This window comes from Sapajus apella, unplaced genomic scaffold (assembly GCF_009761245.1).
Source record: "Sapajus apella isolate SASKATOON/1434 unplaced genomic scaffold, GSC_monkey_1.0 scaffold18, whole genome shotgun sequence".
Lineage (NCBI taxonomy): Eukaryota > Metazoa > Chordata > Mammalia > Primates > Cebidae > Sapajus > Sapajus apella.
In genome coordinates, this window is record NW_022436958.1 from 2247544 (window position 1) to 2319632 (window position 72089).

Genomic DNA, 72089 nt, shown 5'->3' on the forward strand with positions numbered 1-72089 from the left:
TTTGTATGTTTAGTAGAGACGGGGTTTCACCATGTTGACCAGGATGGTCTCGATCTCCTGACCTCGTGATCCACCCGCCTCGGTCTCCCAAAGTGCTGGAATTACAGGCTTGAGCCACCGCGTCCGGCCTTCTCTTGGGTTTTAAGGTATAACCTTGCAGCAAACTGTAGAAGCTTTTTACCTTCATCTTAAAATAGACTTTATGTCCCTCCTTTTCTCACCATATATTCCCTTCACATTTATCTAACTGTACGCTAGTATCCAATTATGTGCCTTCTTGGAAGTCCCAGGGGCTAATTTTGAGACAGAAAAACCAAGTCTGAAGACCCAGCTGCAAAATTCTAGAGATATGTCAAGGTCGCTAGTTAATAACTAGCCATTGTTGAGAACATGTCAGCCAGAAATCAAGGTGAACTGGGACTCCATATAGGCACTGGAACAAGACACACAGACAGTGTACACAGACCAGTTCTTGCCTGCCTTCGTAAGTAAGTTTTCCTTCTTTAAACCCCTGCCTTCCCACAAAAACTCAAAGTGGTTGCTTTGTATGGGAATCTGGCCACTTTCACTTTACTCGTTTTGGTTAATAAAGTCTCTATTTCTTTCTACCAGATGTTGCCTTTGTTACTTGGACTCTGCAAGCAGTGAGCATCAAGATGTGCGTTCAGTTACATAAATACTCCCACCATGGCTCATTTCAAGCTACTCATGTGATGTCAACTAGCTCACAAAATTCCTGAAACTCTAACAGTCAGTTCCACCATGCCGTTGGCTAAAGGTCTAAAAGGTAGTCAGTATTTGCTGACTAAAATGTGGACACTGCTACATACCCCCAGAAGAGATAAAGCAAATGTGACTGGCAGTACAAAGAATGCCCTATGACATAGCGATTTTACTCATGATAATAGAAATGAGTGCACATATCCATGAAAGACAGGTGCAGGAATGTTTTTGCCAACTTTACTCCTAATAGCCCAAGCTGGAAGAAAGAGCTCAAATGTCCAATTAAGTAAAAGAAAATGATTTTTAAAATTATTGAATATTTATACAATAGAATAATGTGTGTGTTGACAAAACAGAATGAACTGCTGATGCACAAAAAGGTGGGTAAATTTCAAAAATGTTATGTTGAGCTAAAGAAGGCAGAAACAAAAGACTATAATGTGTATAGTACTCTGTAAGACCATTTCATATGCTATTCAAGGCAAGCAAAATGTATCTAGGGAAGTTAAAGTCCAAATGGTTTTTATCTGGGGATGGAGAGAGTATTGTTGATTGCAGCTATAAGTTAATCATCTAGGAGGCTGGAAATATTATGTATCTCAATCTGGGCAAAGGTTACATGGATATATACATGTATAAAATTTCCTCCACCTGTATGCTTGAGATTTGTATAGTTTATCATATGTAAATTATACCGCAGTTTTTTTAGAAGTCATCTTTGGGCCCCATGGGCATATGTTATCAGATCATGCCCAAGCAAGGTGTATCAGTCCCTTTTCACGCTGCTGATAAAGACATATCCGAGACTGGGAAAAGAAAGTGGTTTAATTGGACTTATAGTTCCACCTTGCTGGGGAGGCCTCACAATTATGGCAGAAGGCAAGGGGGAGCAAGTTACATCTTATGTGATGGCAGCAGGCAAAAAGAGAGCTTGTGCAGGGCAACTCCTATTTGTAAAACCATCAGATCTCATGACATCCATTCACTATTACGAGAATAGCATGGGAAAGACCTGCCCCCATAATTCAGTCACCTCCCACTGGGTTCCTCCCATGATATGTGGAATAGTGGGAGTTACAATCAAAGATGAAATTTGGGTGGGGACCCAGCCAAACCATATTACAAGGCAACTTAGATAGGAGAATGTTCTAGCCCAGGAGAATGTTCTAGTCCTGGGGTTTGACAGACTATATTTTTTGGTATATTGAGCCCTTACTTCTTCTCCAAATGCCAGAGGAGTTTGCTTACCAATATGCTGCTATTTATAAATCCCTTTTACCTGAAGATTTTCCCTTCACCAGATCCCCACCTCTACACCAGTGGTACCCCTTACGGTAGTCACTGAAGTTTGCATCATCTGTAACATGGACAGTAAGAAAAAAGCTTGTTTCATGAATTGTATTATTGTATTTCTGTTTTCTTTTTTGTTTGGATAGCTGTCCAGCTCTTGCTAATTTTCTTGCTATTTCTAAATACTTACTGTCCTTTGAAAGGCGATCTAATACTTCCTAGGTGACTTTAAAAGTTTTTTCATTATTAAATAGAAAGTTAGTTCACAGACTATTTCTTTTTTATCTTGCGTTTTTCTTTGTTCTCATCCTTAGATATTTCATGTAAGCTTTATATCTCTATAATTTCACTGATTACTCTTCGTCTTTTAACAGGATTTGTCTGTCCATCCACTCTCTTCCTTACCAACTAATTATCCTTCAAGCATGTCGTCTGCATCAGAAGATGGTTTGGTTTGTCCCTGACTGGGTATTTTGGGCCTTTCCTTTCCTGTTTTAATTAAAACAAAACTATTATAAACTACACATTAATAAAGTATAATTAAAACAACTAAGTCGTTAAAATTAACAAGATGTATGGCATATTACCAACTGTATGACCTTAAGCAACTCACACTGGTAAATTTGCCTAATACCATAAAGTCAAGGGGCTACTGACCCAGAGACTATCTTTAGGTTATCGTTTATGATTTATTGACAATCTTTAGATACAGTGGCTGTACTAGCTATTAATATATATACAACTACTTTTAGTTTCACAAGCCCACAAAAATTTATATTTTTAAAAGATGGAAGGCATTTAACTAGAACTTCAAGGAAACTTAAAGATGATCTCACCTTCCTTCTTTCCACATTTTTTATATATATGGAAAAAAACAGTTTGGAGCAGATTTACTAGTAGAAAGCTAAACTTGTATAGCATTTTGTTTTCTTGCTTCTTAACTTATTTCTATATTTATGAGAAATTTACTCAAGTCTCCTATGGAATGTAAGATTCCTGATGCCTATTATATCTGCCTGAAATTACCAGTCTAATCAACCTCTAAAATTTTATGTGCTATAATTTCAATCATTCCTTTGAGACTACAGTTGGGTCAAGCTTCCCGAAAAATTTCAAATAAGCTAGCAGAGCAAGTAAATCAATCAATTTGTATAAAATACCATCTTCCTCCAGTCGTGTCAAGTGAGGAGAAAATGGGATTCTTTGTCCTATCTAAGATAGTTCAACAATATTGCTATGAACATATACCTATGTATTATGCTACTTAGATGATGGGGCTAAGTATAAGAATTTATTCTATAAGAATAAGAAGCTAGACCAGTGAGCATGGTGTTCAGGAGACTAAAGACCAGGAGGAATAGAAATATCTGAAGAATGCTGATTACAAGAAAATGGGTCCTGAAGATTTTGCTGTTGTTTTCTCTTCTCTTTTGTTCACTTATTTTTTGGTATACCACATACAGAGCAAGAAGAACAAACAAGGGAAAGCCTTTGTTTTTTAACCTAGCACAGATAACATTCTATTAAATGGTGATAGAAAGAACACAGAATTATTCCGCTTTTTCTTTGCTCCTATCTTCTGTAACATGGAAAATAATCTTCATATTGGAAAGACACGGAGTGGTGAGAGGTAGTATGCTGCGATTTTTTTTTTAATGAGCCTTGGAATCAAACATTAATTTGGATCCAGGCCCTTCTCTTAGGAGTTATGTGATCTGAGTCTCACTTGATGGTATCCATAGTTCCATCACAGAGTGCTAGAAATATATAAGGCACTTTGACATAGCAACAGCTTAATAACTGGTAGATAATAGGGGATGGAAGCCCAAAATAGGTAAGAAAATAAATAAGAATTTTGAATTAGACAGTAATTTAAGGTCTAAAAAAATTACATTTCAATGTGCTTAAAGAACTTATAAAAGCAATACTGATGTCATTGCTGGTAACTTTTGAAAAGTCATGGCATGATAGTTGCATTAGATTGTAGCTTCAATTTTCCAAAAAAAGGAAAAAAAAAATGTTCGAGATTCAGTAATTCCAATGAGCCAGCTAGAAGGAAATTCCAGATGCAGTGTGGATTATGAAACAGATATTCTATATGCAATTTTAAAAGGAAGTTGTGATTGCTGAAACCAACATTTAATCAAACACAAATCATGCTGAAAGCAACAAGTTTTCCTCTTTTGTTTTTCTTTTGAGGGGGCTGCAAGATTAATCAGAGAAATGCCATTCCCGTGATATATTTGCATCTGAAAGGATATGTGACAAAGGTTATATGAATTTTTGTTGTTGTTGTTTTTGTTTTGAAACAGAGTCTCACTCTGTCACCAGGCTGCAGTGCAGTGGTGAAATCTCAGCTTACCATGACCCCCGCCTCCTGGGTTCAAGAGATTCTCCTGCCTGAGCCTCCCAAGTAGTGGGATTACAGGCACGTGCCACCACGCCCTGCTAATTTTTGTATTTTTAGTAGAGACAGGGTTTCACCATGTTGCTCAGGCTGGTCTCGAACTCCTGACTTGAGGTCTTCCATTCCCCTCGGCCTCCCCTAATTCTAGGATTACAGACAAGAGCCACCATGTCCAGCTGGTTTTATGAATCTTTAATACACTAATATGCATTATGAATATCCAGAGGAAACTACATCAGCAGTTTTTAAATTATTTGACCATGGAACTCATTTTTTGCAGTGTAAAATCTGAAAGAAGTTGGGTTGGGCAGAATATTGGGAAACACTAGTGTAAGTCTGGAAAATAAATCTACACTTTTTAGGTAGCATTGAGGTTATTGCATTTATTTTCAAACATTATCTTTTAAAGGAACCCAGAAAACTAGAATCTTTCCAATGGAGGGGATCAGAGTAATGAATTATATAATACTATATTGTAGAATACATAATTAGGAATTATGGAAAAGACACCTTGGGGAGTAAGGTTGTCCTAACAGTTGATTTCAAGTTTGATTTAATAGTTGTTATATGGAGAAAGAACTGGATTCTTTCTTTTTAGTTTAAGCCACCAGAAATAGGAGTACTATCTAAGAATTACAGAGCAGCAGGTTTTGGTTGACTATAAAGATTTTTGTGAGAGCCCTAGTCCTGGGGTTTGACAGGCACTATTCCTGCAATTTTTTGGCTAGGTGGTTTAAACTCTCAGACACTAGGTTTTCTCATCTGTAATAGGGGAAAGCTGATGGAGGTACCACAAAAAGTAAATCTTACATTACATTTGAAAAGATCCACACAATTCTTGGCACACGAGAACATCTCAATAGTGGAAATGTTCAAGCATATTCTTAATTATTTAAAAAAGAACTGAAAGCCTAGTTTGGGCGACACATCAGGGAAAGTAGCTGTGACTCAGTTCCTGTCGTTATGAGCTAAGTCACATGGGGATAAGCAGGGGAGTTAAGGCAAATATATTAAACAACAATAACACAAGGATGAATGCTTGCAAGAATCTCAGAAATTATGAGCATGAGTGCTGATTATTTTGAGGGAAATATGGAAGGCTATATGAAAGTGGTAGCATATGAAGAATGAAAACAATTTCAATGGGTGGGGTAAGGAAGGAAGCAGTGTGTTACAGAAGGGACGATTGTGAGGAGAGGCTGTAGGCAAAAAAGCATAGGAACATATCCAGAGAAGCAGCACAATTTGAAGGGACTATAAAGGCAAAACTAGAGATAATGAGACACAATTCTAATTATTCGGGGGCTGCAGAATGGACCTTTTACTTAACTTGGGGTCAGTCTAAACATTATGAGGGAAAGAAAAGAGTGTCTTTATCTAAATTTACTTTTAAAAAAATCATGAAGTTTCAAGAGTTAGAGACCAGCCTGACCAACATGGTGAAACCCTGTCTCTACTAAAAAAAAAAAAAAAAAATTAGCTGGGCGTGGTGGTGGGCACCTGTAATCCCAGCTACTTGGGAAACTGAGGCAAGAGAATTGCTTGAACCCAGGAGGCAGAAGTTGCAGTGAGCCGAGATTGTGCCATTGTACTCTAGCCTGGTCAATGAGTAAAACTTCATTTCATAACAAAACAAAACAAAAAACATGAAGTTGAAGTTGACAGTGGCAACAAAATCGGTTAGGATCTGTATGATTCCTAGAGCAGGAAAGCCGAAAAAAAAAAAAAAAAAGCACAATATAGGATAACTGCCAAATGCAGAAGATTGAAACTGGACTTCTTCCTTGTACCATATACAAAAACTAACTCAAGATGGACTAAAGACTTAAATAAAAAGCCCAAAGCTATAAACACCCTGGAAGACAACCTAGGCAGTACCATGGTACCATATAGGATATATACAAGGGCAAATACTTTATGATGAAGACACTAAAAGCAATTGCAACAAAGCAAAAATTGACTAATGAGATCTGATTATACTAAAGAGCCGCTGCACAGCAAAATAAACTATGAACAGAATAAACAGACAACCCATAGAGTGGAAGAAAACTTTTGCAAACTATCTACATGACAAAGGTTTAGTATCCATCATCTATAAGGAACTTAAATTTATAAGAAAAAAAATTTAAAAAGTAGGCAAAGGACATCAATAGATACTTATCAAAAGAACACATACATGCAGCAAACAATCACATGAAAAAAAAAAAACCCTCAACATCACTGATTATTAGAGAAATGCAAATCAAAACCACAATGAGGTGTTATCTCACACCTCAGTCACAGTGACTATTACAAAAAAGTAAAAAAACAATGGTGCTGGCAAGGTTGTGGAGAAAAGGAAACACTTACACCCTGTTGGTGGGAGTGCAAATTAGTTCAACCATTATAGAAGACAGTGTGGCAATTCCTCAAAGACCTAAAGACAGAAATACCATTCAACCCACCAATCCCATTACTGTGTATATACCCGAAGGAATATAAATTGTTCTATTATAAAGACACATGCACATGAATGTTTATTGCAGCACTATTCACAACAGCAAAGACATGGAATCAACCTAAATGGTCATCAATAACAGACTAGACAAAGAATATGTTGTATGTATACCATGGAATACTCTGCAGCCATAAAAACGAATGAGATCATGCCATTTGTGGGGACATGGATGGAACTGAAAGCCATTATCCTTAGCAAACTAATGCAGAAACAGAAAACCAAATACTGCATGTTCTCACTTATAAGTGGAAGCTAAATAATGAGAAAATTTGGAAACATAGATGGGAACAACACACACTGGGGCCTATTGGAGGTAGAGGGTGGGAAGAGGGAGAGAATCAGGAAAAATAATTGGTGCCAGGCTTAATACCTGGGTGGTGAAATAATCTGTGGGAACAAGCCTCCATGACCCATGTTTACCTGTGTAACAAATCTGCACATGTACCCTTGAACTTAAAAATCTTCTGTGTTTTTTAAATAGCACAATAAGTGAAAAATAAAGAGAATCTCAAGGAGGATGGAAACAGTGGGAAGGGAAAGGAAGTCCTCAATGGGATCCACATGAAGAATAGGCTCTGTTGGAGAAGATTTGACAGCAAACGAGGGAAGTGATGGTCTCAGAAGACCAAATTCCAGTTAAAGGATGTCTTAGCAACAGTTTTCCAAAAGAAAGTCATGCCAGGAGTACTCCTCAGCAGAATAGCAAAGAGCAACTCTTACTAAACATTTATTCAAATGATGAATACATTATTGGCCATTTCTGGTTTGGGTTAAAATGAAACTAAAAAGATAGATGAACACATGAATGAATGAGTGATTTGGATTGAGCTCTAAAGAGAAATGGAAGATGGTAACAGAAGCATAAGTTTGTCAAAGCCAATTTGAGGAAAGGGAAGGCTGGTTGGATAGAGATGGGAGTAGGGAACTAGCAAAGAAGACCTTACCCAAGGATGAGGGAAGGCCAGAGGAGCTAAATCAGGGCTTGGCCAAATAGGGCCTGTGGACAAACCCAGCTCTACCCACCTGTTTTTGTGCAGCCCATGAGTCAACAATAACTTTTACATTTTTAAATGGTTGAAGTGAATTCAAAGCAGGGTAATATTTCATGACATGTGAAAATGATATGAAACTCAAATTTCAATGTTCATAAATAAAGCAACAACTATTTTTGTCTTTTTTTTTTTTTTTGCAGAAGGGACTGGCTTGTACTTTTTAAACATTAGCTGTATTATTCTCACTACAACCCAATGAGATAAAATTCATTGTTCCCATTTTACTGATGAGCAAACTGCAGCTTATGTTTCAGCTGGGGTCACACAGTTTGCTAAGGGCAGAGTCATCCATGGCAATCTGCCTGTCTAGATGGTCCACTTTCCCCTAGGGTAAAAAGCACTGGCTCAAAGAATAGTGAAAACAAAGCATACTTAATAAAAGGGAGTTGGAGAGTGTTTTGAATGCTTTAGAGGGCAGTTTGGTAACTCAATGAGAAGAAGGGGATGGTTTAAGCAGATATATTTCTAAGAGACTTATATGAATTAATTCATTTGATCCTCACAACTCCTCCACGAGTTGGATGCTGTTATTAACAATCCAATATTGGATAAAGGATGGCCTTCTTAAAGACTACTTCCTAGGAAAAAGACTGTGTGGGTACTCTCAAACTTTGGGTCTTCTGGTGGGTGACACCACCGGGTTTCCAAAGGCTCATCCAGCCAAGTGAAGTATCTAGGACCTTGTGTTCAGAGCGTTTAGGGATGGATTCTATGGGCTGGGCTTTTACCCTGGTGTCCTGCATTCTTGCTCCAAGACTTTTCTCTCACCACTCTCATTTCCCCAAATGTGGCTTTCTGACACCTTCTAGCTATTAGTTCTTGGGCTCCTCCTTGGTGACTTCCTCTTAAGATACTTTCTGAGTTACAGCAAATCAGCATTTGAAGAAATACAGCAGATAAGTTTAAAATCCAAGTGCGAAGGGAGGTAAAGGCTCCAAACAATCCTGTAGAAGCACAGAGGCAGATGACAGCCTTTCGTCACCGCTGTAGATTTCGGAGAGTGCTATATAGCTCTCCTCTTATCCTGGTGTTTGCCACTTTAAACAGTCACTTTCCCACTTGGAGCTTACTTGTGCCTTTGCTGACAAAACAGGAAGTGATTTGAATACAGTCTGTTTTTATGACTTTTGAACATCAGGAGTTTGGAAACAAGTTTTAACAGTGTATTTACTGCCTTGCTTTAGTACTTCTATTTCTTAGAAAACAATCGTGTAGGGGTTAAAATATCAGTGCAAAGTCCTGTACAAATACTGACTCAGTAATGAGCTCTGCAAGACAGCCTTTGTTGCATGTTAAATTAAAAAATATTTTTTTTTTTTTTTTTTTTTTTTTGTGGACAGAAACTGGTGGGGGTGGGGAAAGAAAGAGGGAACCAGGAAGAGAAGGAGGGGAAGTTAAACCTTGCTTCCCACTCTGTCTTTTTCAGAAAACCAAATATGGCATCTTCCATGAGGAGCTTGTTTTCTGACCACGGGAGATATGTTGAATCTTTTCGGAGGTTTCTCAACCATTCCACGGAACACCAGTGCATGCTGGAATTCATGGACAAGACGCTGCCAGGCATAATAGCAAGGTAACAAAAGGGACATTGTTGTCAAAGGGACAAGCCTCAGACTCGCTGTGCGTCAGTGATAGATGGGTCTTGCTCAGCCTCACAGGCTGGGCACGGGGATAAGGGCGAGTTACTGATAGCAGCCCCTCCTCGTCCCCTCCGGGCTGCCCTGCCCTCCCTTTCTCCTGCAGTGCTTTGGTTCCACGTTTGCTTTAAACACTCAAAGGCTCGGATTTGTGCTGTATTTCCAGCTGCAGAGATAAGCGTTAACCATTTGAAGGCACAAATCCATGTTCATTTGGGAAAAGATAAGATGCCAATCTTTGAACTCAGATTTTTCATCCCTCCTCCAAATTTTACGTCCCAAAAAAGTCCCAGAGGGAGTCTGGTTTTCATTAGAATCAAATATAAATAATTGCCAAATACCGTTTGCCCCTTACGATTGAACGCCTCAGTTCTCATAATATCCATTTAAATTCATTTTCCTTACCCATTGTTATAATTCTCTCTTCCCCAAAATTGTCTTTTTCTTTCAACTTAATATTAGCAACGTGTTCCTTAAAAAAAGAACATTTTTCCATTATCAGTGAAACTCACTGGTTCCTATCCTTCTTACAGACTTCTTTTTTTTGAATGATTAATGTGTTCAATTTGTGCCAGAGCTGATAAGCATTATGAGAGTAACAGATTCCACATGCTAAAGATAATCAAATCACCTATCTGGGGGTGATTTGCTGTAACTCACTCTGCTTCAGGAAATAACAATGGGAAACTGGGAAGAAATGACTATGGATCCAATTTGCAAACAGCAAAAGAAACTGGTATTTTATCTTTTGCTGAATTTCTCTATTGTAGGCCTGAAATTCTTTCACCAGGGCAGTACCTCTGTCTGACCAGAGAAGGCTTTTGTTAGATGTATATAAAATTTTATTTCTCTTTCTATTTAATATGATTCAGATTTTAAATGTTAGCTTCCAAAAAATAGAATATTATATATTAAAAATGAATATGTAAAAGGATAAGGATACAAACATCAAAGCAAATAGCAAATACAGATAACTTCTTATCTAGGAACTAATTATAGTTAACCTCTTTGGGTTTCTTGATTCATATCTGAAGTTAGAGGTAATGAGTTAATTTCTCAATTCTTTTCCAGTACTAAAAGTATTTGCTTAAGTCTGTAGCTTACCAGATCCTTGGTTTTCTTCAGCCATACACAATTTGATTTGAAGAGGTACCGCAGATGGATATAATATAATAAATGATGAATGACCCCTTCCTTATCTTCAAAGTTTAAATGTAACTGGAAATATTATAAAATCTGTGAAAGACTGAAAAATTCTTAAGGGCATGCTGTTTGTCTTATAACAGTAGCATATAGTTAGGAATGATCTGACTCAGTGTCATTTATTTACTAAGTAATTTTTTCCTGAAGATAGTGTTTGAAATAGACATAGCTGAAGGAGCTTTAAAATTGTTGCTTAAAGTTGTCTATAAGTTACGAAATACCAAGAAGTGATTAGGATCTGCTTTGTGTATGTAAGGGCAAGGTTTGTTGAGTTGGTGGGTCACTGTGCTAATTGAGTGTGGACTGAGCCTATTTAATTTTTATTAAAGCAAGACATGCTCATATTTGAAATATCAAATGGTTCTAAATACCATCAAATGGTTCTAGAGTGGGTGGGGCCTATAACAAACCCCACCCACTCCATTCTTGATTCCCACTCTCCAGAAACAACCATTTTCAGGACTTTGAAATCTTTTTATTATTTATGGAATTTTCTTTTATAATTTAAAATAGCATGCTATTGTTCTATTTCTTCATTTTGCTGTATTAAAATAGCTAAGTAAACATGCACATTTCCCACCCTATCATGTCACTATACTTAGTCAAAATTTTGGCTACATAATTTGAGTGTTTCATGTCATTTTGCCTATGTACACATATTATTAATAATTCAGCAATATATTAGACTATGATTACATTACCTTTTATGTACAACTTTTTGTTTTCCCTAGAGTTTACCATTGCCTTGATTTTAGTTTATTTTCTTAGGTCTCTATGTGCCTAATACTATTTTGATCCCCAGGCAGATATATTAATCTCCTCTCAATATATGCAAACATATCAAGGAATCTGTTTGTTTTACCCCAAGGGAACAACTTTTCTGGAGCCGAGCCCTCTGTGCCTTTTCTCAGTTTAGGAAGATCTGCTTTGGTCTGTTATACAACTATTGAGGAAGGAGTTTATTTCACTTTCTTTCTTTCTCCAATATTTGATTTCCTGATTCTGTATCTCATATCTTTCTTTTCTGTTTCTTCAGTCCTTTGTTTCCTGAACTAATTTTTAAGAGCTTTAAGAGTGAATGAGAGGTAAACTTTTTGAGACTTTGTATATTTAAAAATCGCTTTGTTCTACGCTCATTGTTAGACAACTTGATTGGTTATAGAACTCTATACTGAAAGTGATTTTGTATCATAGATCTAAAGGTACTTTTCCATTGTCTTTTAAATACCAGAACTGCTCTTAACCAGTCAAATACTGACCAGGTATGTTGGCTCACGCCTGTAATCCCAGAAATTTGGGAGGCTCAGGCTGGAGCATTACTTGAGCCTAGGGGTTTGAGACAAGCCTGGGCAACATAGCAGGATTCCATCTCTACAAAATATAAAACAATTAGCTTGGCAAGGTGGCATGCACCTATAGTACCAGCTACACCAGAGGCTGAAGAGGGAAGATCATTTAAGTCCCGGAGATCAAGGCTTCAGTGAGCCATGACTGGGACACTGCACTCAGCCCGGATGACAGAGTGAGACAGGGTCTTTTTTCTCAAAAAAGAGAAAAAAGGAAATCACATGCTACTCAAAATTCTCATCTTTGACCTGTGGAATAACCTTTACATTGCTATATGTTGTTGTTTTGTTTTCTCTACTTTGAAGTTTTTAGACTCTTCTTATCTCTACTATTCTGATATTTTAAAATAGTGAGTTGTGAAATGATTTCTTTTCACCCATTTTGTCGGTAATCTCCTCGGCTATTTCAATTGATATTCAGATCCTTCAGTTACAAGGAACCATGGTAATCATTCCTCTCCTCTGTTTTATTTTTCTGGAACTTCTATTCATCAGATACCTCCTGGATTGGTTACCTAATTTTCTTGCATTTCCAGTTTTCTATAACTTGCTCTTTCAACCCATCTATTAATTTTTTACTATTATATTTTTAATTTCCAATAATGTTTTTATAGCATTCTTTCCATCATTCCCAGATGTAATACCTTCTTCTATTTATTACAAAATGTACCTCTGCTCTCTCTGCCTCTTTCAGTCTCTGTTTCCTTATGTTAGGCAGCTCCCCAGCCACCTGATGAGCCTTGGATTTCTATTCAATCAAATAATGAGGCACTAAAAAGTAGTCAGATTCTTTCTGTATAAGTCAGGGCAGGGTCTGTTGAGTGAATAGCTCACTGAATAATTGAGTGTGGACTCAGCTCTTTCCTGGGAGATCCTCAGATGTAAAATCATGTTAACTTTATCACTGAGATGATTTGTTTCCCTATAGAGGAATTCTTCAATCCCCTATTTGGGGATAGATGGTGGCGCAGAGGCTGGGGGCAGGAAAAGTTATAGCATATAGCTATAAATTGTAAAGTTGGTTATTGTTGTTACACATGAAACATTTAAGTCCTTGACTTGAAAGTAGTAAGTTTTCAGTAATTATTTGATGTCATTATAGTATGTGAAATGGGATGAATAATAGTATCTAACTCAGAGGAGTTTTGATTCAAAGAGTTAATTCACAGAAATCACTTACTTATGTGTGCCTAGAATTATAATAATTGCTAATACATGTGGAGTGCTTGTCATGTGCAAATACATTTCTAAGAGACTTACATGAATTAAATCATTGAATTCTCACAGCTTCTCCATGAATTAGAAACAGTTATTAATAATCCTACAAGAGGCCAGGGTCAGTGGCTCACACCTGTGATCCCAGCACTTTGGGGGGCCGAGGTGGGCGGATCACGAGGTCAGGAGACAGATACCATCCTGGCCAACATGGTGAAACCCCTCCTCTACTAAAAATACAAAAAATTAGCTGGACCCAATGGCGCCTGCCTGTAATTCCAGCTACTCAGGAGGCTGAGGCCAGAGAATCACTTGTACCCAGGAGGCAGAGGGTGCAGTGAGCTGAGATTGCGCCACTGCACTTCAGCCTTGTGACAGAGCAAGATTCCATCTCAAATAATAATAATCATCATCATCGTCATCCTACAAGATTGGTGGTATTATTAACTTATTTCACAGAGATGTAAAATAACTTGCTCAAGGTAACATATCAGTAACCAGGGATTTCAGCTTGGGTGCTCTACTTCATAGCTTCCCTGTGGTGTCATACATGCAAACATTTTAAAGAATGAACAAAAGGTTTAGATAGAAATTGGTGTGTTAGGACTCAGGATTATGAGTTGGAAGATAACTAGAACTGAAGAAGGCAACTAATTTATAGGTGTTCTTGACCACAGACTTTGCAAAATTCCTTCAGAACCTTATTCCAACCTTTATCCCTATTCTGTGACTGTGCAGCCTCTTGCACTGTAGACAAAACGTAGATTTCTTTACCATCCCACAGTCCAAAGAAACAAACAGCATCCTTTCCCCTTCATGGTTCCCCTATAGCTGTCATCTCTTTTTCTTCTCTCTTTCATCCGTTTCAACAGACTCTAAATCTGCCTCCTCATTTTCAAGCTCACTTTTAATCCCATTGCCATCTGACTTCAGTCCTCATGCTTTTTTCAAAACTGCTATTTTTAAAGACACTCATACTACCAAATTCGATGGAGATTTTTCCTTTCCTAAGCAGTATACTCTGCTGCTTTTGCCATGACAAAGGGCTTCCTCTGCCTCCAATTATCCCAATACCTCTCTGTTCTTTATTTCTTTTCTTCTCTGGCTTTTTGTATTCTTCACAATCCAGTGGTCTTTAGAAGTTGGTATTGCATCACCATCCACAACTACTTTAACTTTGCAGTATCTTTGGATGACGGAATCTGCTCTTCTAGCATTGACCATTACTTTATGATGATAATTCTCCAGAATACATCGTTGACCCTGATTTCTCTCCTCCCAGCTTAAATCTTGCAAATCCAAACATCTGCTGAATTCATATTTATTTTTTTAAAGCCCTGAGAAAACATAAACTTACTGCCAAACTACATTCTTCAGCTTCCTTTTTGGCATCGCCCTTTGCCCAGTCATCCAAGCCTGAAACAGGGAAGTCACTGCACACTCGTATTTTTTTCTGACCTCTTCACATCAGTCTAACAGCAAGTCCTGCTGGCTTATTTCCCAATATGTCTACTCCACTCTGTTTCTAGTACCTGAGCCACAATTCAGGGCTTTATTATCACTCATTTCATTTTGAGAGCAAAATGATAACACTTTTTTAATTCCTAAGACAGAATACACATAATACATGTTTAATAAACATTTGTTCATTAAAAGGAAGGTTAAAAAATAAAAGGACAAAAGAAGGTAGACATCATAGAGACAGTGGGAACCACCCGAGCCTTTCCTTTATCTACGATGAGTGGCTTATTATATGACCAGACTCAAAACTCCACATTTTCTATCCTTGTTCTCCAAACAAATGGCATTTTCCACCCTGAGATATTCATGCTGCCATTTCCAAGTCTCCTAGTTCAAGATTGTTGATGAATAAAATCTATATTTTGAAATATACTCTAAAGATTGCAATATAATTGCTGATATAATTGGGACCTTTCACGTTGGCCTAGTTTTCATTCATTGTATTTTTAGTCTGTCTGTTCTCTGCAACTAGACTAGATAATCAGATTTCACAAAGCACCTAACACATTTTTCTAAAACTACATAATTTTTTTCTTTCAGGATCGGAGACACAAAATCAGAAATTAAGGTTCTAAGCATAGGCGGAGGTGCAGGTATGAATAATATGTTTTTGAAGTTTGTATTTCACTTCAAACGTCATGCTGTGTGATGGCAATAGTGTTCATTTTTTTAGAAAAGTTTTTTTTTTTTTTTTTGCTTTTGGAAGAGATCAGCTTATTAAAACTAGAAATATTACTTCAGCTAAGATTAATGCCCTCATAGATTTAGAAGGTTTAGGACATTCACCTTCATTACTATCTCTATTGTGAATAAAGGATGTGACTTATTCTTTTGATAAATGAAAAATCAAATAGGATAACTTTAAGGATAACTCTTATTCAAAATGATTTAAATATTCACAGAAAAGGAAAATCCCATAAGAAGTTCCTTAAGCTTGTGTCACTTTAAAGCCTTGTTCATGGATTGATTACTGGTTTCAAATTGTTTTTGATCCATGTGAAATTAGAAATGTGCACTGGAATATAAACTGATGCCCAGCTTTTTTCATTGAGAAATTCTCACCATGGGGGAAAAATATGCTCAATGACATAGTTAATTTACATTCCTGTGTCCCCATTCTTTGAGTGGCACGGGCCTAAACTGTTCCCTTCATCTTACTCAGTTCCAAAACAGGCTGAGAATTACCTGCAGCATTCAGAACACTCCTAAGCACCCTTTTATAGGGTGCTTAGTTATCTTTGTCTTAATACGAATCACAATTGAACTCATTGATGGGGCACTAGAATACTTAAGAGATTCAAGGGATTACCACTTAGCATTAAGTTACAAGTGACAAAGTGCCCACTTGATACCAAGTTATAGCCATTACTGAACTATCACTCAGACAAAAGAAAAAAGACTAATAAAACACCCTTTTATAATCTCATTACTTTTAGGTCCAGCACTTTTATTCTAGGGGAAAATTGAAAGTCTGGAAAAGTAGATGGACACAGGTAACTCTGCCTCCAATGAACTGTATCATCTTGGCTGAAGCATCAGTAAAATGGAAACAATGAATTTTATCTCATAAGGTTGTAGTGAGAGTGATGTAGGTAACATTTACAAAGTGCTTAGGACATTCTTATTGCTCCTGGAGGGTGAAGGCTATTCCCTTCTGCAAAAGTGAAATAGAAAGTTTCATATCAAGACTTTTCCTCATATCAACTCCTGAACAGTGTTTGCTTTAAGTTGCTAGTCATTTGGAAGTTTGGGTTAATGCATTAATATACAAAATATGTAGACATATTATTTATATATTTATCCTTAGTTATGTTTTTTTGTCTGAGTGATAATTCAGTAATGGATGCAACCTGGTATCAATTGGACACTACTGTCATATGTAATTACCACTTAATGCCAAGTGGTAATCCCTTGAATCGCTTAAGTGTTAAGTGTTCTAGTGCCCCATGAATGAGTTGAGTTGTGGCTCATATTAAGACAAAGTTAACTAAGAGCCCTTTAATGAAATGAGATCACTGAGTTTTGTTTTGCTTTGTTTTGTTTTGAGACAGAGTCTTGCTCTGTCACCCAGGCTAAAGTGCAGTGGAACAATCTTGGCTCACTGCAACCTCCGCCTGAGTTCAAGCAATTCTCCCTGTCTCAGCCTCCTGAGTAGCTGCGATTACAGGTGCCCGCCACTACACCTGGCTAATTTGAGTATTTTTTGGTAGAGGTGAGGTTTCACCATGTTGGCCAGGCTGATCTCAAACTCCTGACCTCAGGTGATTAGGCCTCCCAAAGTGCTGGGATTACAGGCACAAACCACCATGTCTGGCCAAGATTAATGATTTTTAATGTCATTATTTGTTCATTTTTCAGTAGATACACCATCATATAGTGTAATAAGAACTAATCCTTAAAATTATTTTATTTTACTGTCATATTTCACCAAGAAAATAGAAATCAACAAATACAGATAATGAAGGGGATTGTCATGAACAATATCACAGAGAGTGTTTAAGCTAAAATACTTTATTATTGCTTATGGATACTTTAAGTCCCCCAAATTATAATAGTGATGAATTGCCCAAAGAACGCCTTATTAATTGACTTAACCAAGACAGTTATTTCCTGTGTGTTTTGCATATGAGTTTCAGGCAACCAACGGGCAATGAGACTATCATTTGATAGTGTCACTTGTGCTTGGACAAGAAGAGAAGCCCTACAAGAAAACGTAATTAAAAACAATCTCTATCATGGCCAAGTTAATTGACCTTTTAATATAAAGTTAATTGAATTTCTAATGCAAATTTATCCAGATGCTTATAAGCTATCTAGAGAAAGGAACATTTGGCCTGCACAGTGATTCCTTACATAAAGGTGCACATAGAAGCTAATACAGAGAACTTAACAAAATAAAGGGAGCAACTCTTGGAGTTCTTCTGACAGAACCCTAACATTGTAGCAATAACAAGCTCTGCCTTGGGGAGAATGTGGGTGCCCTTTAAGGTCACTTTCCATAAGAAATCAATCAGAAATGTAAGGAAAAACTCCAAGAAAAATTCAAGCTATGTATATTCAGCTTTCACTACCCGAGTAAGTTATATGAAATCAAAAGCAATGCATTTAAAATCCCTAGATCTAGGTGTCCATTGCTTGAAAAAGCAGTGTTTTGAGGTGAGAGGACATGCTACTTCAGTTAGTTTGAGTGCTCATGTAGCAACTGGGAGATGGTTTTCTAATCACCTATTATGGCCTGACTGCAAGCATTATGCAGAACAATACATTACTCTACAGCAAGGAACTTTCTATTCTTGTTTTAGAGAAATGGTGTCCCCACATATTCTATAATCTACAGGGTGCCTGAGAGCTTTATATCATCCCATGGCTTGAGTATCCTTCCAAATCAGCTATTAACTCCAGTCCCTAGCAAATGAGGCCATTGATCTTGTTCAGTCCCTTGGTCTCATTTCCTGTAATGCATCTCATAGGGTCCCGTTTCTGTCTTAGTTTACAGGTTTTACTACCTCGACTTTCTTTTCTTGGTTGCACAGGTAGACACAAGCATGGCTTTGATGCGAATGTTCTCTCAGCCTTCATAATGGTGCTACTACTTCTCCCACCATGCTTCAAAAACATACAAAAGCAAACCAGCTAAAACCCTCCCTAGATGAAACTGCTACTTTTATATCACTTAATTCTCATGTTTTTTGGGGGGTGGGGGCTATATGATTTTTTTTTTCCAGAAACATAAGCAGGGAGGAGGTGCACATTGGCCCTATCGATTAACCTCTCCTCTTGAGTCTGGTGTTTGTGCGTAAAGAGTTTTCATAGTTTAAGAAATAATGTAAGGTTTTTGCAAAAGGTGCTTGGCACTTCAGTTTGGAAGTCAAGCAATTATTAGGGGTCTGAGCAATTCAAAAGAAAGGAAACAAATGGCAAATTCTTTAAGTCATCTACCATATCAATAGAGTATAACTGGTAAATAACACTGTTATCCATAGATTATACATTCTAATATTAGGAAAATGAAATAAATATTATATGAATCCAATAGGAAGAAAGGAAAACAAGCCATGAACAGAAAAACAGACTACATAGCTTTTACAGAGACCAAACTGGGAAGTATAAAGTTATGCATGTGTGTTCGTGTATATGAGTTTGTGTGCTTTAATGAGGCAAAATGAATGGCCAGAAATGCTTTATTCAGGGTCTTGAAGTATTCATGTTGTTAATTTCTGCAATTATATTTAGGTTTTGAGAGTAATGCATATATTCTGAATCTCATAGAATATGCTTTTTGGTCCATCAGCATTAATGACATGAAACTTCCTTAAATGAAACCACTTGATGGAGCTTCATTATTATTCAACTTCTAATGAGTGTTGTCTTCATGCTAGATGGTACATGGGAAAAAAGAAACCCATATTCTTTTTGGTAGGAGAGAATTCTATTAATTTACAGTGCATATACTTATTACTGAAAAAAATGTTCCGGAAAGCAGTCATGGGCAATGTGTTCTCTTTGCTCCAGGCTCTGCTTACAGAATAATCATTTTATCTGTCCTGCTGTTTGGTTCTTATGTTCAAATGCCAGAAAGTTTTTTAAGAGTTAGACAGAACTATAACTCGAATAATCACATTTAATCCACTTCCTACTTCTATTTTCATTAACCTTTGTATACTAACTTAACCACTATACCATTGCTACAACAATAATTGTATATATGTTTATAGATAATTTTTTAATTCACTCAAGCAACTCACATATGAAATATGAGTGTTATCAACCCTCATAATTTTTTTTGTAATAGTTTTTCTGACATATGTTGAGAGCAGTTTGATGGTTCTTTTGTTCTGCAACATATAGATGCCAGCATTTCTAGAGAGGTTAAAAACTAGAAGAAAATTTAGAGACCATCAACACTCTCACTTCACAAACAGGAAACCTGGGGACCATCATGGCAGAACAAAACCTAAGTCTCTTGATTTTAGCAGTCCAACAAATTGTACTAAACAGATTTAATAGTTTATTCTTAACTTGGTAAAGGAAAAAGTGTCTGAGACAGCTCTCAATCAATTTAGAGGTTTATTTTGCCAAGGTTTAGGATGCAACTGAGAAGAAGAGACACAGGTTGCAGTAGCATCTGTGATCTGTGCTTTTGCCAAAGAGGTGTTTGAGAACTTCAATATTTTAAGAGGGAAGAGCAGCAGGAGGAGAAGGAGGAAAGAATAAAATAAGGAGGGTAGGTGGTGAGGTAAGTGGTCACTTTCTTATGAGGCTTTGATTAGCACTTACTGAATCCATATGTTATATGTAAAAGGCGGGGGGCCCCTTGGAGAACGACGTTCTATCATTGCACCTATCTGTTTAGGTACAAAAGGGAAGGCAGTTTTTGCATGACCCAGTTCTCAATTGTAACTTTTCCTTTTGACATAGTGAGATTGAGGTCAAGATTTTATTTTCCTTTCACAGGAGAGATTAGGTACTTAGCAATGACGAGCTATTTTAAAATCTAACCTCAACACATTGTTAATCTTGTCTCCTTTCATAAATGACATGTTAAGGTAACACAGAAGCTTAATACTTTAAGCTGATTGGACAGTAGTAGAATGAATATAATTCAAGTAGGAACCGGAAGATCCAGTGTGTCAGGTTTAGAAACTAGGAGGTGGCAGGAAGCAAGTGTTAACGTTTACAAATGATCCATAGTAAGCCAACAGTAAAGATCAACAGATATAAAATGCTTGAAAAAATACAGAGAATTGAGATTTTGTTTTTGCCGGGAAAAAAGAATTTGGCTGTGCTTATTGCCATTTTCATATCTTTTCTGATGGGCAAACAAACAATAGAATATTTGCCTTCAAAGGCCAATGGTTGAAAGCTTCAGAAAGTGATTTCTTGGCTGAGTATAAAAGTATGTTAATGATCAAACCTGTCCATAAGTAGAAAGTAACTTTCATTTCGTGGCAGATAAGGAGTTATCTGTTGTTCTAGTCGTATCGGCATAGGTTGGAGACATACTTTACAGATAGGTTATGGAAGGGACTCAGGCACTGATTTCTTGTGTCTTTGAGCCATTAAACATGCATTTAGTCTTGAAATCTTGTTTTATAAATCACCTTCTAGAAAGGTGGTAGGAATTCTTTTCAGAGTGGTGTGGCTATTACCATGTTTGTTGTATTGAGAAAGTGAAATTCTAATGGGGTTTCTAGACCTGCAGGTAATTTTTGGAATGGATTTTAATTGCTTATAACTAATGAGTAAAAACTAGTGTGCTTACATGCAGTATAATAGCAGTTACTCCTTTATCAGAAGGACATAGATTATACACTAATCTACAGGATTTAGAACTACTTTAGATAAACACAGTATTGTTTGGGGCATCATTTTATTAAAGGCATTTATAAATATATGATTAAAGCATAAACTATTCTTTGTACATAACTTTACCAAAATAATTTACCCCATTATATTGTGTTGTATTTAAATCTTTCAGTGAACATAGAGGTATCATTAAAGATAGATACATTACAGATTTGAGAGAATGGAACATAGTGTTAGAACACTGGAGTCATTGTCATTAAAAGCAGAGTAAACAAGGCTGTTTTGGCTAATTCAATAAGGTTTGAAACAGCAAAACAAGGAATAATAAACAGAGTGAAGACAAAGCTATCATTGCAAATTAAATGACTGTGTACTTAAAAAAGCAAATGAACTTAGTTGTAAAGCCTTAGAATTAATAACAACGCAGCAATGGACTTGTATAGGTAAAATAGATAAAAAGCAATGTAGTAGGTCCTCATTCTGTTTTGTTGTTGTCAATGTTAGTTTTCCATTTCCAGTTTTGATTATTTACAATCTACATAAAAGTCCATGGCATATGTTTATCTGTAATTTTGCTGAAGGACAAATTTGTGTCTTGCCAGTTTTTGTGCCATTTTTTGGTCTGTAGTCTCTTAATTAGTCCATAAGTTTCCTCTGGACAGTCACACTGAATAAAACTTTGCAATTTAATATACACTGTCATGCAACTCTGGTGTAGGCAACCTGCTGTTATCTTCATTTTATAGATGGTGAACCTAGTAATATATGACTGAAGGGGAATGAGAGATGACAGGGATTCAGATAAATTGCCTGGGTCTCCTTCAGCTGAATCTCTATTAAGAATAACAATCTGAGAAAAATGATAAAAAATTTTTTGTTAATTAGCTATATTATTCAAAATATTAAAAATGTATTTAAAAGAAAAATTCAAGTTTTTACTAAGAATAATTCAAAAAGATGTAAAAAGCCAGTAACATATAATACTGATGAGGTTACAATGATATGGAAGCTTTGATGTGCAAAAGGTAAGGATATGAAATTAAAATTTCCCTGAAAGTAATTCAGCGTTAACATAGCAAGAACAGTTCTGATTTTCATCTCATACGCACTGGCCTGGCCCTGCTGTACTTACAAATATGGAAATTCTTGATAAACATCTACCCTTCTTCCATACTACCCTAGCCCCAGATATTGCTTCAGTGCTTTCACCTGGACATCCCACCTTGCCTCCCCGCCCCGTCTCCAGGACTCCAGCAATTGGGCTGGTCTTGCCTGTCCAGGAGGGCTGCTAGGACTGTGCTACAGTTCCCTAGCCTGCATCCTTTCTGACCATCTGCCATCCTTGTACTTGGGCTTTTTGTTGTTGTTTATCACTGTTTTTAAAAATATCATCACAGATGAACAGTCTTATTCCAATCATTAATTCCCAGCATGGGAATTAACTTAAAAAGATTAAGATTTTTGCATAAAAATTTATGGTTCATTTTTAGTCTCCTCACAATAGCAATGTATCTAAAACTATATATGAGACTGACTATAGTTAATTTTATGTATATTCATGTGTGTATGTTAACTGTACTATAGTTATATAGTATAGAGATTTATATGTGTATATGTTAACTATACTATACTATGTATTATATAATTATATATAGTATTAGATAATTCTATGGTATAAGCTATACTCTATATTACATAATTATATAATATAGTCTTATATAATGTATTGTATACTTTATACTATATCTTATACTATATGTATATACTTAATACTATATATCATATAATTATAATAGGTAATATGTTTATAACAGGTAATATTTTATATATTATTTAGCATATAATTGGCAATACATTATATAATATACTTATATAGTATACTATATAAGCATACTGTATTATATAATATAGTATATTATATAATATGTAGTATAGTTTATATGTTATATAGTATAGTTAATATATAATGTGTTATATATGGTATATATTTAATTATATATTATCCTATATAATATATAAAGTACAGTTTATGTATATATGAGACAAACTATATGTAAAATTATATTTTCACATATAAACATATATCTGTGTATATTCACATATGTAAAATATAAATACAAATATAAATGTATTTTATATAAATACATACTTTTATTTATATTATATATGAAAGGTTAATCATTAAGTGAATTATTGCACATGTCCATTTATGAGAATGTAGTATAGACACTACAAATAACACATTAAAATAAATGTTAATATATTCATAGTTTAACTCTCAAGTGAGAAAGGCAAATAATTTAGGTACATAATAATCTCATCTAGATAGACTAAGAAAAAATTTGATTTGATCAATGGAGAAAAATAAAAGTTTAGGAAGAAATACAGTAAAATGTTCACTTTTACTTTATTGAGCAGTGAGATATTTCTTTTCTATTTTATATCTTTCTCTATGTCTCAAGTTTTCTGTAGTATGAATTTTTAGCCAAAGAGAGAAAAAACAAAACTATAATTTTATATAGAGCGATGATGGTAAGGACTAGACCCCTGGCCTCTCTTTTATCTCCTTCAGCTAAGTAGCTAAAGCCGAAAGCACTGCCCAAACAAGTGTGTTTTCCTGAAAGTTTTTCTTCAGAACATTTTGATTCACCTTTAACAGTTTTACACCTGTGCAACACTTAAAGAGCAATTCCAGCTATGTTGTAGATTAGCAGAGCTTTTCCGTGGAGCCCACAGATTTTCAGTAACTAGCACTGAGTACACTTTAGCTATGAGGATGGTGAGGATGATGCCAATCGAGAGAATGTGGCTATCCTCTGTTTCTTGATGTATTTGATGTATCTTTTCTGAGTTTTCCATCACATATCTGTACATATCAGTCTTCAGCACCCTTTGAGGCATTTTCTCTAGGTTTGTGTTTTACAGAACCTTTTGGTTGCATGACTTTTCTTAGACTTCCTGTAGTTGCAAAGCACATAGGCAGTAGGTTTCCTGGGCCAAGGGCCAGAAGACACATGAAAACAAATGGTAACACCCTTTGGACTAAGAATTTATATTTATAATAACTTTCTTGAAACTCTACAGCTATTTTAATATTTTATACTTATATTTTCATATAGACACAACTGCTTCAATACGGAGGTACCCAGGGGGGTTGGAGGGAGCTAAAGAGAGAAAGAGAGAAGTAAAGAAAAAAAAGGATCTTGTCAGGAATCCTCTATCTTTCACACTGCAGTTTATAATCAGATTGTTCTTGCTCTGGCTGCAAACCCATAGCTGAAAGTATTTTTCATCTCCAAGCACAGAGTTACATGAGCAATCGCTCTTCCTAGAAACAATTTTTTTTCTGCCTGATATTCTAGTAGAGGGAACAAAGATGATAATAATCTTAATGCAACATGTAATAGAATTAATTTTTTTTTTTTGCTGATAATATATATTTTGATATGAGAAATAAAGCAGGAATAGACTAAAGTCGAATGGCAGGAGATATGGTCACAGTCTTTAATCTCCTATTTTCTTGACCTGCAGATTTTCTCATTCAGGGACGCTCCAGGGTTCTCAAGGGGAATTCCTGTTTCATTTTGTGTAGGATCCCTCAGAAAGACAAGCCAGGCATGAGGATACATGATGGGCACTCTTCTGAGTTGCCATTTGGAGCTGCCCGCTTAGAAAGGCAAATCTTCATTTCCCTCATTCCTAATTTCCTTCAGCCTCTTTTAAGTGTTACCTTTTCCATGAAGTTTACTTGACCAGACAGTTAAAAATTGCAAAGCCTTCACACCGCAGCTTCCCCTCTTTCTTTGTTGCTTTGGTTTTCTCTGTGGGACTTCACACCATCCATAAAAGTTAGGTGTTTTTGCCTGTTTTATTCATTGCTATGTCTCCAATAGTTAGAACCTGACATTTAGTAGGTGCTAAAAATATTTGTTGAATAAATTTATAGTAGCTTCACTTTCTTGAGTAATTACTATATATCATGAACTGTGGTAAATTATCTCCATATAATACCTATAATCTTTATAATGCCTCTAACCCTGTAACGTAAGCCATGTTATACCCATTTTGCACATATGCAATTTAAAGGACAGAGAGACCCACACATTTGCACAGGATAATTCTGGTGAATAAGAAATTTGTGTTGTTTTGTCTCTCTATAAGCTTATTATTATTATTATTATTACCCTTTTGAGACAGTCTTTCTCTGTCCCCCAAGTTGGAGTGCAGTGGTGTTATCTAGGCTCACTGCAACCTCTGTCTCACAAGCTCAAGTGATTCTCGTGCCTCAGCCATCCGAGTAGCTGGGATTACAGGCTCATGCCACCATACACAGATAATTTTTGTATTTTCAGTAGAGACCGGGTTTCACCATGTTGGCCAGGCTGGTCTCAAACTCCTGGCCTCAAGTGATCCACCATCCTTGGCCTCCCAAAGTGCTGGGATTACAGGCATGAGCCACCGCACCCCGCCTCAATTTTTTCTTTTCACAATTTTTTTCCATTTTTAATTAAATGTGTTTGGATTTTTAAAAATGCTACACTCCTCTGCTATCTTATTAAACGTATCCTTGAAGTTAAAGGAGTGGAAAATAGCTGTCTAGAAAATGAGACACTTCCTTTTCTTTGTTTTTGAACTTATAAATTCCACATTCAGATATCTCAATTATATGTCCTTCACTGAATGTAAGACACATTTAAAATATGGCTTGTGTGAAAGCAGGATATTATAACCACAAAAATATCTGCCTTTAAAATTAAGTAAAATACTCAACATAGCCCAGAATGGAGGCATGGAAATTAATTATATTGTTGTGGCAGATTTGAGGGACAGGGTGGTACCAAAAATTGAGATTTGCAGAGAAGGAGATTTTTTTTTTTTTTTTTTTTTTTTTGAGACGGAGTTTCGCTCTTGTTACCCAGGCTGGAGTGCAATGGCGCGATCTCGGCTCACCGCAACCTCCGCCTCCTGGGTTCAGGCAATTCTTCTGCCTCAGCTGCCTGAGTAGCTGGGATTACGGGCACGCGTCACCATGCCCAGCTAATTTTTTGTATTTTTAGTAGAGACGGGGTTTCACCGTGTTGACCAGGATGGTCTCGATCTCTTGACCTCGTGATCCACCTGCCTCTGCCTCCCAAAGTGCTGGGATTACAGGCTTGAGCCACCGCGCCCAGCCGAGATTTTTAATAATTCAGTTTTCATTAACTTCCCAAGTCAAAAAATCAGCATATTCTGTTTGGTAGAAAATTACATAAGAGTGGGAAAAAAAAAAAAAAAAACCAGCAAAAAAACCAAAACAGAAAAAAAATCCACAATTCAGCTGATTAAAAAACAAGTTTTCATTAAACCAAAATTTATTAAATTTTGAAGAAATTTATAGCCAGCTAGCTTCCAAAAATTTTCTTATCAATATTTGTTTATAAAAATTGTTTTCCCTTCATATGCTATAATAACTTAAACTGCCTAAGTACTATCTATTTTAGAAGCAAAATCTTAGAGGGGCTAAGTGTTATTGAAGGCTTATTATTTTTTAGACACTTTGTTAGCCACTTGACATATGTAATCACATTTTAATCTCATAGAAACTCTGTGGGGATTTCCTTTAAAAGTGAAGGAGCTGGGGTTCAGATATTTCGAGGCTCAGATGGTGTAAGACGCATTTCATCAAGCAATAGACAGTGGAGCTAATCTCCAAGCCCAGGTCGGATTTTTCCTGAAGTGCGTGATTTTTTCCTATGACCACAAAACTTCACCCATAAATATCATGCAGAACCTGTGTAGTTGCTCATAATTACTATAGAGAAAGTTCTAGAGTCTAAAGTAGTCTAATGTAAGTGACCCAAAACCAGGAAGAGAGCTAACCGTAGAATACACGGACTAGTCCAAGGGTTATATCTTCCACATCCTCCACGAAGTGTTTCCTACTCTTCTCCCTGGTCTCAGCCTCCCTGTCCTCACGACAGTCACTAACTCTGCCTTTGTATATTCACTATTTACTCTGAAGAAGTGCACAATATATTGTTATAATTTATTGCACTTAATGTGTTTTATGATTCCCATTACCAGTCTGTACGTGTTTATTCTCCTATGGTTTATTTTGTATACAATATACATATATTGCATACAATGTATATTGTAGGGAAGGAACAAATTTCCTCCTCAACCCTCATGAATTCTTAGTTGGGATGTACCCCTGTAACAAAAGATTAATAAGAGGGAAACAATCATATTTATTAACGTGCAGCACTCATCTTATGGGATAAACCCCGAGGAAAAGTAACTCGAAGTAGTGGTTTGGGACTCTGGTTTATAGAGCACCTTTAACAATAAAGAATAAATTTGTGGGGAAATGACAGGGTGAAGGAAAATGATTTTAGGCTTCCAAGGGTGGGAAACTATAGGATGGTAAATTTACCGGTGGAAAATATGAGTATGATTTGTTTGCAGATTCCTCTGGTACAGTCTCTGGGCCAGTAAGCGTCTAGAGTTGCCTCCAGTACAGGAGAATTTATATCCTGCCTTTAGGCAAAAAGCAGGAGGATAGGAAAAACTTTGCCTCTATTTGCTGCTGCTTAATTGCCTTTAGCTCGAAAATAATTTTCTTGTCAAAGAGGCAGATGTTGAGGTGACCTATTCTGGTTTCCCTAAATATAATACTCTTTCATGCACTGTCACTGAGTACTATACCCTGAAGATTACCTGTGCGGCTAAGTATTGGCCTGATCAATGGATTCTGACTGTTACAGAATGCTGAGTGTTGTGCATCCACCACAGTTTTTCTGCCTTTTGGCCTTCCATCCAACCCCTGTCTAGCCCCAGCAATGCTGCAGTGAACATACTTCAATATCTCCTTATCTACCTATGTGAGAATTGCTTTGGATTATACATTTTTATTACATTCTAAATTCAGAACTTCTGGGTCATAGGTTATGCATATGTTCAATTTGAATAAATGTTACTAAATTAGTCTCCATAGTGGCTGCACCAATCTATATTCTCAGTGGCCTGGATGAAATTTCCTCTATCTGACTATCCCTGACATCACTTAGGATTCCTTAGCTTTCTGATGTTTTGCAAGTCCAACAATCATACGATGATATTGTATTGCCATTTAAATTTTCAGCTCTTTGATTACTAATGAGTTTCAGCAATGTCAATGTGCCTATTAACTTTTTAAGAATTTATCTCTATAAGACTTTGGTGGGTATTTCCTGGTATATAGTGGATTCTTATGATTGAAAGAAAGGCATTTTAGCATGCAAAATTCCCCAACTAGTCTCAGGCTTTGATTTTTGGCACTTGTTGGTTATCTCGAAATCTGAGCAATAAGTATATACTGGAATTAAGTTTTTGAGGTAATTAACTATACTTAGCAGTTGTCCTGATTTTACAGTTGAAGATTGTTTATAAGTTTGACATACGAAAATTAAACAACAAATTCATAAAAATAGCATTTTTAAAAAGTTACCATATGATGTAAGGAGCAAATGTGAGTTGTATTTTCCCATTTTGTAGATGAGCAAATGAGCTCAGGAGAGATTTAAATACCCTAGAAAAGTATGCAGAATTCTGGCAGCAATATAAAGGTAAATAAAAAAAGATTGGACAATCCATTTTCAATTTAGAGATCTGATAGTACAGCATATCTGGGTTCCATGCTGAGTGAAGCCCAAGAAGATAGCAAACTTCATGGAAAAATCTTTCTGTCATCATGGGCAGCTACTACAGAGTAAAACTGTCATTTCTAATATTGCGTAGTCAAGCCTGAATGGGAAGGAAGGAGCAACAGAGGGCACTACACTCCAAGATGGCTAGGGCTGGCATGAGTTAATTATAATCATTATGTGATTAATACAACATTTGATATACCAGCAATCACGTCATGAACTTCTATTCTCTGCCTGTGAATAGTAGCAAACTAGGATTATAATTTTATAATGACCGATCAGTTTAAGAAAGAAGAGACATGACACTTAAGACTCAACTTCTCACTATCTGCCTAAAACGTGCATGGACAAAATTGGTGTGTGCAAAGGCAGTGCCACAGGAATAATAATAAAAACAAAACTAAAAAAGGGTTAAGAATGCATAAAACCACTACAACTCCATCCCTTGACTGCCTTGGGATCTCAAATAGCAAAAATGTATGTCCATCAACAATGCAAGTAGAAGTTTATGTTCAATTTACAGCCGTGTTCTAAGAACAGGATTTCACACAATGTGCTAAAGAGTAGAGGGTTGGTAGAGCTTTTGTTAGGGGTTTCCTTCCAGCCTATCTTCATATCCTACCCTTTAAATGTGCTTTTTAAAATGTCACGGCAGAGCACCTAGAAAACCTATTTTTCCAAGTTGTGACTTCCCTCTTTCCTACATACTTTTATTCTTCTAGTCATCCAAGTAACTATCTTACTAGTAGCCATCTGTGAGTCTGTCTATGCGTTCATGCATCCATCTGACCAGCGGTCTACCTATTTATCCACATTTTTAAGCAATAAAAATTTCATTTTATGGCCTCTTTTACTAGTGCACTTACCCAGAACAGAAAGTCTCCCACTCAGAAGAACAGTTCTTTGAGTCACCAGATAAAGTTCACATATAATCTAAAGTATAGTCACATATTCAGTATACTAACATTTACTATAACACAGCCATGCCTTATAAAATCAAATACACGTGATTTTATAAAACCAAATGTAAGTCTCCAATATGTGAGAGAACAACTCACATTATAAAGTATCCCTTCTTTAAAGACATTTAAATGGATACTTAGTGGTAAATGTGGTACTAGTGTTAGTGGTAAACATGGTAATTAGCATAGAGAGGTTAAATGACTACAGTAAGCTAAAGATCAAATTGTTGCTAATGTGAGTTGCTTCATATATATTAGTAAATTCCTTTCGGATAATCATTTGCCTATAAAGTAATAACAGAATAAATTTAGACCTGTAGTAATTAGTCAGGGCTCTCTAGAGAAACAGAACCAATAAGATTATATATGTACATATGTAATTATATGTATGTATACTTTTATATGTAAAGTAACAAATTAGCTCACGTGATTGTGAAGGCTGACAAGTCCCAAGATCTGCAGTTGGTAGGCTGGAGACCCAGGAGAGTCTAACTACTGCTAGGTTATAGTCTCAAAGCCAGCAGGCCTGAAGGCTTGACACTCAGTAAGAGCTGATATTTCAGTCTGAGTCTGAAGGCCAGAAATGACCATTTCCAGCTCAAGCTGTTCTCTTCTGGTCTTGGATTGATTGGATGAGGGAGGGCAGTCTGCTTTACTCAGTCTACCGATTCAAACATTAATCTAATCCAGAAACACACTCATAGACACACCCAGAACCATGTTGAACCTAATATCCGAGCACCCCATGACCCAGTAGAGATGACAAGTAAAAGTAACCATTGAAAGTTTTTCTAATTGGGAGATGAACACTTCGAAAATAATTAATTTGAATAGATTTTTGTAGAAATATTTCAAATTATAGATTTAAAAAAGTTAAAATCATTAAATATATGTATCAAATTAAAATTAGGGGTTATCTAAAGGTGATAGAATTTAAAAAGGATAGAATTTTCACCTTTAGATAACCCCAGATTTTAATTTGGTGCGTATCTTTATAAACATTATGTATTGAAATGAAGTGCTCTGTATCCCATTGATTTATGCTGATACATACTTAGATTTGTCCAACTTTGCTAAAATTAAATACATGGATCTACTGAGAAAATCAGTTACATCATCATCACAAGCACAGATTGAAATATCATTAATTTACCTTGCTATTCACAAAAGAGGAGAAAAGAATAAAGAAAGAAAATACATATGATATGTTTGAATCAAGGTTTAATTATCAAAATTATTTTGATAATAAAATTATTTCTCTATTTGTCACAGGAAATGCTGTAGACTTTGTTTCTTTGGAAATAAACATTTAATGTCATTTCTTAATAGGGTTTTCCTTAACCCAAACAGCTGTTGATGTGTATGTATCTAAAGGCCTTCTGAGGTCAGAAATAAGTAGTCCTCAACTGTCAGAGTTATGACCTAACAATGGTCATGAAGAGTCACATGTGGGAAGAGATTGACGATAAACTAAGCATGTATTGCCCTACTCCCCATAAATGCCATTTTCTGGATCTCGAAATTAAGATTCCCAGAAAGGTTTGCAATGTACAATAAAAGTAGAATGTTGCCTTCCATATTTCTTTCACTTATCCCTGAATTTATTGAGACTTTCTGAATTATTTGAACTCATGTCTAGTTTACTTTCTGCCATTATGTTGGCACATTCATTTGACTTGTGTTCTTTCTGAAAGCATTTGTAGAGTAATTCATACATGATACTAAAACATATTCATAACACTGTGTCTCTTTCTCAGAAGAATTCAGTTAGAAAGGACAAACAGCCACCTTCCTTTTATTTTTTCTTTGATCTCTTATACTGATGGCTTATAGTTCTACAGGGTATAATAATATGTTTGCAATGATTAATGATCAAACCAGCTCAGTCATTCAATCCAACATTTAAGAGTCCTTAATTCTTTTTAACAAACTTGTTGGAACCAAGCCTTTGCTAATACATCATATAAATGAAGAAAGGCAATAATTTAGATCAGGAAAGATAAGGGTATTTTATCTGTGTTGTCAACTCCAGTCAATTGATGGGTAGTTAGTGTCTGGAGGATTCTCATGCTGCTTCTGGGCTCTGTGGGAAAGACCAGTAAGATCATTGGTTATGAGTGGTAGAGTTTTAGACGTATAGGAGTTAGCCAGTTGAAGTGAAGAAGTGAGAGAGAGCTTTTCAGGCAGAGGAGAAAGCATGGGAGAGGATGAATATAAAGGAAAGAGGGTAGAATGCAAGCAATTCAGGGCTCCTGGGGCCAAAAATTTCAGAATATAAAACTGTGAGAAATGAGAATAGGGACCTGTGCCAGATATTTAGTGGAGTAGCTTGACCTTGGTCCAATTTATAGTCACTAGAAAATTCTTAAGCAGGAAAGTGATGGGTTTGCTTAGCAGGGTTTAAAATGGTTGTCATGGTAAGGGCTTTGAGGAAGACAAGACCAGAAGAAAGCTGACTTTACATTATTGCAGTTTTCCAAAAGATAAGTAATTTTGGCCTGAATAAGTGCATTGCTAATAGGGATAGAATAGAGAAAGTAAACTTCTTGATGACCAGGAAAAGAAGATAAAAGGAAAAAAACTTTGAGTGGTGATGGATAGCAAACAGCATCGGTGAATGTTTCAAGAAAAGATAATACTTAAAACTAAATGTTAAATGGTTAAACTAGACTATAATGTGATAAAGCTGAACTATTGATGGCCCTCTTTTTTTTTTTTTTTTTTGTAGGAAAAAGGCTTATATAAATCTTTTTGTTGACTGGGTGTGGTGGCTCACACCTGTAATCCCAGCACTTTGGGAGGCTGAGTTGGGCAGATCACCTGAGGTCAAGAGTTCAAGACCAGCCTGGCCAACATGGTGAAACCCCAACTGTACTAAAAATACAAAAATTAGCTGGACATGGTGACACATGTCTATAATCCCAGCTACTTTGGAGGCTGAGGCAGGAGAATCACTTGAACCTGAGAGGCAGAAGTTGCAGTGAGCCAAAATTGTGCCACTGTACTCCAGCCTGGGCAACAAAGCAAGACTCTGTCTCAAAAAAATATATATATTTTTGGTCATCATTGTTTTATTTTAAAGAAAGATTTTTTTAGAGCTGTTTTGGGTTTGCAGGTAAATTGACAGCAAGGTACAGAGATTTCCCATACAACCCCTGCTCTCACACATGCATGGTCTCCCCATTATATATATTCCCTACCAGAATTACAGTTTGCTGCAATTGATAAATATACATTGATACATGAGAATTACTAGAAGCTCATAGTTTACTTTAAGGTTTACTTTTATCGTTATGTTCTATGGGTTTAAACAAATGTATAATGACATCTATTTACCATTATAGTATTACACAGAGTAGTTTCACCGCCCCCAAAATCATCTATGCTCCACCCCTTCACCTCCATCCCTCAGTCCCTGGCAATCACTGACCTTTTCATTGTATCCATGATTTTGTCTTTTCCAGAATGTCATCTAGTTGGAATAGTACAGCATGTAGCCTTTTCAGGCTCCCTTCACTTAGTAATATGCATTTAAATTTCTTCCATATCTCTTCATGGCTTAGTAACTCATTTCTTTCTAGCACTGAATGATAGTCTATTGTCTGCATGTACCACAGGTTTTTTGTTGTCATTATTGTTTGTTTGTTCTTTTACTTATCAGTTTATATGCTGAAGGACACATCTTGGTTACTTTCAAGCTTTGGCACTTGTGGATAAAGCTAATAAACACCTATGTGCAGACTTTTTTTGTGACAATAAGTTTTCAACTCCTTTGGGTAGAAACCAAGGAGCTTGATTACTCAATCATATGGTAAGACTATGCATAGTTTTTAAAGAAACTGCCAAACTGTATCCTAAAGTGGCCCAAAATTCAGCCTTCCCACCACCAGTGAATGAGAGTTCCTGTTGCTCCACATCTTTGCCAGCATTTGTTGTCATTAGTGTTTTGGGTTTTGGCCCTTCCAGGTGTGTAGTGGTGTTTCATTAATGTTTTAATTTGGATTTCATTGATGACATATGATATGAAACATATTTTCATATATTTATTTGTCATCTGTATATCTTCTTTGGTAAGGTGTTTAGATCTTTGTCCCAATTGTTAATTGGGTTGGTTGTTTTCTTATTGTTGAGTTTTAAGAGTTCTTTGTATATTCTGGATAATAGTTATTTGTCAGATATGTTCTTTTCCATTATTTTTTTCATGCTTGTCATCTCATTCTTTTAACATTGTCTTTTGTATAGCAGAAGCTTTTAACAGTAATGAATTTAAGCATATTAATTATTTACTTCATAGATTATGCCTTTGGTTTCTATTTGAAAAGTCATCGCCATTCCCAAGGTCATCTAGGTTTTCCTCTATGTTATATTTTAGGAATTTTATAGTTTCCTGATTTACACATAGTTCTATGATTCATTTTGAGTTGATTTTTGTGAAGGATGTAAGGTTCGTGTCTAAATTTATTATTTTGCAGGTGGGTATCCAGTTGTTCCAGCACTATTTGTTGAATAGACTATCTTTGCTCCATTGTATTGCCTTTGCTCCTTTGTCAAAGATAAGTTGACTATATTTATGTAGGTCTATTTCTGGTCCCTGTATTCTTTTCCACTGATCTATTTATCTATTCTTTTGCCAATATCAGGCTGTTTTGATTAATGTAGCTTTATAGTAAGTCTTGAAGTCGGGTAGTGTCAGTTCTCCAACTTTGTTCTTCTCTTTCAGTATTATGTTGGAGATTATGGGTATAAATCACTTTTTAAAAAATAAATGTCTCCTATTTCTGAGGGATACTGAAATCAAATCATGTAGAACATAATGCCAAGGAATATTTTATTTTATTATTTTATATCTTATGGATATATCTATATACACACATATATTTATATGTACATAAATATGTACATATTCTGAGGGAAAAGCTCAAACTTTTTCCTAGGCTCTCACACCACAACAATTAGCACAGAAGACTTCTGTGACCAAATGTATGAGTTTTTTTTTCTCCCAACACAAAGCAGCCAATACCACTAGGTATCTTCTAGTTCAATTCAATTCAATTCTGATGCTATCTCCCTGAAAATAATGTCAGATCCCACAGGTTAAGATCCCTCAGTTCCTCAGGTTGTTAGATCCCTCAGTTCCTCAGGCTGCTCCCTTTACAGACAACAGTTACAAGTTGAGACCTCTAGAACCTCTGAGCAGTCAGCTTCAAGTTGAAGTTTCCACCCCCCCTCTTTGGGTTTGATTAATTTGCTAAAGTGGTTCACAGAACTCAGGGAAACTGACTCACATATGCTGGTTTACTATAAAGGATATTACAAAGGCTACAGATGAAGATAGGCATAGAGAGAGATATGAGAGAAGGTAACCAGAGCTTTCATGCTCTGCTTAGATATGCCCCCCCACCTGGAACCTACACATGTTCACTATCTGGAAGCTCTTCAAATCCTATTCTCTTGGGCCTTTTATGAAAACTTCATTGGGTGGGCATGACTGAAACACGGACAACCATGTAGTAATGTGATTGGACAAAAAGGTTATAATCTAATGCTGATAGACTGAGTGGGGAGACCCAGTGAGGCCTGTCTGTTCAGATTCTTCTTAACCTTTCTGTGCAGCATTAATTCCTCTAGGATGTGGGACAGGACCTCCTCTGAAATGAGGTCTTATGACCCTCAATCAGACAGGTGGGAAAATGTGATAGTCCTGCCTTGGGTAGGTGAAAGGTTTTCTGAGGTGTGCTCCTGAGGCCAAAAGCACTGTAACATTATAACAAAAGACTATTAACAAGGGCTATGGGTATCATAAGCCAGGAGCCATAGATAAAAACTAATATATAATTATAATATCATAACATATCGATAGATGCATATACATGCATATCTATATATATACCTGTGGGTATGTAGAGATAAGTATTTATGTAGCTAGATATAGATAATTGTATTATTTCCTACATATATATCACAATAGGAAATACTAATACCTATTACAAAAATAACACAGGAAAGGGCCAAGATGGCCAACTAGAAACAGCAGCATTCAGAGGCTCCCACTGAAGAAACCATAATAAGCTTGTGAATCCTTCACCAGCAACTTAAGGTATACAGATTCTCTCATCAAAACTGACTAGGAGGCTGGCGTGAACTATGGAGAGAAAGAAGAACAGTGTGATGGTGCGGCAGCCCATCTGACAGCCATATGGAGTGGGGGAGCCCCTCCCCCCAGCCATGGGAGGCAGTGAGTGAGCATGCTACCCAGCCAGGGAAATTAGCTTTCTCCATGGAACTGTGCAACCCACAGATTGGAAGACACCACTCCCGAACCCACACCACCAGGGGCTAGCATCCCAACCCAGGAATGCACAGACTCTTAGCCTCTCAGTCTGAAGGAATCTGCTTAAGCCTACAGAACTCCTCAGGGGAAGGGTGGCCAGCACTGGCTGTGGGGCTGCCTGCTGTCTAAGCCATTTGAGCTCCTTGTGGGAGGGGCAGCAGCCAGCACTCAACTTGCATTTACCAAACGCAGGTTAAGCTCTCTGGGCAGGGGAAGGGCAGCATCCATCTCTATAGCCCCAGGCTGTGCTTTTCCTTTGCTGGAGCCAGGGAGGTTGGACAGCTTGGTCCCAAGACTCAACCCTCACAGTCCAATACACAAGCTGTGGCAGTCTGTGACCAGTGTGCTTCTTCAGGCCTGACTCTGACCCATCCATCCTTCCTCACTAGGTTAGGCTACCCCACAGGAACTCCAGTAACTCCAGCCACAGGCTCAGGGACAGAACCCGGATCTCCCTGGACCTGAGACCCTACAGGGAGGGATGGTCTCAGTATCTGTGGACCAGCAGACCTAGCCTTTCCTCCTGGTAGTTCTGAGGAATCCAGGCAGCCCAGACAAGTGGATGCCCCCTCAGTGAGGTACAACTCCTCCATCAAGGGACAAAGTATTTGTTAAACAGGTCCTGTCCCCCATGCCACCCAGCTGGGTGAGACCTTCCAACAGGGGTTCTCAGACATCCTATACAGCATTCTTACTGGCATCTGGCTGGTGCCCCTCAAGGTCAGAGGTCCCAGAAGAAAAAGCAGGCACACATCTTTTCTGTTCTCCAGCCTCCTTGAGGGACAGCTCCAGGAGCAGGAGTGAATCAGATGAATAGGTAGGTACTGAAGTAAACCCCCAGCAAACTGCAGCAGCCGTACAGAAAAGTAATCTAAACATTCACAAGAAAACAAACAAGCATAAAGCAACAACAAGAGCATGCTCATCAACAACAATAAAAAGCTTTCACAAAACCTATCCAAGGGTCATCAGCCTCAAAGACAACAACTAGACAAACTCATGAAGTCGCGAATCAATGAAACAATGCTGAAAACCCAAAAAGCCAGAGTGCCTCTTCTCCTCCAAAAGATTGCAACGTCTCTCTGTCAAGATCACAGAACTGGAGGGAGGATCAGATGGACAGATTGACAGAAGTAGGCTTAGAAGATGGTTAATTAAAAAACTACACTGAGCTAAAGAAGCATGTTCAAACCCAATGCAAAGAAGCTAAGAACCTTGATAAAAAGTTAGAGGAATTGCTAACTAGAATAGCAAGTTTAGAGAGGAACATAAACGACGTGATGGAACTGAAAAACACAACACAAGAACTTCCTGAAATATATACAAGTATCAGCTACTGAATTGACCAAGCAGAAGAAAGGATATCAAGTCTGAAGACCACCTTGTTGGAATAAGGTATGCAGACAAGACTAGAGAAAAAAAAAAAAAAAAAAAAAAAGAAAAGAATAAAAGGAATGAACAAAGCCTCCAAGAAAAATGGGACTTCATAAAAAGATCAAACCTATGATTGATTGGAGTACAAGGAGCCAGAGAGAATGAAAACAAACTTTAGGATATTTTCCAGGAGAACTTCCTCAACCTAACAAGACTGACAACATGCAAATTCAGGAAATACAGAGATCATCATTAACATACTCCACAAGAACATCAACCCCAAGACACATAATCATCAGATTCTCCAAGGTCAATATGAAGGAAAAACTGTTAAAGACAGCCAGAGAGGAAAACCAGGTCACCTAAAAAGGGAAGCCCATCAGATTAACAGCAGACCTCTAGCAGAAACTCTATAAGCCAGAAGAGATTGAGAGCCAATATTCAACATTCTTAAAGAAAAAAATAATCAAACCAGAATATCATATCCAGTCCAACTAGCTTCATAAGCAAAGGAGAAATAAAATCCTTTCAAGACAAGTAAAGGCTGAGGGATTTTATTATCACCAGGCCTGCCCTACAAGAGCTCCTGAAAGAAGCACTAAATATGGAAAAGAAAAGCCAGTACCAGCCACTGCAAAAACACACCAAAATGTAAAGACCAATGACACTATGAAGAAACTGTGTCAACTAGTGTGCAAAATAACCAAATAGCAGCATGATGACAAGATCAAATTCACACATAACAATACTAACCTTAAATGTAAATGAGCTAAATATCACAATGAAAAGACACAGACTGGCAAATTGGATAAAGAGTCAAGACCCATCAGTGTGCTGTACTCAGGAGACCCATCTCATATGCAAAGATACACATAGGTTCAAAATAAAGGGATGGAGGAAAATTTATGAAGCAAACGGAAAGCAAAACATAAGCAGGGTTTGCAATCTTAGTCTCTGACAAAACAGACGTTAAACTAACAAAGACCAAAAAGGACAAAGATGGGCATCAAATAATGGTAAAGGGGAAAATCCAATAAGAAGAGCTAACTATTCTAAATGTATATGCACCCAATACACGAGCATCCAGATTCATAAAAACAAGTTCTTAGAGACCTACAAAGAGACTTAGTTGCCAAAACAATAATAGTGGGAGACTTTAACACCCCACTGTCAGTAATAGATCAATGAGAGAGAAAATTAACAAGGATATTCAGCACTTGAACTCAGCTCTGGATCAAGTGGACCTAGTAGACATCTATAAAACTCTCTACCTTAAGTCTACAGAATATACATTCTTCACAGTGCCATATGGTACTTAGTCTAAAATCAACCACATAATTGGAAGAAAAACACTGAGCAAATGCAAAAGGACTGAAATCATAATGAACAGTCTCTCAGACCACAGTGCAATCAAATTAGAACTCAGATTTAAGAAACTCACTCAAAGCCACACAACTACTTGGAAATTGAATAACCTGCTTCTGAATGACTTCTGGGTAAATAATGAAATTAGGCAGAAATCAAGAAATTCTTTGAAACCAATGCGAACAAAGAGACAATGTATCAGTACCTCTGGGACACAACTAAAGCAGTGTTAAGAGGGAAATTTATAGCACTGTATGCCCCCATCAGAAAACTTGAAGATCTCAAATCAACATCCTAACATTACAATTGAAAGAGTTAGAGAGGCAAGAACAAATAATCCGCCGTGGCTCACGCCTGTAATCCCAGCACTTTGGGAGGCCAAGGTGTGTGGATCACGAGGTCAAGAGATCGAGAGCATCCTGGTCAACATGGTGAAACCCCGTCTCTACTAAAAATACAAAAAATTAGCTGGGCATGGTGGTGCGTGCCTGTAATTCCAGCTACTCAGGAGGCTGAGGCAGGAGAATTGCCTGAACCCAGGAGGCAGAGGTTGTGGTGAGCCGAGATCACGCCATTGCATTTCAGCCTGGGTAACAAGAGCAAAACTCCATCTCAAAAAAAAAAAAAAAAAAAAAAAAAAAAAAAAAAAAAAAAAAAAAAATCCAAAAGCTAACAGAAGACTAGAAATAACTAAGATCAGAGAAGGATTGAAGGAGATAGAGACACAAAAAACCCTCCAAAAAAATCAATAAGTCCAGGAGCTGGTTTTTTTTGAAAAAAATCAACAAAATACACAGACTGCTAACTAGATTAATAAAGAAGAAAAGAGGGAAGAATCAAATAGACACAATAAAAAATGATAAAGGGGATATCACACTGACCCCACAGAAATACAAACTACCATCATAAAATACTATAAATACTTCTACAAAAATAAACTAGAAACTCTAGAAAACATTGATAAATTCCTGAACACATACACCCTACCAAGACTAGACCAAGAAGAAGTCAAATCACTGAATAGACCAACAACAAGTTCTGAAATTGAGGCAGTAATTAATAGCCTACCAACCAAAAAAAGTCCAGGACTAGATGGATTCACAGCTGAATCCTACCAGAAATACAAAAAGTAGCTGATACCACTCTTTCAGATACTATTGCAAACAACTGAAAAGGAGGGACTCCTCCCTAATGCATTTTATGAAACCAGCATCATCCTGATACCAAAATTGGGCAGAGACACACAAAAAGAGGAAACTTCAGGCAAATATCTCTAATGAACATTGATGGGAAAATCCTCAATAAAATACTGGCAAACCAAATTCAACAGCACTTCAAAAAACTTATCACAATAAGTCAGCTACATCCCTGGGATGCAAGAATGGCTCAACATACACAAATCAATAAGCATAATCTATCACGCAAACAGAATGAAAGACAAAAACCACATAATTATCTCAATAGACACAGAAAAGACCTTGCTAAAATTCAACATCTCTTCATGTTCAAAACTCTCAGTGAACTAGGTATTGATGAAACACATCTCAAAATAACAAAAGCTATTTATGACAAACTACTCAGCCAATATCATAGTAAAGGGGCAAAAGCTGAAAGTATTCCTGTTGAAAACCAGTACAAGATAAAGATGCCCTCTCTCACCCCTCCTATTCAACATAGTATTGGAAGTTCTGGTCAGGGCAATCAGGGAAGAGAAAGAAATAAAGATATTCAAATAGGAAGAGAGGAAGTCAAATTGTCTCTGTTTGCAGACAATTTGACTGTATATTTAGAAAACTCCATCATTTCAGCCTAAAAACTTCTTAAACTGATAAGCAACCTCAGCAAAGTCTCAGGATACAAAATCAATGTGAAAAAATCACAAGCATTCCTTTACACCAACAATAGACAAACACAGAGCCAAATCCTGAATGAGCTCCCATTCACAATTGCTACAAAGATCATAAAATACCTAGGAATACAGCTAACAAGGGGTGCAAAGGACCTCTTCAAGGAGGACTGCAAAGCATTGCTCAAGGAAATAAGAGAGGATGAAATCAATTGGAAAACCATTCCACCGTCTTGGATAAGAAGAATCAATATCGTGAAAATGGCCATACTGCCCAAATTAATTTATAGAATCAATGCTACTCCCATCAAACTATCATTGACATTCTTCACAGAATTAGAAAAACCTATTTTAAATTTCATATGTAATCAAGGAAGACCCCCATATAGCCAAGACAATCCTAAGCAAAAAGAACAAAGCTGGAGGTGTCATGCTACCTGGCTTTAAACTATACTACAAGTATACAGTAACCAAAACAGCATGATACTGGTATCAAAACAGATATATAGATCAATAGAACAGTACAGAGACCTCAAAAATAACACCCTACATTAATAACCATCTTATCTTCAACAAACCTGACAAAAACAAAAAATGGGGAAAGGCCCTCCTATTCAGTAGACGATGCTGGGAAAACTGGCTAGCCATATGCAGAAAACTGAAAACTGGACCCCTTCCTTACACATCATACAAAAATTAACCCAAGATGGATTAAAGACTTAAATTTAAAACCAAAATCATCAAAACCCCAGAAGAAAACCTAGGCAATATCATTCAGGACATAGGCAAAGGCAAAGACTTCATGACAAAAATGTCAAAAGCAATTGCAACAAAAGCCAAAATTGACAAATGGGATCTAATCAAACTAAAAAGCTTCTGCACAGCAAAAGAAACTCTCATCAGAGTGAACAGGCAACCTACAGAATAGGATAAAATTTCTGCAATCTACCCATCTGACAAAGATCTGACATCCAGGATTTACAAGTAACTTAAACAAATTTATAAGAAAAAAAAACCATCAAAAAGTGGGCAAAGGATATGAACAGACACTTCTCAAAAGAAGACATTTATGTGGCCAACAAACATATGAAAAAAACCCTCAGTATCACTGATCATCAGAGAATTGCAAATCAAAACCACAATAAGATACCATCTCAGACCAGTCAGAATGGCAATTATTAAAACATCAGGAAAAAATAGATGCTGAAGAGGCTGTGTAGAAACAGGAATACTTTTACACTGTTGGTGGGAATATAAAGTAATTCAGCCATTGTGGAAGACAGTATGGCGATTCTTCAAGAATTTAGAATCAGAAATACCATTTGACCCAGCACTCCCATTTCTGAGTATATACCCAAAGGAATGTAATTCATTCTACTATAAAGACACATGCACATGTATGTTTATTGCATCACTATTTACGGTAGCAAAGACATGGAAACAACCCAAATGGCCATCAGTGATAAACTGGATAAAGAAAATGTGGTACATATACACCATGGTATACTATGCAGCCATAAAAAGGAATGAGATCACGTCCTTTGCAGGAACATGGATGAAGCTGGAAGCCATCATCCTCAGCAAACTACGAGGAACAGAAAACCAAATACCGCATGTTCACACTCATAAGTGGGAGTTTAACAATGAGAGCACATGGATACAGAGAGGGGAACAACACACACAAGGGCCTGTTGGGGGGTGGGTGGTAAAAGGAGGGAACATAGAAGACAGGTCAATAGGTGCAGCAAACCACCATGACACACATTACCTATGTAACAAACCTGCATGTTCTGTACATGTATCTCATTCTTTTTTAGAAGAACTTTTTTAAAAAGCACAGAATATAAGTGCCTTATGAGCACAGTGGTATTATTTATTGTCCAATGTAGGATACTTTTGAGAATAAGTTGGAAAGAGTAGGTAAGACAATGAAAATTGCAATTTTTGAAATTTATACACATTGAACAACTTTCTCATATTAGTAAATTTATGAAATAGTTCTTTTTTAAAAACTACTTTCAAAACTAAAATTCTAATGATATACGATTAAAAATTAACAAGTTAGGACCAAAAAACAAAAGCAGATGGACACTAAGGCAACAGGTATAAAATGAAAATGTCCCTGACGAACAAGTATGGTCACCCTACGTATGAGGTCAGAAATAGATTTTATGTTCTAATTGACTCTTAAGGAAATAGTTGCATTATTGCCTCTTCTTAAACTTAATTCGTTTTTGCTAGGAATCCAGCACACATGGGCATACATGCTAGAGACTGTTATGTGATTGTAGCATTGTGTCCTCTATCAGTGCCCCAGGAGGCGGGACTGCCTGGCTCTGAACATGTCCCAGACTGTGCTGGATACATTTTGCCAGCCAGGCCGACCTGAAATGTCTAGGTCCATCTTTGGAGGAGAGCTCATGAAGCCCTGAGGGGATATAATTGCATTTCAGTTATCTTTTTCAAAATGTTGAATTTGAGATCCTCATAATTGATAATTTTTTCATTTGAAATGTATGGCTAGGCTAATAGGAGGCAAGAACAGAAACTTTTGGTCTCTGGTTTTTGGGGGCAAGCAGGAATCTATTTCCCGTTAGCCCACAGCTATTCTTATCAGCCTTTTGTCTTAGTTATATTTTTTTCCCTGCAAAATAGCTGCTGAACAGAAGAATAAAGGGTTTTTTGTGTCTTCTTAGTATTTGTTATCTTTCGACCTCTTAGTTGAAGTGGTTAGAAGAACAAACATTGTAGGTTTAGACAAATGTGCCTTAAACTTCAGGTATATCAATATCCCTTGAATGTCAACATACTCAAGTCAACTAATGAAGCTGGGATATTAATAACATCATGGAACTTGCTGTCAGGATTCATGAGATGTTCCAGGTAAAGAGCCTGGTTTAGTGTTTGGCAAATAGTAGGTGGCCAAAATAAATGGCAACTGTAGTTATCAGTGAAGAAATACATGATTTCATGTAGGTAGGGCTGGATTTGGAGAAAATTGTCACATAAGTGACATACTCTATTTCAGCTTCCTTCCCACTCTCCCTTTTTCCCTCCACACACACCATGCAAACCATCTCCTATTGCCAGTACTTGAGGGCTCTCATATGACCTGGACTGCTCTCTTTTCCTAGTTTAGCATCTTCTGTTCCTGGTTTATCTCCCTTATCTTCTTCCTTCCAGACCTCCCAGTCTTATGACTTCTACTTTTGCTGCATGCCATGTGCAACATTGGAAAGGCTCTGTTAATGTCATTTATGCCAAATGTTAAAGACTGACATCATTTTCCTATGCTAATCTTACCAGGAGGTATTTCAGTTTTAATGAAGGTCAACATCATAACCTAATTGAATAAAAGTGCAAAACTTAAGTTGGAGGCATCAGCAATAGGGAGAGAAGAGATATTTTCAAAGAGATGGACTCAAGATAACAATAAAAATAATGAACAGCTAACATTTAATCAGTGCCAACTTTATTTTGCACTATACATTCATTATATGTATTACTTCATTTAACCCTCACAATTAATAAATTACTATGATTATTTTTATTTTTCTAATAAAAAGAAATGAGGCTTGGACAGGTAAAGCAAGTTGCCCAAAGTCATATATACCTAGCAAGTGAAGAAGACAGGTTTAAAATTCAAGTCCATCTGACTTAGTGTCATCTTTCTTACACTATCCCTTAGAGGCTGCATTTCACCAGGGAACGGATCTACCTGCTCTTCTTATAATCATTCCATAGAGCCTAGTGCAGTGCCTGAAACATAGTAGACAGTCAATTAACAGTTGGCGAATTAATGAATGAATAAATATCTGCCTTGCTCTGCATACCTTTCTGGAATCACCTCTTGCTTGGAGGTCCTGCCTTGCTCAATATTCTAAGAAATCCAGACTGCTAGTAGTTCCGAATATACTCTTCTATTATTGGTCTGTGTGTCTGTTATCTTGTCCCCAATACCTGAGATTCTTCACTTCCCCACAATTTCTGGGCTAACTCCCACTTACCCTGGAAGAGACAGAGCTCACAAGTGATTTTCCCTGATAAAGCACCATCACTTTGGCCTCATCTCTCATTCTCTCCCCACATGTTCTCTTCCCTCTTCCTAACATGATTCAATTGAGCCAAGGATGTTTCAGTGTCTGTACCACAGGTAATAGTGTTTATGAGGGCAGATATCTGACATGTTTTTCTTCTTTATTTTACCTGATTGTGCCCTTTTTTAAATCTGACATTTTTTTTTTGTATTCTTCCGGCTTAGGCTACTCTACCAATTCTAAAATGAATTTTTTTTCATATTTTAATACCTCTGATATTGTTGTGTTCTTCAGTTGATAAAACCTTAAAATTATAATTGAAAGTTTTTTTTTTTTTCTAACTTGGTGAAAGAAAAATAAGGGTTAATTTCCTTCTACAATCAACAGCATATTTGATTTGATGAAATATAGTAATAGATATTAAAGATCATATGAATAAATGAATGACACTCACAGCCCTCCTTGAGTCACATGACTATGCCTACTTAGAACCTAATATTCCACATTACAGGCCTCATGGCAGGGAAGCAGTTGAAGAATTCTTTACTTATGCTAGGCTTTCCTGGTAAAAGTAGGGCAGATAATAAATCAGCTAGAATTGTTTTTGATAATTTCTTGCTGGAGTGATGTGACCTGTCCCATATGTTTATCTTCTAGGTGAAATTGATCTTCAAATTCTCTCCAAAGTTCAGGCTCAATACCCAGGAGTTTGTATCACCAATGAAGTTGTTGAGCCAAGTGCTGAGCAAATTGCCAAGTATAAAGGTATCTGTAACTCCTGGTGCTCTATACCAGATCCTATCCCCAAAGCCTTATCAACTCAAATGACAAATCAACTTAAATGATCAATAATAGAGTTACTGTGGCATGCTCTTCACAAGCTTATTGGGAGAAGAACTGAATTAGCTCTTGGCAGGCATGACTAAACATCTCAAAATGTGAAGAGTGAATAATTAAACTCCTATTTTCTATTGATGTTTTATCCATTCCCCAGTTGTCATCAGCAATAACTTTTTGATCTTCATGCTTAGGTATAGATTCATTCATTGATTCAGAATTATTTACATCAATTTTTAAGAGCTTATGTTTAGTGGGTTACAGCAAAATTTCGCAAACATTTCCTGGCAAAGACCAAATAGTAAATATTTTAGACTTAGAAGGTCAATCCAGTCTCTGTCACAATTAATCAACCTGTCATGTTGATTAGCTGGCAGAAAAAAAAAAAAAAAAAGGTAAACTAATGAGCATGGGTGTGTTTCAATAAAACGGTAATTGTAAACACTAAAATTTCAATTTTATATATTTTCACATATGATATAGCATCCTTTCGTTTTTTTTAACATTCAAAAATATAATGACATGAAATATGAATGGCAGTGACACAAAATCAGGAAGTAGAACAATATATGTTTTTGGTTTTCAGTTCATACAAAAATAAGTAGCAGGCTACATGTAGTTCCTAGACTGTGGTTTGCCTACTCCTGAATTATACAAACATATCATCTGTTTCATATTCACTTTGCATTGATAAAATTCACCAGTTGATTCTTCATTAATACTAAGACAATATAACCTATGTCTTCCCAGGGTTCTTGTAATTATTTCTTACTGACTCTTTCTTTCACCTCTAATTTCATTAAATACTAGGAAAAAAAAAGCAGTATGAACTCTCTGGTCTCTCAGACATAAAAAAGAAAAATGTGCTTTATATCTGTTATGTATATAACATTGATTGCATTAAAATTCTAAATGGAAATGGGTTCCACATTTGCAATTAAAATTGATGGTGTGTCACCTCTTCCCTGTATTTTAGAGCTTGTAGCCAAGACATCAAACCTCAAGAACATAAAGTTTGCTTGGCATAAGGAGACATCATCTGAATATCAAAGTAGAATATTAGAGAAAAAGGAGCTTCAAAAGTGGGACTTTATTCATATGATTCAGGTAAGAAATATGTATTATAATTTATACTCAGAAAGAAGGCTTTTCAGATATATGTATTATGAATGCCTACTATTCTAACTTTTAAAAGAAAAATGAAAATCTGATGTCTAATTTTACAAGTGACCATGATCTGTCCAAATGAAGGATAAATACGTTTCTAATACTAAGATTCTCTTTAACATTCAAAAACCACTTTTCTCTAATACCTCTACAGTTATTCATTTTTTAAAATGCTAGCTTAATTCTTATTTCCTTTTTTGAGATAGGGGTCTCACTGTGTCACCCAGGCTGGAGTGTGGTGGCATGATCATAGCTCACTGTAGCCTCAACCGCTGGAGCTTAAGCAATCCTCCCACTCCAGCTTCCTGGTTAGTTGGGACCACAGGTGTGCACCACCACACCCAACTATGTTTTTTTTTTTTTTGTAGCGATAGGGTCTTACTATGTTGCCCTGGCTGATCTTGAAATCCCAGGCTCAAGTGATCTTCCCACCTCAACCTCCAAAAGTGTTGGAATTATAGGTGTGAGCCACTGCACCCAGTCTTTATTTTTATATCATTGAATGTTTATATACAGATTTGAGAATGATAGCATCATAACATATTCTGTAGTGGCTCTAATGATTTGGGTGGACCAATCTCCCAGAGTGTTTCTGTAGTGGACATAGGGTCACAGGGGCAGATTAAGTAATGCCTCAGCTTAACAAATTTTTACTTCCATCATCCAGATCCAACAAACTGACTCATACATGTCATAGGAAGGGAGTGACTACTGAGTAGATAGCATGGGGCTGGATTTCCAGATATAATTAATATTTCTGAATAGCATAGAGATGTATGTATGGGTTTTGGAAGTTGGCTATCATCAGGAGATGTGCCTATTTTGGAAATACCACTTGATTGACAACAAAACACTATTTTTCTTCCTGTTCTACAATGATAGTCACCCCAAAGGAATAAACTTACAAGAAGTCAAAGGAAGAAATACTCCAATTTCGTCATATGCAGGCAATTTTATGTCTCTGCTCCTTTCGCTGATAAAATCTTTTGTCAGGTGGTACTTCTCACTGTCCAGCAAGCCAAGATCTTTCCCTGCTAGACTTGCTTTTGTTCTCACTTCCTCTCATAACTGTTTCATAACTCCTCTCTCTCCTTACTACTCCTGCAATCTCTCCCAGACCATTCATTGTTTACTGATGACCTCACTTCATAATGTATAGAGAAAACAGAAACTATCAGATGGAAGCTCATTTTTCACCCACTAACCTTGCAAACATAACTACACTTCTGCCATCATCTCCTTCTTCCATCTTACTGCAAAAACCTCCTCTTATCAAAAACTACTCCCTCTGCTTATCACTGGATCCCATTCTTTTCTCTGTTACAAATTTGATTTCAGGAGTCAGCTTCTCTTTCCTATTTCTCTCAAAACCTCTATGTTTGTTCCTTCTTTCTTACAGCAAGTCTGTTTCCCTCTGCATAACTATCCCGTTCCTCTCTCTTCATCTCTGTCTATGCCCCATTTTTCTATGCAGCAACTCTTCCTCTCTATTACTCATTACAGTCCTCACATTCTCATGATACTTTTACAACCTCACTGTCAATTCTGAAAATTTGACTGTCTTCAAGAAAAATTTAAGGCACCTTCTATAGCTTACCTCTGCATTTCTAGCCAGGTCACATAGTAGATTGTTAGCCATCATATTGATTCACTATATTTGGCTACCTGCCTATGGTCCCTCTGGTGGAAAATGTGGAGTGTGGTCCCTAAGGCACCATGAGCCATGTACAAGCCAGGTCCATTTTATTTCATTCATTCTTACGAAAGAGGCATAGCTAAATTACTTTTCCTTTATGCAATGAGTTCTGTAAGGACAGGCTATATGGAATATTGAATTCTTGTCCAACTAAGATGAAGATGAGACACAAGAAGTGTCTATAGGAGTAGGGTCCAAAGATGCAAGCCATGGGGGACAGTTTCCCCTGCCAATGCATAAGTCTAAGCTCTGTGTATTAGGTAGAAAGTCCTGTACTTCACTAGGGATTGGTTCAGAATCATTAAAAATGGGTGGGCTGACCCCTAAACACCCTGGGTCCAAGAAGATAACCTCATGCTTTATTTAGTCCAGCTTCCTAGAGAATCTGTCATCATCAGAGCCTGTCACATTTTCTGTGCTTTTAAAAAAAGCATCTGTGAGCATATGGAGAAGCTAGTGCAAAGGGCTTAATTGTAAAGCAATATTCCATGAAATGGGGTCTGTTTTTATGGTGCTGGGACCATTTTCTCCCAGAAGAACTGCAATTCACGAATTATAGAATAGACATAGGATTCATGTCCCCATGTGGAATGGTGACTGTCTCCAGCTATAAATGTCTGTGTTATGGAAGCCAGAAAGAGTAAATTTAAAACCATTTGACTCTAGTTGAACAAATACCATATTTTTCCCTTTCCCCAAATATTTTTTCACATTATTGTTCAATGTCTCCATGCAATGTCTTTGATCTTTGAATTTCTTAAGTGTTTTACTGGGTAAAAATTCACTCAACTAGAAAATCAAATTTTCTAGGAGTATCTAGCCCAAGCAATAAAGACTTCAACATAGAGAAGCATCTCATTTCTCTTTTTCCTCCTTTCTAGATGTTGTATTATGTAAAAGATGTCCCAGCTACCCTGAAATTCTTCCATAGTCTCTTAGGTACCAGTGCTAAGATGCTCATTATTCTTGTGTCAGGTAAGTTATTTTCATTCACCCCAAATTTTAAAACAGCAATAATACACATATGCATGGATTCCTGTGTTTGAAGGAAGCTTATATATTTTGTCTTCATTATGAAATTCTTGCCTTGGCCTCTAATCATTGCCAGTTAATTTTCACAGTACTAGGGAAGTCATTCAAACCAGTTCTCAATTTAGAATTAAGTAAATATTCTTTCTTTTGGGAAAATATGTCTTTGTCTTCTATATATGAATTCCTTTTTATAGCTTAGAGCAAATTCCACTGACACAAGTTTCTAAATGAGACTAAAAATAGTAAATATTTATTTTACTTACTTTGTCATTTAAATGTCTGTTTTCTCTCTGTGATGTTTATTAGTAAAAAAAGTTTAAATAGTCAGATGTCATCATATTTGATTAATTCGCATTCTTAGAGCCATGATCAACTGCTCACCATAGGTTTTTTTCAAATGCCTATCATAAACAGTTTATTTGTTTTGTTTTGTTTTGTGTTTTGTGTTGGTATTTTATTTTCCAAGGAGGCATGTGAGCATGTCCAGTTGCTTCCAGGGATATAGTAAGTATCACACAGAGAACACAAGTGAACATTTTTAGATAATGAAACATTGATATTGTTGAGGTCAGCATTTATTATCTCTTGCATTCAGCAATCTTTACATCCAGTATTTGGTTTTCTGCTTCTGTGTTAGTTTTATAAAGCCAATAGCTTCTGGCTCTATCCATGTTTCCCCAAAAGACATGATCTCATTCTTCGTTATGGCTACATAGTATTCCATGGTGTATAGGTATCACATTTTCTTTATCCAGTCTGTCTTTGATGGGTATTTAGGTTGATTCCATGTCTTCGATATTGTGAGTAATCCTGCAATGAACACTATGTGCATGTGTCTTTATGGTAGAATGATTAATATTCCTCTGGGTATATACCCAGTAGTGGGATTGCAAACTATAATAAGGGGGGGTACAATAACCAAACAGCATGGTACTGTGCAAAAACAGGCACATAGACCAATGGAACAGAATAGAGAGCCTAGAAATAAGGCCACACACCTATGACCATCTGATCTTTGACAAAGCTGACAAAAACATGCAATGGAGAAAAGACTCCCTATTCAATAAATGGTGCTGGAATAACCGACTAGCTCTATGCAGAGGATTGAAGCTGGACTCCTGTTCTATATACAAAAATTAACTCAAGATGGGTTAGGGACTACCCCAAACTATAAAAGCCCTGGAAGACAAGCTAGGCAATACCATCCTGCACACAGGAACAGTCAAAGATTTCATGACAAAGACACCAAAAGCAATGATAACATTGGCAAATCAGATCTAATTAAACTCACTAGCTTCTGCACAGCAAAAGAAACTATCAACTGAGTAAATAGCCTACAAAAAGGGAGAAAATATTTGCAAACTATGCATTTGACAAATCATCTACAAGGAACGTAAACAAATTTACAAGAGAAAAATAAACAACCCCATTAAAAAGTGGGCAAAAGACATGAATAAACATTTCTCAAAGGAAGACATACATGTGACCAACAAGCATTTGAAAAAAAGCTCAATATCTCTGATCATTAGAGAAATGCAAATCAAAACCACAATGAGATACCATCTCATGTCAGTCAGAATGACAATTATTAAATAGTCAAAAAAATAACACATGCTGATGAGGTTGTGGAGAAAAAGGGACACTTTACATTGTTGGTGAGAGTATAAAGTGGTTCAACCATTGTGGAAAGCAGTATGGCAATTTCTCAGAGAGCTAAAAGCAGAATTACCAGTTGACCCAGCAACCCTCTTATAGAGCAGTTTAATTCCTTTTTGTTCTGTTTCTATCATCTAGATAAGCCTGCGCACCCGGGAACCTGTCTTAACAACAACACATTTCCCTGAGATAAATTATTTTGCCTCCTTGGTGTATGAAGGTGACTGTAGGTTCCTATTTTTAAAAATAGCAATACTTGCTTTGTTATATTAACATACCCAATACAAATATGTCGGTTGGCTTTTGGAAAAATAGATCAAGTCCAGTTTCCAACATTGGGAACAAATTTGATCACAAGAAATTTCCAATTAGGCTTTTTCATATCGATATCAGTGAAGGCAAATAGGAATGATCCACGTAATTACTAGTCACTGTTTTCTTTCAATGATGTAGCTTCAAATCCCTATCTGCTAGACTAGCCTGTGAATAGAAAACAAGTTTGAGAAACCTCATCAGCTGAGGTGTTCCATCTACATTCATCCTAACCCCTGTTTAGGAACCACTGCCTACCTTGCCTTCTCTGCCAGAACTATAATTCTTGAAATGCCATTTTTCATTTGCTTAACAGATTGAAACATTTTCTAAAGCTGAATATTGTTTTAGAACTTGGAATACCTATACCACATTCATTCACACTAGTTTCTGTTTTTATCAAGATTCTTTGAGTCACTTTCTAAATTGAATTTGCCTCATAATTATCTAAAAGGGAAGTATCCTGCACATTTGTTTCAAGGTAATATTGTCCTCCATAACTGCTCTGCAATGCACAAAACTGAGTACTCATGGTATATAGGGAGGCATATAGGGAGATTCAGAAGAGTTTGTTTAGAGCAGTGTCTCTCATCTCTGTTCCTAGATCTTTGTAAAGACTTTGGCACAAAGGCAATACTCAGTAAGTATGTTTTAATTAAGCTGAATAATTGTTTATTATTTCTGCCTTATGATATCAGAACTACAATAAGCTCTGAACATACAAAAAAAAAGAGAATATATTTCAGCTAAAACTGACTTGATGAAATCAGAGAACACAGGAAGTTCTGGATATTTGCAGATGGAGTTTAATAAATAGGAATAAAAGGTTCAATAAAAAAGGCGTGCACGCACACACACACACACACACACTGCAAATGGAAGCAGCCAGACAAAAGCAATGAAGGACAAACAAGTAAAACTCATTAGGGAAAGAAAAAGAAATTGAAATCAGAATTAAATGACAACATTTACTGGTCATCCTATTGAAATACATGTTGCTTGACAGAAATCAACCTTTTCTCTGTGTTCCTGAATATCCATTACAGAACTACCCCAACTCAAGAGACAGTCACTTAGCGATAACTAGCAGAAATTCCTGATAATGGAGATGAAAGAAATTTGATTTGGGGATAAAAAAGAAGAGACATAAGAACAAGAGAGTTGGATTTCTTAAAAAAAACGTGGAGTATCCCACACTAAAATGACGTCAAAGAAATGTTTTTTTCTGAAAATGTTGTAGCCTAGCATCAACTGGGAGCATTGCTATTTAAAAGGTGGCCTGTCAGGTTAAGGGAGACGAGTCAGAAGGAGATCCCTGAAGGTTTCTGTCTGTCCTCTCCTTACCTGACTAAGGAAGGAGGCAAATCACTGTGTGTTATTTTTAGTGCAGTGAGAAAAAAAGAATCTGGTTTATATCACGTTGAAAACAAAAGTAACACCATATGTTGTGCCCACCGAGAGCCATCATGATAATGCATCAGTCAGGGAGTGCGTAACTGCTCAGCTCAGAAATGGCACCGAGTCACAGCACTGACACCAGCAAATTTTCTGCAATTAGTGTTTGGTTCTTTTTTCTCTGCCAGGTTAAAAATAATAATGATGATGGTAACAGAGCCTCCCTTCAACCGCTGAAATGCTTATTTTCTTATAATGTCTTGTTTGCCGGCAAACTCTTATTTGGGAAGACAATTCGCTGTCTTTGGAATGAAAGATTTTTTAATAAATACAACCCTCATTTACTTTCATTGAATGGAGGTTTTATGCTTTCTGCTTCATTCCAATTCCCCCTTCTCCTAGAGCATATCCTGCAGTTAGCTCTTCCTCTTCTGAAATAGTAGTAGAACATCAATTATCTTAAGCTGTTTATTACTTAGCCTATTATTTGTCTTGGATAATCTCTTGGGTTGAATTAATCTGGGAAATTTAGCTTAATCTGTGGATGAAAGCCAAGGGTCTTTGAGCATTCTCTAATCATATTCAGAACTGTGTGGGTATGTATTGTTGTGTATTTTTCTGGAGAGTCATTTGCTCTCATTAGACCACAAAGGGGACTTGGGAACCAAAAAAACCTCAAGACATTTAATTCTACAAGCACATAGAAAGTATAGGTTGTCTCTCATATTCCTTTCGCCAAGTCCAATTTAACACTTGAGCAACATTAACTAATGTGTCATGGTTCTAAGGGCCTTTACTTTACTAACTCAGTTAATCCTTGTTGCAGTCTATGAATTGATTATATTATCACCCCTGTTTGACAGAAGATAAAACTGAGACATGGGTTCATAAACTTGGTAAGAGGGAAAGCCAGGCTTCATACTCAGGCAGTTGGGTTTTAAAGACCATGCTTTTTATTACCTCCCTGTACTCACTGTGTATATAATATGCATATATTATTAGAAGGCCCATAAGTATAAACTCATTACTATTATTACATATTTTTGAACAGCAGGTTTGCTCTTTTAGTCTCAAGATTGCAATTAGTGGAAATACACTAGCAAACTAATTCATTTATCTTATAAGCACTTACTATACATCTTCCACGTGTTTACCATTATGCAATAATTCACTTAAATTATCTCATGTAATGCTTGTGGTTGCATTCAAGGTAAGTATGATAATCCCCATTTTACAGATGAGGAAATTGAAGTTCTGAGAGGGTAGATAACAAGTCTCATCTCATTCATAAAGCAGCGGAAGAAGAGTTCAGCTCATGTCTGTCTCCCTCAGATAAGGTTTTTCTTAGCTTCTCTGCAGGGCTAGATTTTCAATTAAATACTATAAATGTTGCTAAAAGGTCTTCTAAACTTGGGGACAAGATTTATAGAAATCCACCTAGTTATTGTCAGCCCAAAGCAGCATCTTGTTTTATATAGGGATGAGAGTAAAAAATTATTGCTCTGAATAAATGATCATTTACTGTGCTCTTTCTTTCCATTTTAATTTTTACTCTTAAAGACGCTTGTCTGAATTGCAGACTAACAACTATCTTCCTCATATTACCATCTGAATGTCCAGTAGATATCTCAAATCTATATTCCTGAAACCAGAGGCCTGATGATGCAAAACTGCTTGTCCCTCATTCTTCTCCTCTCCAATAATGGCAATTCTGATTTCTCAGGTGCCCAGGCAGAAATCACTGCAATCATCACTCTGACTCTTTCCTTTTGCCCATAACCTACATCCAAATTGTTTTGTCCTGTTGGATCTAGGAGTATATCACATAAAAACTCTCACCACTTCTCTTTACCTCCCAGCTAACTGGTCTATCGTAGCCCCCACCCTGCCCCCACCTATCCCCCAGGTGATTCCAGTAACCTTCTGGCAGTTCTCCCCACCTCGCCCTTATGCTCCAGTACTCTCTTCTCATCTGTATGGCCCAGGTGACCTTATTAAATGTGTATTATGTCACCCTAATGTGCTGTTCCATACAGAAATCACATTTTGGTAGTGAAATTGAAACTGAAATTAATTAAAATGAAATGAAACTTACAATTTAGGTCTTCAGTCACACTGGAAACCCAGTCCTAAGACACCTTTCAAGTGCTCCATAGCAACAAATGGTGAGTGACAATCCCGCTGGACAATGCAGATGTAGAAAATGTCCACTGGTTCAGAAAGGTCTATAAGACAGCACCACAATGGTTTTCCATTGGGCTTCCCGTGATCTGTCACCTCATCCACTCCCCACCTCTTACCCCTCCAATCTTATCTCCTTCCCCTCTGCCCTCTCTCATTCAGCTCCAGTTTCACTGGTTTCCTAGCTAGTTCTTGACTAGCCAAGCATCTTCCTGCTTCAGGTCCTTTGCAGCTGCTCATCTCTCTCCTGGAGTCATCTTCCCCCTGATATCTACCTTGCTTGAAGTTAGGTCTCTGCTGAAATGTCAGGTTATTAGAGAGACTCTGTGATCACCCTAGTTAAAGCAGGAGCCCATCAAAGTCTTTAACCCGCTTAGCACTTATTCAGATTAGTTTTTCATTTAGCACTTATCACCATGTATTTACTTACTTAATTTTCTCTTTCCTCCCGTACTCCTTGAAATGTGAGCTCCACAAAGAACAAGATTATTATGTTGTTCACCATTCTATCCTAAGCATCTAGTGTACTTTCTGGCAGACTGCAAATGAAAGAAAGAAGAATTGAAAGCATGAATTTTGTTCTATTGCACAGGAAGCAGTGGTTGGGCCAAGCTGTGGGAAAAGTATGGATCACGCTTACCCAGGGATGACCTCTGCCTGTATATCACATCATCTGACCTCACTCAGATGCTGGACAACCTAGGGCTTAGGTATGAGTGCTATGACCTTTTGTCCACCATGGACATATCTGACTGCTTTATTGATGGGAATGAAAATGGAGACCTGCTTTGGGATTTTTTGACTGAAACCTATAACTTTAATGCCACAGCACCACCTGATCTCAAAGCAGAGATTGCAAAAGATCTACAAGAGCCTGAATTTAGTGCTAAGAAAGAGGGTAAGGTTCTTTTTAATAATAGTCTGAGTTTCATAGTGATTGAGGCATAACTATCAATCACAAAAGTGTATTTAAAAATTACATTTTGAACGACTCTGATCACTCATTTATTTCCGTATTAAATTACAAGTACATTCATTGATGTAAATAAAGCACTGTTTTCATATGAGATGCAGAGAATTCCAAGACATTATTGGACTTCCATGTGGGATACTGCTGGTCTTATCCTGTCCCTCCTCCAGGTAGAGACATCACATGCAGACTCAATATAACATAAGCTAGAAAAATTAGACAACTGAATTTCTCTGGCTTGTTGATGACAAAATTCATTCCATTTGCTGATTGTCTGAATTTTTCTTGAATACTAATACAATATACACTATAGATTCTTTGTTAGTGAAGTATCCACTTATCAGTACTTTGAACACAAAGCCTGTGTTGCAACTGAATTTCCATGACTTGTTGACAATAAAATTCAATCCATTTGCTGATTGTCTGAATTTTTCTAGAATAACTAATAAAATATATACTATGGATTCTTTATTAGTGAAATACGTACTTGTAAATACTTTGAACACAAAGCCCATGTTACTGATTTGGCCCTTTTGTGAAGAAGTGTTTGTCTTTATACATTCTTCTATTGTATTTTCTATCTTATTTGTATTACTTTTTAAGAGTAAGTACCTTTACAATATTACAAAATTAATTCCTTATCATGTGTTGTCATTTCTTTCCATTCTTTTCTCTTGTAATTTTATCCATGAATAACATTTTTGTTTGTCTTTTTGATATACTAAGTTTTTCTATTATATTTAGCCAAATTTGTTTGTTTGTTTTTTAAGTCTGGTCTTCTGAAAAATTTTAAAAGACCTTCTAAAACCAAGATTTTAGAACACTAACATATTTTATTAAAATAAAATTACAGTTTTGTTTTTTTTTTTAGAAAAAAGAAATCTATAATATGTTTGAAACTAGGTAGGTATAAACAGTGAGAACAAACTGTTTCCCCTAAAATAATAGCCAGATGTATAAACAAAATTTATTGAAGAACAAAAAACACAAAAGTAAAAAATTTACTAGTTTGAAATGCACCTTTTATCAGATTTCTAGGAATTTGGTAAATGCAAGGTTCTAGAAAACTTTCAATGCATTTTGATACTTCATAGTCTCTTATGTCATTCTTATGACCTCCTATAAGACTAAGAGTTATCTTTGGAATGTAGGATTTCAGGGTTTTTTTGAAAACATATTTGATTTTCTCTTTTATTTCTAATGATAACCCTCTGTCATTTTAGACATAAACAGTACATATCTTTAGATAAGTAAATAACTAATTTAATAATTAATACATAAATATTTTAAGTATGTAAATAATTACTACTCCCTGTCAGAAACAGAACAAAAGTAAGTTTTACTAAACAGCTCATGGCCCTCATTCTGCCAGTGAGGAAGCCTTCAACACAGTGTGATACTCATTCTTTGATGTAATGGCTTCCGCTTAATGCTGTAGTATAATCACTTTAAAAAGTTAAATGACCCCTCTCAATCACCTAGTTATCCCCAGGGAATACACTGGCATAGAGAACCTATTTACACTAATAAATTACCAAGCTTTGTTGTTCATAATAAGTAAAACTTGTATTGCTCTCTTTGTGTGGACAACTTCATCAATGCTTTTTGAATTATAAATTCCAACAAATGAAACGACAGTTATCCGATCAGATTCCTGAATATGAGCACTGAACCATTAATCATGCTGATATGTACTACTGACAAAGGAAATCTGTGAGGTACACATGATCGATGGGTATGGGGCCATGAAGATCTTGAACAACTTCACCAGAGGGTTGGAAATCAAGACTTTACAGATTCTTTTGTAAAAAGCACATGTGCAAAAACAAAAATAGAACTAACAATGCTATTTAAAGATACAAAAGAATTGCAGTCCATAGATTGGTGTTTGTAAATATGGCGTTTTTCTCATCCTTATTAAACCCTTAGTATACAGGATAAATAAATTCTCACCTGTTTAATTTTAATGCAATTGAAACACACACCTTTTTGAAGAGAGAAATTCACATGTAAACCTACTAGTTAGCAATGGGAAGCTATATAAGTTTAAGGGATAGACTTATCCCTGGTTTCTTCTTGCATTGTATGATATTGCCAAAATTTGGGGCGGTCACATATTGACTTTCCAGGTTTATTCTTCTGTTTCAGAAAAAAGTGCTCAGTGTGAATTTGGAATGTAGTTTTATGTATCGTCGTGGATCTCTCAGTGTTTAACATGGTGCCTTGTGTATGGTAAATGCTACGTAAAGGGGGATCAATGAATTCTTTCCTTCTCAAACATTTATCTTATACCTTATGCGTTCATATTATCATTATAAAGAGAGCTCAAGAACCCAATAAAATTATGTGTTGCCATTCGTATGAGTGTAAACCTTAACTTATTGAGGACTCTTTCAGACACTTTTTTGCACATATTGTTAGGGCATATTGCCAAAATCCAAAGAGAAAGCATGATGTGGAGCACAGCATTTTAGGGCTTGATATTTGCTTATTATAAAAGTTGGTGACTTTCTTAATTAAAAAAGCTACCACTCTGGGCCATAAAAATTAAGTAATTTCTAATGCACACCCATAAAAAGAGATGCAGCTGCTATAGGAAATATTAGATCTTAAGTCTGTGAAGCTGCACAGACCTGAACGTATATTTAATGTATTTTAGATGTTTGGTTAATGAGGATGGCTTGCATATGATACTTTAGTATTGAAATCATATTTATATGTGTCACATCATCAGAATGTTCCTTCTAAGAAAATGCGAGCTTCTTGCAAAGTCCCACAGTGGAGCGAGTAGATTAAAATCACCTTGTTAAATAAAGCTGTAGAGCCAGACTTACTGGGTACAAATTCTGGCTGTATTATTTACTCACCAAGTGACCTGAGGCAACTTATTTTGTCTCTATTCTCATATTTCTTCATTTGCAAAATGAAGTGAATCATAGTATCTACCATAGAATATGGTTATGAGAAGCCCAGGAGTTAAGTAGGCTTCGTAAATATGCTCATAAAGTGTTGGACTCATTAGGAATGCTTAGAAATATTAACTACCACTGTTATTAGTTACTCATGGGGACTCAACATAAAATGCAGAGTAAATAAAAAGTTTAAGGAAAATTACAACTAAGGCCAGAGAGCTAGTACTTGTAGGAGCTCACCTAGTTTCGACCTTGAGATTCTTAGCCACAGGAAGATGGCCTCTGTGTCTTTCAGAGCTAAGCTGGTCCTCCAAGAGACTCAAGGTGCCATCAGGATTGTGCCATCCAAGCCCTACCTTAAGGTATCTGCCTCCCTTTGCGCCCCATGCTCTAAGTGCCTGTGCTCAGTACTATAAGACATGGCCCCATCTCAACTCCACCTGATTAGACTATGGGGTGAGCAGCTGACACATGGATAGAAACTTACTTATAAGCTAGCAGAAATTGATGAAACAGTCTTTCTGAAAATTATGAAATGCATCCATTAAAAATTATCTTAAAAATTCAGAATTACAAATCTTGGGCAATGAGACATTCATTCACTTATTCACAATATATACAATTCATCAATATTTATTTAGCACCTCTTAGGTGTGACGGAGTTTTCTAAGCAAAGGATGTATCACAGTAAAGCAAAAACAACAATGACAAAATTCCAGACCTCACTGACCTGACTTCTAGTGAATGAAATAGACACAAAAATAAATATATGTCAGAGAATAATAGATAGTACTACTAAGAAAATAAAAGTAAATAAGGGGAAAAGAGTACCAGATGTTGTAATATTAAGTGGAGTGATCAGGGAAACTCTTTAAAAGAATGAGATTTGAACAGAGATTGAAATGCAGTGAAGGAGGAAACCAGGCACAGAGTTGGGAGCAGTACATTTGAAGAAGTGCAAATGCAAAGGCCCTGATGTGGAAATGAGCAGGACATATCTAAAGAACAGTAAGGAGGCAAGGTGGCTTTCTATAGTAGCTGAGCTGAAAGGTCCCAAGATAGATTCAAGTCTAGAGTGACCACTGTGGGCCACATGTGGGAGAACCTCACTGGGATGCCACAGTTTGAAGGAGAGGCATGGAACCAACTTGCAGAGAGAATGAGAGATGCCAGGAGTGTAAGAACACATGGGCTTTGAATGGGAGATGAGCTTTGGCTGTCTCAAGGAAGGGTCTTTGCAATTTCTATTCCTGTCTATGTCTAACCTGAAAACAAATACCCTTTTACTCCAGGTATCCTTGTGGCTGTCTGCCTCTTGCCTTCCAAATGCCTTAGGTAGAGCAACATATAAGATCTTATTTGGCTCTTACCTCATGAATTAGAAAGATTAGTTATTATTATCCTATTTCATAAGTGAGGAAATGGAGCTACTAGCACATTGAATAATTTAACCCAGCTCCCAAAGCAAGTTGAGAACAAGAAGTTAGCCAAACCCTGTATCTACTGATTCACACTGTATGTCTACATATTGGCCAAGTTAAATTTGTGATCTTCATTCATCTTAGATGCAGAGTATGACTTCATAGAACTAAATCACCATTGTCCTTAAATATCCACTTGTAAATTGAAAGGGATCTGATTGTAAAAGGGAAGAAGAAGCAATCAGAAGATCAAAGAGTAGTATGAAAATAAGCACCTCCTTGAATAATGAGATAGCACTCTTTCTAAATACTACACTTCACTAACAACTTCATTTTAAGCTTGTCATAAATATCTGACTTTTCCATCTCGTTGCTTTGACTTCTGCCTGTATTTCTCTGCCTCTACTCCTACCATGTCCCAAACATCACCAATTTCATGTTTAAATTATCTGTCATCCATATCCTAGCTCCCCTATGATTCATAAACTGTGCAATACATATCCGTAGTCCACGATCAACTAATACAAGATAGTTAAAGCTAAGGATCATGTAATCCATTTCTGAATGTGACATACACCATAAAAAGGCAACTGCAGTAAAAGGGGGGTTGATTTAAGAGGCTCCCTGGGTAACGACAGTCACAATTTCTAAATGTGCCAAAAATTAATTAGGGCTCTGAGTCAGATTGCAGTAATCTCTGTGGCAATGGATTAATAAATACAAGAAGACACTGTTCTGGAGGCTTCACTGACACATGGAGGTATTCTATATAAGAAGTGTCTTTCCATGATCATATTCTTCTCTTGAAGAATTAGTTGTGTTTCCTGATTTGTCTTAATGATACTTGAAGGACTTTGCAAACAACCTGCCTATGATAGAAAATGTTGAAATAAATCACAGGAGCCAGCAGGTACAGCCCAAGCTTGGTGAGTTCTGCAAAGACATTTGCTATAGAAGATGCAGAAAAGTGTCAGCACCTTTATTTATGTTCTACAGCTAACTAATTTCATGATAATTTCATTTCTATACTGTGATTCCTTTTTCTGCATGTGTTGATATATGGGTTTCATGAGTTATTCTCTGGTTTTCAATGCAGGCAGACTGGACATAAATCCCAGGGTTTGTAGAAGAGGCAGTTGTTCCATGCTACTTATTATCAGCACAAGCACATTGCAGCCTTAGCTTATTTAGCAAGATATTGCCACCATTCTGCACATTTCCCAACAGACTTCATCTACCCCACAATAGCCTTTAATGGAAGGTGCATTACCATCCTTGTAGTTTGTTTATAATTATTTTTATTAGGTTTTTTATTTCTCCAGGACTGATTGGGAGAAGAGTTTGGACTTACTCCTCATTGTGTAAGTTACCCAGGCAAGGAAATTAGCCAGGGCTTACTGCTCCAGAAGAAGCCTCATGGGATGGATTTGTTTAGGCAAGGTTGGCAACTTGCGAGTTCCCATCTGTGTGTCCTAGGAATGGTGGTGCAAACACTGGCTCCTCAGCTTGGCTGCTTCCCTCTGTTTTCTTTGGCCCCTCTAATTCATAGTTTCCTGCTTGAAAAAGAGTTAATCCTGGAGGAAGATTCTTTGCTAAATAAAACAGACTATAGGGGATTTAAAAGGCTCTATTTTAATAATAGTTGACATTTATTGAGGGCTTACTACATGTCGTGGTTGTGTTAAGTGTTTGTAGGCATTATGCAATCTAATCCTCATAACAAGCTTATGAGTGAATCAGTTACAATTTCTATTCCAGTTCAAGAAGAAGAAAACTGAGGTTTAAATTGTTTATTAAATTATATAATGTCTGCCTCATTCTCACATCTGGTGCAGCCAGAATTCTAACCCACACGAATTAACCCCAGGGACCATGTTCGCAACCACTACATCTTTCCTGCTTTAATGTTGACCTTCATTGATTCTCTGTCCGTTTTCCTCCTCTTTAAGTTTCATATAGGAATTATCTCCTAGCTTCTTAATTTTCATTCTATTTCCCAGGGGCATATCTCACTTGGTGACTCTAGTATGAAGATATTACCTGTTTGACTTGATCAACTTTGGCCCCAAATATATTATCTTTAAGAGGTAAAATATATTATCTTCAAAAGGCAGTTCCTATATGACTGTGGCTTGGTCTCTTGAGCAAGAGAGGACAATCCCAGTGAACTGATCCATTATTTTGACCATGTGTAAACATATCCTCAGTTACTAAGTATCTGATGACAAGAGTGTTTTTAACAGCAAATATTGAGGCCAGTGTAGCTCCAGCTGGACAGTCATGAGGTGAGGTGCAGAGACTAGCCCTTCTCCCTTCCTTCTATGGTAAAAGAATGTCTAATTTTTAACTAGGAATAAGCCTGCCCAGATAAAGACTACATTTCTTATACACCCTTGGAGTTTGATATAGCCATATGACTAAGTTCTAGGGAATAGAATGTGAGAAGAAACAACACAATTTGTGGAACATGATGACAAAGGAAGAGATATATTCTCCTCTTCTACATTTTCACCTTCTGGACGGCTGTAATGTGGCTGTGGTAGTCAGCTATGCCAGACCATGCGGACAAGGACAGCAACACCCTAGGAAATGTGGAGAAACAAGGTAGAAGGAGCCGTATCCCTGGACCTGATGGAGCAGAGTTGCCATTTTGGGGTGGACTACCCACCCTCCGAGTGTTATCTGAGAGAGAAAGGGAATCCTACCTTGTACATACAATGTTAACTTTCTTAGAGTAATGAATATTATAACATATGATGTTACAATAGATGTTACTTTATGCAATGTTACATTGTAACATTGAATGTTATGATGTTACAATGTATAATGTTAACTTTCTCAGAGCAGCTGAAACCATGCCCAAACTACCACAGGTAGCTTAATTTGACCCACATATTTCCCATCTGTTTCAGAATCTTTTTTTTTTTAAATTGGCAAAGGAAGCCAAAAGAAATATTATAAAAATAGAAAAAAAAAAAACATGGAAAATACAACATAAGTTATATTGACAGTAGGAAAGCGCATGTCTGTGTTGGAGGAAAAACACGATTTCAAATGGGACCAAAATATCAAGATGAGAAGGGAACTCATCTTATCAGCCACTTGAGTCTTAGATATTTAATCTGAATTATGTCAAACACCCAGAAGATGAGCAGATGACTTAGTCATTCATCATGGTATTTAGTTATATTTCAATAAAACATAAAAACATGAGCGTTAACAGATTCTGTGAATGGTGCCCATGCACTGTTTTTAAAATTTCTTTGGACTGAAGAATGACCTGGGAGGCTTTTTAGACATGTAAATTTCCTAGTTCCATCCCAAATCTGAACCACGTGTGCAGTTTAGGAATCTGTCTTTATGAACAGACCAGGTGATTTTCTGACTCACTGGAGCACTGAAACTTACAATATATTGAGGTGTGAAAAGAATATTACAACTATAAAAAAATAGTAATAATTACAGAAACATTAAAATCATACACTTACCTATCTAGATCAGTATTTATCTAATTGCTGCAATTAATAATAATAGTATCTGCAGTGAATTGAGTACTTATGTTTGCCAAGGACTATATAAAATTCTTGACATATTATTTTATTTTGTTTTCACAATAAAAAGTCAGTCTTTAAGATTATCATTTTTCAGATGAAGACCCTGAGGTTTGATAGGTTTAGATAGTCTTGCCCATAGTCTAAGCTAAAAGGCGATAGCATGGAGTCTTTTCTGGATTTTTTTCCCCCTCCTTAGTCCAAGTGTTTAATTCTTAAACAGGAAGGTCTTTCACAGAATCTTAGAGCTGTTTTCATTCAGAGAAAAAAATCATGGCTCAAAGATTATTTAAGTAAGCAGTAGTGAGCACATGGGTGTTCAGTAAGTCTGTACCTGCCATTTGGAATATATCATACAGGATCTGTGAAAAGACATGAGTTCAGGAATTAGAAGAAAAGAGAGAACATAAAAACAGTTTCTGGGTCGGGCATGGTGGCTTACACCTGTAATCCGAGAACTTTGGGAAGCCAAGGTGGGTGGATCATGAGGTCAGGAGTTTGAGACCAGCCTGGCCAACATGGTGAAACCCTGTCTCTACTAAAAATATAAAAATTAACTAGACTTGGTGATGGGCACATGTAATCCCAGCTACTCAGGAGGCTGAGGCAGGAGAATCATTTGAACTCCAGAGGCGGGGGTTGCAGTGAGCTGAGATCATGCCATTGTACTCCAGCCTGGGAGACAGGGTGAAACTCCGTTTCATACAAAACAAAACCACAACAAAACACATTTTTTGAGTTTAAAGGCCAAGGTTTGTATAAATAATTTTAGCAATTTTAAACACACACACACACACACACACACACACAAACACAAACACACATTTTAGAGATGTAAAAATGCTTTCGGTGGGTTCCTAAGATTGTGACTGCTCTGGTTTCAGAATTTTAAATTCACAATGATTTAACAAAATCTTGTTGTGAATTTTTTAATTTTATAGTTTAATTTTGTTGATTTTTTTGTCTGCATCTGGCTAAGTTATGGTTAGCATTTTTCAATTTTTTTTTTTTTTTTTTTTTTGTTTTTTTTTTTTTTTTGAGATAGGGTCTTGCTCTATAGCCCAGGCTGGATTGAAGAAGTGCAATCTCAGCTCACTGCAACCTTTGCCTCCTGAGTTCAAGGGATTCTTGTGTTTCAGCCTCTCCAGTAGCTGAGACTACAGGCACATACCACCACTCCCAGCTGATATTTTGTATTTTTTGTAGAGATGGGGTTTTATCATGTTGGTCAGGCCAGTCTTGAACTCTTGACCTTGAGTGATCAGTCTGCCTCAGCCTCCCAAAGTACTGGGATTACAGATGTAAGCCACCACACCTGGCCTACATATAATGTGTGTGTGTGTGTGTGTGTGTGTGTGTGTGTGTGTGTGTGTGTGTAATATACATCCAGACATAAAGACACACACACACAAATTATTTATATATACCCTTCCAAATTTATATCCCAGCTGTCAATCTCTATGGTGCAAGAAAGCACGATGTAGATTACAAATTCATCTTAATTTAACATGAATACTTGTGTATTTTCTTAATTTAAAATAATACTTGCATAAGCAAGACACCAGTATATATCAAATTTTAGTGGGGTTCTTAATTACAGAAGGAAGTTAAACAAAGAAATTAACATACAAGATGTTACATTTAACTCAAAGACATCAATGTATTTCATGCTTTTGTTTTATAGTAAAAATTTTTAACAGTACTACTCTGTAGAAGAAAAAAGGTCTTCATTTTCAATAAAAATAAAAATGCTAGAATTAAATAGATTAATATCTAATTTTATACCTTCACTTATATTATGTGCAAAATTATCTTAAATATTTGTTATGGTGAAGTGGCTTTCTACCAAATTGGGCCTTTTCACAGTAGAAAATGTTAACACAAATTGTAGCATAAATCATTGCCTCATAGAATACCAGAAGGCACATATAAAAACCCATATCTTTACTGCACATATTTCCCATTAACCATAATCTATTAGTAATTGAAGTTCATTACAAATTCTTGTAGACTTTATTGCTATCATGCGGCATGACATACCGGACCTGGCTTGCATAACAAGAAGTCCTTGCTGGGAAATATCCTATTAACAATGACAGTGCATTTGTCATTGTGATAATAAACCCAAGAGCTGTCTGTAGACTATAAATTATCAAGGCACCATTTGTGCTGCCCTGGCTTGAAGATTTGTCAGTGTTTCCATTTTAAATCCCTGATTTTCAGTGAGTTGTAACTCAACTATCGGAATCTGCAGTGAGCTGCAACTTCACATCCAAGGACTCAGCTCGTGACATTTTTTGAAACAATTCTTAAATGTGACTTACATTTTCCAGTCAGGAAGAACAGAGGTCTGCTGGCTTAAGCACAATAATATCAAAGAGATCTGTAAAACATAATCACTTCTTGCCCAGAAAAATATGTTTAGATCTGGTCCAGAATACCTAGGGATATTTAAAGTCAGAGTTTATAAAAGTTCCTTTTTTATGTCTTAAAAAGACAGTATTTTTTTAGAAGGGTAACAACTAAAAGCAAACGTCAGGCATTCAAGGTAACTACATATGTCAGGGGATTTTTCCTTTTATACAAGAGCCTCCATTTCCATCCCCTTCAGATTAATGCTTTGAAAAATAGAAGAATTTACATGGAGCAGTGAGGTACATTACTGTCAAGGGGGAGGAAAATTTGAGAAGCAGATGCGTATTTGAAACAGAAATAGTCATGACTGTGCAGATAAATGTGCCTTTGGCTTGGAGGTGAGCTTTACCAGACTGTGACATTTCTCAGCCAAATAGCTGGAAGCCAGCAGAACCAGAAAATGCTTTCTGGATACGTGATGGACTGGTTCCACAATCTACAATTTTTTTCTTACTTCAAATTGGGTTGTAGATAATTATAATTACTTTAAAAATTTCCCTAATTCCCAAATTAAGGTCATTCACTTCTATAAATACAGACAGAAACCAAAACTCTCGAGTCTCAAGGTTCTATAGAGGGTGATTAATTATCTGAGCATTTGGACACCAGTTGCATACCAGCCTTACCACGGGAAAGGCGAAAGTGAAGGAAAAGACTGGTTTCAGCTCTCAGAGAGTTTGCTAATTCCTAAGGAAGACTGAATAAGTAAGAACACAAATATTATACAAGACAGAGTGAGATGTAAATACAAAATTAAGCTATCGAAACTACTTGAGGAAAGGTAAAGCAATTAATTTTTGCCAGAGGCTTAAAGAAACAGATTTCATGAAGAAGAGACGTTTAAGCAGAATCTTCAAGAATTTCATCTTTTTAGAGACCACCATATTCCCCACTTCAACCCCTTGTACCACCATGTAACACAATGCTTTTTCCTGGGATGCATTACAATATGAGGATAATAACAAATTTCCACTATAGGAATGACCACTAGCTTGATTGGGGTGGACTAATATATACTTGCCCAACTTCTAACAATTACAAATACAAACTCATGTCAGAATATACCAATTGCTTAGTGATTGGGAACAACTGAAGTGTAGCCAGCTAGAATAAACCTCATTTTATTTTAGGGAAATCATAATGTCTGGGTCCTTCTAGCCCCCTCTTAATGACACACTGGGCCTTCACTTTCACTCAGTCGTTAAGTGAGGGAAAACACAGCAAATACTCATTATATTGAATTTTATTATGAAACATTTTAAAGAAATATCAAATAATTCAGACAATATTAAATCAATGCTTCGGGTAGATAATTTACTGAGACTACATATAAAATTCCAAATATGTGTCCGAGACACTATGCTAAATGATTGCAAGTCATGAAATACGTTTTAGTATTTCTGTTTTATAGAACAGGGAACTGATACTTAGGCAAATTGTGAGATCTGAGACAGGTTAAGATTTGCCTGATATTAAACAACTATCCGGAGGTACCACAGAAATTTGAACTTTGGCTTACTGACTGCACGGCTATACCATGATCTCTAGCCTCCATATACTTCCATTGTTGTCTTTTAATCTCAAATAATAAATTAGAGAGAACATTAAGAATGTTAATTCTCACCCTCCAAAACTTAGTTCCTACTACCACTTAACTATATTTCAATTTTTTCCTTTTCTTTCTGATATAATTTGATTAATGCTCTTCAGATATGTGTCATTCTGCTTCAATTTCATCTTCAAGAGCTATTTCAAAACAGTGATTTTATGTGTAAATAAAAGCAAAATAGGCCAGATGCTGTGGTTCACACCTGTAATCCCAGCACTTTGGGAGGCAGGCGGATCATGAAGTCAAGAGTTAGAGACCCACCTGACCAACATGGTAAAACCCATCTTTATTAAAATTACAAAAATCAGATGGGTGTGGTGGCATGCACCTATAATCCCAGCTACTCAGGAGGCTGAGGCAGGAGAATCTCTTGAACTCAGGAGGTGGAGGTTGCAGTGAGCCAAGATCATGCCATTGCATTCCAGCCTGGGCAACAGAGTCCATCTCAAAAAAAAAAAAAAAAAAAAAAAGTAAAATGTTATTTTCTCATAAAGATTATTGATTCTATCAAAATTATATAATATTCTCTTTGACTTATTTAGAATAAAATTCATAATTTGGAGTCCAACTCTCATTTAAAAACAGCTCTGGTCTTTGGGACAATCATGCATATAAAGCTTGTTCACACCTAGATAAAAGTTCCACCACTTTAATTTCAAATTCCACAATGTTCTTAGACTCTGTTCTTCCCATGTTAGCATCTTTGCCATTTGGATATGGCTATCTGTTAATTCACTTGCTTTCTTTTCAAACTTCTTCCTAGTGCTCCAATAAATCACATATATTTTTTTTCTATCAAGTTTAATGTCCTTTCATAGTGGTGAACATGACTTGCAGAGCACAAAATGCACTGAAAGATTCTCAGCAAACAGAGTATGGTCATTTTGATTCCAAATGTTTGCCCAGGCAATACTTTGCCATTTGGAACCAACCCGAAAGCCAATAAAAGCATGATGGGCCATCTGCTCATTCTCTCTTTCTCATTCTCAAGAATTTTAAACAATTATTTCCATTCATATGGTTTTTTCTTTCAAAGCATTTATCAATTGCTGTGCATATAACTTAATTTATCAACTTAAACTTTCCACTAAAATAAAAATAGATAATTCAGGAGAAAGTGAAAATCTACCATGTGTCTTATCCAGTGCTATCACCAGTTTTTTTTTCTCTCTCATGGAGAACCAAAGAACAGGGGCATCAAATGCCCTCAGGGATAAAGCACATGATTTCAGCAAGTAATGTTTTGCTCTCCCTGCTCTGACCAAGCTCCTATGCCATATTCCAATTACTCTTCTCCTTATTCCCAGTTTGGACCATAAGCTAACAATGGTTCAAACTCAGAATAAGGAGGAGAGTAATTGGAAAAACAAGAATGTTAAGTGTAAGAGAAAACTTTTGCTTGTTGTTGAGGGTTGGGGAGAGAACATATGCCAACTTTATGACAAATATGTGCAATAAGACAGAAATCCATTTTCAATTTAGTGATCTGATAGTACAGGATATCTGGGTTCCATGCTGGGTGAAGCCCAGGAAGATAGCAAACTTCATGGAAAAAATCTTTCTGTCATCATGGGCAGCTACTACAGAGTGAAACTGTCACTTCTTATATTGCATTGCCAAGCCTGAATGGGAAGGAAGGGGCAACAGAGGACACTACACTCCAAGGTGTGTGTTCCTACAGGCTCAAGTGTGTCTGAGCTAGCATTCCAAAGATTTTTCCCTCTGTACCTACTGCCACCCAAACGGGTGCTGTGAAAGGTTTGAGAGGCCACTGGTCCTCAATGGATCTCAAGTTCATGATGAGGAGATGCAGCCCAAGAGGGCAGGACTGCTAGGGTACTCTAAACCCTCTGAAGTCCTTTCCTGATCACGCCTTCTAACTATCCCCACTTCCTAAATCTCTTCCATTGTGAATTTTAGAAGTTATTGGCCATTATTATTAAAAACATGGGTATTCTCAATCCCTGATGTTCCAGAACCTGGCCCTGCTTTGAGGTTACCATTTTCCCCATATCCTTTTCAAATGATAGCTCTTAGCCCATCGCATTCTCAAATGCTGGGATTGAAGGAAGGGTGGTGTCCTCTTATCTCCTTATTTTCACTTCCTTCCTATCTTCTTTCTCCATGAAAACAATTGACTTTGAATCTCAGGTCATCAGACTGTTCCAAACACCAGTCCTTCTTGTTACTGTTATTAACTGATACTTGGAGACCCATTTTCTCTTAATTTTTGAGGATTTTTTGATCCTAGCTCATTGTCTTTTAATACCACTCCTGCTTTTTGGTGATTTCAATTTCCTTCTAACCGAATGTTACCCTTCTAATATCCTGGCTTCTAAGCCACTGACCTCCTCTCTTCCTGTGTTCCTCTCATCTACGTTTCTCAGACATTTGCTTACAGTTGCTCTCTTGTCTTACCCTAACCATGTGCCCTCCATATTTTCCATTTCCAGCATCACATTCTGCTATGTTTCCAGCTCACTCCCTCCAGGAACTCCTCTCCAACCTCCCTTTGACCCCATCAGAATCTACAATTTCTCAGTGATACCAATGTTACACTTTTCCTGGTGTGCCTTCATTTCAATCCTTTTTTAATCCAGCTTAAATAATTATAATCCCTCCCTTGCATGTATCCATGGATTTTTTGTCACTCTCTTGCTTCTTCATAGGCAAAAACACAGCCCTACATACAGCTAACTCTTTTTCTACTTTGTGCCTGCAACTGTGCAATTGAACACGACTGAAGAAAAGCATAAAATCATGATGGATGGTCCCACTTTAAACTCATGACCACTAATCTCAAGTGGGCTCTTAATGTTAACTGGAAAATATATTTCCATAACCATTTATCTCCCACTTTACCAGTGGAGAATTTCATATTTTTAGTTCTTTCCTTAAACCTCTGATACCTCTTCAAAGCCCCAACCTTTTTAGTCAAAGATTTGGATCCTTCTCAGCAACATATTTTACTGATAAAACAAAAGCAACCAGAAAAATAACTTCTGCAAATTCCAACCACATCTGCTTGCTTGCCTGCACCTGTGCCTGTATATGCTGCTTTCCCTCCTGGTACGGATATGGCTCCAATGACTGGAGAAACACCAGGATTCTTAGTCTTGTGCTGATTTTGATAAAATGACATGGACATACATGGAGTGGTTTTAAGGAGCAGCGAGTTGAAAAGACAAGAAGGAAGGAAAAAACTATCCCCTATACAGAGACGGATGAAGGGGAGCTCCAAAGCTGAGAGAGGAAACCCTGGGTGCTGCAGAAAAGTGGTTGCTTCTATGAGGAGGCTGGAGGGGTTGGCATCTGGTTTGCACAGGGCTCAGGGTATTGGTTTGACCAGGCATGTCATTCACATAGCCTGCAAAAATGCTGGCTCTCCTACCCTAGCCTTTTAATATGCAAATGCAGGACATCATGATGTTCTACACACATGGGGTATACGTGGGGGTGGCCATGTTGCCAGTCACATGTTGGAGCAAGGGCAAGAAGAAAATGGAGGAATTGCCATGTTGGGATGGACCCAGTTTCTAATGGCCAGGCATGGCCCATTCAAGAGCCAGGGCTTTCCTGCTAGACAAGAAGTATTTCTGGAGCTGCTTTAAAAGAAGTAAAATCTTTCCAAGGAACCCTTTTCCCCTCTATCTGCCTAAAATAATTTCTTAATAACTCCTACCATAGATACACTATCCATGTTTCTAGCTGATGGGAGTGCTTCTACTTGTGCTCCATGTGCCAACTCCTCTGCTCTGCCTAAAGATATCATGGTAGCAATTATCCCCTCATTTTCCCAAACCATGATTTTATCTTCTCTATTAGGTCTTTCTCACCAACAAAATAACTTGCTCTTTATTCTTCTACCTTAAAAAATGCTTTTTAGCTCTACTTTATTCTCTAGCCACTATTTATTTCTGCTTTCCCCTTTACAGAAACTTTCCTGGAACGTGTTTTCTGTACTTGCTGGCATTCATTTTCTTTCTTAATTCTTCCTTGATCCCACCGCATGTTTTCTCCACACGATTCCATTCATGTTGCTCTTGGCAGCCTCATCAATGACTTCAGATCCAGTGGTAAACCCTTGGTGCTCATGCTCACCTTAATCTATCGACTAACCATATTTTACATGTTCTATCTTGAAACACATTCTTCAGTT

General features: G+C 36.8%; 1 protein-coding gene across 3 annotated transcripts; it reads left to right on the forward strand.

Moving 5' to 3' along the window:
• Positions 1-8961: 8961 nt before the first annotated feature.
• HNMT (histamine N-methyltransferase) lies at positions 8962-56889 on the forward strand. 3 transcript variants are annotated; one of them, XM_032286203.1, is made up of 7 exons: positions 8962-9132; positions 9396-9542; positions 15432-15484; positions 45434-45541; positions 46590-46720; positions 49358-49451; positions 55645-56889. In XM_032286203.1, exons 2-7 carry the CDS (start codon positions 9406-9408, stop codon positions 55998-56000), a joined length of 879 nt encoding a protein of 292 aa, XP_032142094.1. In that variant the 5' UTR covers positions 8962-9132; positions 9396-9405; the 3' UTR covers positions 56001-56889. The 3 variants fall into 3 exon arrangements, with proteins under 3 accessions (XP_032142094.1, XP_032142095.1, XP_032142096.1); XM_032286204.1 differs by lacking the exon at positions 8962-9132 and adding an exon at positions 9209-9227 and having other exon boundaries at positions 55645-56169; XM_032286205.1 differs by lacking the exons at positions 8962-9132; positions 9396-9542; positions 15432-15484 and adding an exon at positions 18626-19307.
• Positions 56890-72089: the final 15200 nt, after the last annotated feature.

Coding starts and splice junctions, on each gene's coding strand:
- HNMT (XM_032286203.1), top strand. CDS start 9,406: ATGGCATCTTCCATGAGGAGCTTGTTTTCTGACCACGGGAGATATGTT. Junction 45,542..46,589: donor GCAAATTGCCAAGTATAAAG/GTATCTGTAACT, acceptor CCTGTATTTTAG/AGCTTGTAGCCAAGACATCA. Junction 46,721..49,357: donor ACTTTATTCATATGATTCAG/GTAAGAAATATG, acceptor CCTCCTTTCTAG/ATGTTGTATTATGTAAAAGA.